General features: G+C 38.1%; 1 protein-coding gene across 1 annotated transcript; it reads left to right on the top strand.

The window, feature by feature from the left end:
* The first annotated feature begins 19,855 nt into the window (after positions 1-19,855).
* LOC125360581 (coiled-coil-helix-coiled-coil-helix domain-containing protein 7-like) lies at positions 19,856-20,023 on the top strand. Its single transcript, XM_048358639.1, has one exon. It carries the CDS (start codon positions 19,892-19,894, stop codon positions 20,021-20,023), a length of 132 nt encoding a protein of 43 aa, XP_048214596.1. The 5' UTR covers positions 19,856-19,891.
* Positions 20,024-72,089: the final 52,066 nt, after the last annotated feature.

The raw sequence follows: 72,089 nt of genomic DNA, 5'->3' as shown, positions 1-72,089 counted from the left end.
AATAGAGAAACCAATCCATAAGTTCATATGGAACAGCAAAAAACCTAGAATAGCCAAAGCAATTCTAGGCAAAAAACATAGTGCAGGAGGTATCACCATACCAGACTTCAAGCTCTACTACAAGGCCATCATAACAAAAACAGCATGGTATTGGTATAAAAACAGATCGGAAGACCAGTGGATTAGAATTGAAGACCCAGAAATAAAACCGCACTCTTACAGCCAACTGATATTCGACAAAGGAGCTAAAGACATACAATGGAATAAACATAGCCTCTTCAACTACTGGTGCTGGGAGAACTGGGCAGCCATATGCAGAAAACTCAAAGTAGACCCAAGCCTATCACCATGCACCAAGATCAACTCAAAATGGATCAAGGACCTCAACATCAGACCTGAATCCTTGAAACTACTGAAGGACAGAGTAGGAAAGACACTAGAACTTATAGGCACAGGAAGGAACTTCCTGAATAGAGTCCCAGGCGCACAACAAATAGGGGAAAGACTCAACAAATGGGACTACTACAAATTAAAAAGTTTCTGCACAGCTAAGGTCATAGCCACCAAAATAGAAAGACAGCCAACGATATGGGAAAGGATATTTACCAGCACAACAACAGACAAAGGCCTGATATCTGTCATCTACAGAGAACTCAAAAAACTAAGCCCCTCCAAGCCCAATAAACCTATTAGGAAATGGGCAAAAGAGCTAAAGAGAGACTTCACAAGAGAAGATATAAAAATGGCAAAGAAACACATGAGGAAATGCTCAACATCCCTGCTAGTAAAGGAAATGCAAATAAAAACAACCCTGAGATACCACCTCACCCCAGTTAGAATGGCCTATACTCTGAACTCAGGAAACAACAAATGCTGGAGGGGCTGTGGGGAAAGAGGAACCCTTCTCCATTGTTGGTGGGAGTGCAAATTAGTACAGCCACTTTGGAGAACAGTATGGAGGTTTCTCAAAAAGCTCAATATAGACCTACCCTATGACCCAGCCATACCACTCCTAGGCATCTATCCTAAACAGCAAAACCCAAGATATCAAAAGGACATTTGTACTTCCATGTTTATCGCAGCACAATTCACAATAGCCAAAATTTGGAAACAACCCAGATGCCCCTCCACAGATGAATGGATCCAAAAAATATGGTACTTATACACAATGGAATACTACATAGCGATTAGGAATGGTGAAATATTGTTATTTGCAGGGAAATGGTCAGAACTCGAACAAATAATGTTGAGTGAGACAAGCCTAGAACACAGAAAACAAAGGGGCATGATCTCCCTGATATATGACTGTTAACAAAGGGAGATGGAGAGACAGTAGAGACCAAGTCTGTGAACACTGTATATGTGCTTGATACATTGTATACTGCATATGGGTCTACCTGACCTAGACAAGGGATGGGAAAACAGGTTGTAAGATATCACAAGAAATGTACACAATGCCCTACTATGTAACTGCACCCTCTTTGCACAGCACCTTGTAAAAAAAAAAAAAATTTATGTTCAATTGATAATAAAAAAAAAAAAAAAAAAAAAAAAAAAGAGTGGAACAGTGGAACAGGATCTCAGAATTATCATGGATTTTAAGCTGAGATGTGAAATCTGAAGGCTGAGCATAAATGTGGAAAGAGAATGTTGAAGACTGTTCATTGTCAAGAAAATATCCTGTGAAAGTCAGGCTGAAGACAATCCACAAACAAGAAAGACTGATAGATGCTCACTGCAGCTGGGATGGAACGAGGAAGAGACTGTCTTCAGAAAGCTAAGAAGGCAGAGAGGTAAAGTGAACCTAGACCACTTTTGAAAACAACTCAAGATTTTATCAGGGTTATTTTAACAATAAATATTTTCTCACTTGTAACACTAAAATTTTAGTAGCAGAGTTGTACTCTATTCTTCAGTATTTGACTTCTTTCTTTATTCATGATAAATTGTTTTAAATAATTAGTGACATTCAAGTGAGAAACTCACTTCATAGAAATATAGAATTCACTAGATTCTGCAGGTGATATATAAATTACTAATACTGGAGAAAAATGAAAATGTGACTTACCTGTCAGACTTGTTGAGTCTAGCAAGATTCTGCTATAGGATCTTCTAAACAATGTTATCTTCCCTTTGGCAAAGTGAATGCATACATTAAACTCTTGTGTTCCAAGTTCAATGGTCTATCTTATTTTGTTTCAGACAGGCTGGACAAGATTCACTATGGGTGGTCTTCATTATCTTGGCTGTTCCACAAGTATGGACTTTGTTCTTGGTTATACATGGAGCAAGAAACACAATTAGGGACCAGAACTATGTTGGCGATATCGTGACATTGATAACAATCATGTCTCGTATTAAGAAATTCTGATGTTTACATTGGCAGCCCCCAAAACTTCCCCTAGAGACAGGGCTGTGCCCTGAGAAATACTGTATGTAAACTTTTGCTTGTTAGTACATGGAACAGATAGAATTCGAGATGATCCAATTTGAGATTTACCTAATTTCAAAGAATACAACTTACAAAATGAAACATTTGAAATCCAGTTTGCCCCAAATCACATTGATAGCTCATATATGAAATCAACCTCTTATTTCACACCTTGCCAGACAAGAAGAAAGCTAAAGGAATCTAGGAAAGGCAAGTTCAAAATGCACATTATGGTTAGAACAAAATCGTATTTACCAGCCTTTTCCAATTCACTAGAGTTTGTTTTCCAGAATATTCCATCATTGTATTCGGTCCATCCTTGATATTGTTACAGAGCGGGGACACATTTCCATCTCCAAATGGAGTGAATGAAAACAAGCAAACCGAAGTTAATAGTTTACTTCTTTTCTGATCTTGTAGGTGTGCATGTCTGGACATTTTCACCACCACTGAAGATGCCACTGAAGTCAGTGTCGCCTTGGAAAGAATAACCTGTAGAAGAACTATGTGGGTGTAGTTACTAAATATGGAGAATTCCTGCTGTGTGATGAAATTTTATTTTCTTCTCAAGATGCGAATGTTAGAGTTACTTATGCCAAAAAGCAAAATTCATTTCCTGTCTAAAATGTGGAACAAAAAAAATGAAGGTCTTTTAAGATACTCTCCTCTATAAAGAATTTAGATCACTTATCTCTTGAATTATGATGCAGACATACCAGATGCTTGTGGTAGGAAAGGATTAGGAAATGGTTTTCCCCAAGATTTCTCCCAAAGCTGACTTTTGTATAGGGATAGAGACAGAAGAAACTTTATTACAGTGTCAATTATTTAATTCTACTTTGGGCTCCTTTCCTCAGACAGGAAATGCAAGATGCATAGTGGTACTCTGTTATAGCATGTACCCAGAAACGACAGCAGAAATATGTGATAAAAGAAACATTTCTTTGGAACAACTCGGAGTTAGATTAATGAAACAGTTGATTAAACAGTTGATTAGAAAAGAATCCATTGTCTAACTAAGGAAATAACTTCCTTCTCTTATTTTTTAAGATTTCCTACTGCATTAAAAAGAGGCTCTAATAGGTATATTTTCTGTATTTAGCCAGCTCTTCATCCAATAAGACTGAAGAGTAGTGCTGTTTCTATATTCCACTTTGGCTGTATTATGGCAGCTCTCAAAAGTAGAAGGCACTGAGAGTAGGTGGTCAGCTGTTATTTTTGGAAGATTTGGGAATCTTGCCTATGTTAGTGGCATTATTTCAAGGGTTGCACTGGTAAACATGATTGTTGGCATGGGTCATATGTAGATCCACATCCTGAGTGTCCCACTTACGTAACTGTGTGAGCCTCGGTGATACCTCAGAACCCTCTGGTGATTTTCATTGATAAAATTAGAAATAATGACTCTCTGTAGTATTCTCTTCACACACGCAAATAGAAGAGGCTCTGGAGTGTAATAGGTATATTACAATTGGGAGCTACTATTTCCGTTCACAACTGTTTCCCAAATTCTAAGTTTTTAAAGTCCTGCTAATAATTGGTATGTATTCTTAAGAGCACCTCCCTGATAATGTGCTCTTAGAAAACCTGACAACTCTGTAGACATTTTTGTTGCACTCACTTCAACTCCTGAGCCTGAATGGGCAATAAAACTGACGGGTGCTGTGTCTGCCAGGAAGTGCGCCGGGAAGGCTCAGATTGTTCACATGTGTTGTGGTCACACATGTTGGGAAGGGCCTAGGAGGAGTGAGAAGCCAGGCCTTTAAAACAGCACTTTGGAAGCTCTCCAGCGCTCAGCTTCACTTATCTCACAGGAAAGCCTAGAGCAGGCGTTTTCTGGCTTGGGGCTGTGCAGTAGCCTTCATTAAAACCAACATCCAAAGAGGCTGGTGGAGAGTCTGTCCTGTAGTGTGCTGGCTCTGGTGATCCTATGGTAGAGTGAGTGAAGAAAGGAGCCCTCTGTTAATGAGCTAATAATCACTAAAAAGAGTTAAGATAAGCAAATGCAAATAGAGATGCTTATTATTTAAGCAAGAACAACCAATAAGAAACAAATAAGACCCTTGGTGTGAGTTACTTGGAAGGGGTTGAAAAGGTTATTGGGAAACCACGAGTTGACAACTATTCTTGGGAAAATAGCATCAAAGTTCAGTTATGACCAAAAGCCCGCAGGAATAACATCCAGTGTGAGTCTTGTAGAGAGAACAGCCTTGATCCATGCTGGACCTTGTAGCTGAGGAACATAGGTCACTCCTCATCAATGGTGGCAGTGTCAGAGGGGGCTATGCAGTGACCTCACTTCCCCTCCTTCAGCCTCCTGCCAGTGTTTCTATCTGGAGACAAATGACAAGGGTAGCCATTCACGCAATCAGTTCATGGGCTCTGAGTGAGGAGGAGAAATGGGGTCTAGGTTGGAAGGGGCAAGTGAATTGAGTCAACTTTCAGAGTGGCCTAGTTCAACTTAACATGGTGTGTCTCAGGAATTAGCAGCTCTCATATAAAGTAACAATGCACCTAGTAGTATTCTTGGTTTCTAGAATTTTCCTTGCCTCCAAGACAGATATTTTTACACACACACACACACACACACACACACACACACACACACACACACGGAGTTCAGAGATGTAAACCAATGACACTTGCTTTTCCTCCTACTTCATTATCCCCTTTCCTTCCACTCCATGTCCAACTCCTGTAATGCCATGCATTAATTTCCAAAAACCATTACCTAATATGTGCTTGGTGGAGATGTAAGCCTTCTGTTGCAGTCAGTTGTGCACCATTGTAACAAACCCAGAGAATTTTAACAATTTTCCAGGTTTTTATCTATGGTGGGTTGCTTTGCCTGTCATTATGTGTCTCTGGTGGTGAAGAATGGCATGGCAAGAAGCAGGTGGAGGGCAGAGCTGCTCACCTCAGGTGGCCAAGAAGCAAAGCGAGACACAGAAGAGGAGTGGTGATTCCAATATCCTTTTCAGTCATGACCCCAATGATATCACCTCCTGCTCTTAGAACCCATCTTCTCAGGTTTCTGCCACCTCCCAATACTGCCTTTAACACGTGAGACTTTGGAGGACATAGTGACTCAAATGTTAACACGCCTAAGTGACATCATTTTCATGTTATAGCAGATGCTACTGGCCCATCTTTCCATTTTACACTTGTATATGAGTTGCGGCAGGGGAAATATCCCAGAATGTAAACCTTACAGTAATAAATAGATAGAATGTGACTCAGTTGTGTGGTCCATCTTTACTACTTCTGTATGTAACAGTAATAATACTATTTTAGTCTTTTAGAGGCTTCTTTTTATGTTTGTTTTTCTGTGTTTTGAAAGCATGAGGACTCAAACCCCAAAAGATTAAATGGCTACCTGAAGAAATCACAGCACTACTATATTAAGAGTGAAGACTTGGAACTAGATCTAATGTATGCAAATATTTTCACTGTACCACATTTCGATTGGCAGTATGGACAAAGCATCACTTGCTGTCTCCTCATAGCCTTCAAATTTCTCACTTCTGTGTTACAACTTGCATATTACTTTTGGATAGTGCCTTGAAGGTTTCTTTTCATCTAACCTACTATCAAGAAGAAGAGACCTTAAGTAAACCTTTATTAGTTTATCAACTTTGTCTCCCTATGATCTCTTACAGAAAGAAATGAAACATAGTAATGTAAGGATTCATGGGAGAAATGACAAAAAGGATTAGGAAGTGGTCCGGAGAAGCCGTGGCCTAGCATTCCACACAGGTATTCTAGGAAGTGTCCATCATTAATCAAGGGGAATCAATTCTTGGTTTCCCTGGGGCTTCCTGTGGTCTTGCATTAAAAATCCTATTGGATGGCTCAGCCCCTGGTGAAGCCTTGCAGTATTCACTATTTACTGAGCATTATTACCCCTATGAAGGAATAAGCTACTTTTGCCTGTATTTCCAAACTAATTTACATGAATACTCCTAGGTTGAGATAATCCTACTGCACCCAGGAAATGATGCCATTTGGCTGAAAGGAACACAATCTGCCATGACCAGAAATGAGTCCATAGAGGGAACTTAGAGAAAGTGTGAGCAAGCGTTTAAGAATCTGGTTTCCACTTGTCATGAACATGTCACCTGTGTTCTGTAACTCTTAGCCAGAATTTAGATGTAGATTTTATATTTATTTCTATTAACATATATTCATCATTCATTATGACATTTTCATATGTGGAAATATTATGCTTTGGTTCTATTTGCTCTTCCTCATACTTTCCTCTTCATCCTCATCTTTGTTGAACCTAAAAGGACTTCAGCAAACACTTGATTCAGTCCTTAGCTTTGGGTTGGGTTAGCATCACTGTCTTTGTTACAAAGTTTAAGTATCCGATGTCCAAGGTCATGTGTCCCTGTGTTATTCCAGATAGGAAACAGTGGAGGAAAAGTTATGACCCAATCATTCTATCTTACAATCCTTCATTCTTGCCTCTCTACTGCCCTGTGGATTGGAATTTCACTCCATATCCTCTTGTTATGTCTCCAATTGACATTTAATATTCTCTACTTTTAAAGTAGGGCCAGTAACACCAAACTGCATAAAAACAAATATTTCAAATCATATTATTTCAAGCAAAGTTTTATTTTCCTAGCTTAACTTTTCTTAATTACTGTGGCAGTTTGACACATAAAAGCATGATTATGTCAGAATTCAACTCTAAGTTGGGGCAGAAAAAAAAGTTTCTCATAAGGAAATATCAATTGTGGCCCAGGAACCACAATATTTCTTGAGAATAAAATTGACTATTGGGCATTACATAAAGTTTTTCATTAGAGATATGTATTTACCCGACAAAACCCTCCAAATTATAGTGTATTGAACTATGTCTAGTGATATAATGGGAAACCTAGAGAAAATCAGAATGTTGTTATAGAAAACTTTTAAGAAACTGTTCCTTTGAGAAATAAAGGCCAGATGAAAAAGGCCTTTCCTGTATTCTCTTGGCTGGATCTTCAAGCAAAATGACATGGCTATATACTTGGCCTTCTGTATTGTCTACACATAATGAAAGATATTTTCAAAGAGAATAACTTGAAGTCCTATCATTCTTTCTTTTCAATTTACTTACTGTCAATGTGATGTACAGAGGGGTTACAGTTTTATATGCAAGGCAGTGAGTTACCTCCTCCCTCATTTTTCTCCCTCTTTTCCCTCTCCCCATTTCCCTCCCCTAGTCCTGTCATTCTGAAACTGAATTATTTCTTTTCTTCTCAATTGAACACTAGGGAAAGTCACCAAAGGTGATACACCAAGTACTAATCGCACAAGTCCTTCCTCATACTTCCTCATTCTCCAGTTCCAATCCAGTCTCCATTCAGCATGTCACTCCTCCATGTTCTCTTGTCTTTTGGGATTGATAAAAATAAATCTCAAAACCCCCATTAAAACCATATATTAGTCTTCAGTGTGGTTGTCTATTTAGTCCTGTTGAACGAATTTGTACTATCATACAATTTAAAATTTTTGTTGTTGCTAAAGCAGCTAGCTTTAGTAATACTGATTCTGTGGTTGTAATTTGTATAAATAATCAAATACGTGTGGCGTGGTTTAATAGTAAGACTGAAAACAACTGAAACAAAGGGAACATATGTTAGAAAATAAAAGATGAAGACCTATTTTACGTGGAGTATATCAGTTAGCTATTGCTTCCTATCAAGTCACTCCCTACTTCAGTGGTTTCATGACAATTGCTGAAGTGATTTCACTCCCTCATACATCTGTGGATCAGCTGAAAGACAGCTGTTTAAGACTGGGCTTGGTTTGGCTGCCCTATTACCATCTGAAATGCCTGGCTGGCATTGGCTCCCAGCTATGAGCTATACATGGGTGAATTTCATGCATATTTACTCTGAAGCCTAAGTTAAAAATACAGCAGCTCCTCAGAGGAAGCTGTTTACATGGTGATGTCAGTGGAGTGGGATGCAAACTTAACAGCAAAATACATTTACAGTACTGCTAATATCACATCTGTGGGCATCCTACTGATTAAAACAAATCATAGGCCTTTGCTCAGTATCAAATGGGCTAGAAAAGTACTTGGCTCCACTGTGTTGGAATAATAATAAAATCTGTCACACTTGGGAAAGTATCTGGTAAATGACATCATGTCGGAAATCTCTCTGAGAGAATGATAGAAGGGGTGACATTGGTCAAAATTCATTACACTCACAGATTTACATGTTGGATCAAAACTGTACATCTACTTACCGGTAATAAAAATAAAGGAAAAAAGACAAATTTATTGGTGCACAGACAATTGTACTTACTGATCTTTTTAAGGGAAATTATTGAAATAAATAAAATTTTCATATTTATAGTTTTTTTCTATATAACTATATAGGACTATGAGAGTTGAGCTCAGGATTCTCAAGTTTATATGCAGAAATGAAAGGGAGTGATAGAATTCAGAAATGTGGTTTCTGAGAAAGTTGGAAAATCTGACTATTAAGTAAGCCAAGTAGTGAATAAAGTAAGATTAAACTAGTCTTTGGGCACCAGTAGCCCAATAAAACAGCTCAGTTAGACAAAGAGTCTCAGTCCTGCAGCAAAGTTCTTGACTGATTGAGTTCTCGTTCTCTAAACCTACTGCTTCACGGGCTTCAACAAAAACACCATTAATTTGAGGGATGTAACATGCAAGTGAAGGAATAAAGAGAAAAGTCCTGGGGAATACTTAGGAAGAAACCTTGGGTTTAGTTATTGGCATTTGGAACTTACTTGGTTTCAAATCACTTCTGATGATCTGACATTAACCCGCAAAGCCAGCAGGAGCAGGAAGCATCCTCCAAATGCTGAGCAATCCTCCAGGCTTCCTTACATGCAACTTCCCCTTCAGACTTGGCCTTGGCTAACCTCCTAGTATGTGGAGAGAAAAGTCATACAGTTTCACAGTTTTAGTTGCCCTTCACAAATAGAAGAATCGGAGTCTATATCAAGAAGTTTCCTTCTGTTGCAGGATGCTTTGTAATGTCTTCCCCAGTGATTGTATCGCTAACATGTACAAACGACATCGGGATATCTCCCATATGTCTATTTTTTTAAAAGAGTTTTATTATATCCTGTCTTTATTGCACCTTTCTTCCCATAGGATGTGTGTGTGTGTGTGTGTGTGTGTGTTTATAAATGAAGCCTTTTTAATTTTCAGTTTAATGGATCAAGATGAATGGAGACCTCATTCTTTAAGTGTAAGGAAGGCAATGAGGATTGAGTCCCAGAGGAGGGCAAGTAAGTGAGACAGATGATGCTCATGGATAGACGATGGCTGGAGGTGCACACTGGAGATGACCTCAAGCTTCCTGCAGAATTTCCTGTTTTCTTCTTTGTCCTGGGCATACAACAAGCTTGTGTTTCACAGTTTTCCATTGTTGGGCATAGCCTTGTGGCTGAGTTCTAGCCCACAATATCTGAACAGAAATGAAAAGTTTCTTCTGGACTTTAGATGTGTCTCTGTTCTGCTATCCTTCGGTCTGGTCAGAATGTGTAAAATGTTAATCAAGGAGACTTTGGAATCCTTTTGTTAAAGATGGTAGTCTTGTCTGTCTGTGTGCCTGGATCTCTGTGTAATTCATACTCTTCTGTAAAGATTCTGTGCGAATCTTCTCTGATTTTTCTGCCTTCTTGTATTTTTGAGTCTATTTTGTTAGACTAATCTTAACAAATTCCCTTGAGGCTACTGGATGGCTGAGTCAATGCTTTTAGTCTTCAGACTGGGAACCCATTGGCCCTGGGATTTGTAAAAAAAAAAAAAAAACAAACAAACAAACAAAAACAACCAATGCCAAACCACAGCATCTTGTTAATGCTGGCAAAAATAATGATTAAAGCTATGCTAGGGGCACATGGAAGGTGGAGTTTTATTTTATATTGCACACAAATCTATGAAACAATACAAGGCTCTCCATCATGGCTGGACTATACTTCTCTTGTGCATTGCTTCCCTTGATATTTGTTTGAATCATATATGTAATATATCATAGCAATGAGTCAGAAGTGTGTTCTTTTTAAAAATCTTATAACTTTAAATAGGATAGATCTTCCTTGAGTAGATAATTGGAAATTACCTTTTCTTTTCCAAAAGAAAATATATATTCATATCTATTGTTCCTGTATCACACATCCCAAATTTAAGGAAAAATCTCCTCCAACTAGACAGCCCCTACCATTTGTGACTACTCAAACACATCATTTCCCTAAAGCTATGGGATATATTTTATGGATTTTATTTTACTTTTTCACATCAGAAGGTTGAATCTGTAGTTTGGCTGAAATCTGAAATCACACATGTAGATATAAATATTTTACAAGTAGAATTATGCACTTTAGTATGTGTTGTTGGTGATGAGTTATATGTGGTTCTCAGTTTTATTCTGCCAATGACAGCAGATGTCTATAAATATCTCACCAGTTTTGTAAGACCCCTGTAAATTTCAACAGTGTTTATTCTGTCTGTACAGTTCTTCATATGGAGGATTTATTTCTACTATCCTCACATTTTCTTGGCTGTTTAGCTTCTCAGAGCTTTAGTTTCACTGCCTGAATGAAGACACTAAGATACTAAGGCCCGTGTCCTAGTTTTAGATTTAATATCTGCAACATTCCCAACCCATTTCCTGAGATGATCATACAAGCACAGTAATTTTTTTTTTGCCAGTCCTGGGGCTTGAACTCAGGGCCTGAGCAATGTCCTTGGCTTCTTTTTGCTCAAGGCTAGCACTCAACCACTTGAGCCACAGAGCCACTTCCGGCTTTTCCTATATATGTTGTGCTGAGGAATTGAACCTAGGGCTTCATGTATACAAAGTGAGCACTTTACCACTAGGCCATATTCCCAGCCCCCAACCACAGTAATTGGTAGCTCTCACTTTCTAATTCAGTTAGTGCATGACATGTAGGTACATTTAAGAACAGAAACAATGGAGGCTGAAAGACTTCTTATAAATTTTAGTTCAGCCATTTATCAAGTTCAAGTTTTATGCAAATTACTTATTCTCTTATGATTTAGTTGTGTGTGTGTGTGAAGGCACAAATTGGACCAATATAATGGGTTATATAAATGCTAAATCATATATACCTATATATGACTTATATGTAATGTATGTATATATTTATTATAAGCATTTGATGAGATTAAAAATTGCCAAAGGTCAATAGCTTAATAGTGTTGTTCTTGCTTTGCTCCGTAGCAGAGGGCAGGTCTGCATAAAATTATCCATAATAAAAGAAATATATGGGAAAATCTGCTGATTGAACTGAGAGTGACATTCATTATTAAATGAGTAGAATGGAGATGAAAAGGAATCCCACATCCTAGCCAACTGTAGAAACAGCATGTGCAGAAACTAAGATAGTGTGTGTGTGTGTGAGAGAGAGAGAGAGAGACAGACAGACAGAGACAGACAGAGACAGAGACAGAGACAGAGAGAGACAGAAAGAGACACAGAGAGAAATTATATTCTTGGGAACTCCTGGCAAATTTTGAATTGCTGGAGTTTCACTGGATATTAGGGTTGAGCAAAAGGTTATTTTAATGGGTTCAAGGTAGGAAAATGAGATTGTAGTGCATATATATATATATATATATATATATATTCATTATCTGGTATTTATTATCTGATATTTATACTTAATAAGTAATGACCTTTAGAAGGTTAATAATTTTTATAACTATCTAAGCCTTCTCCGTGTAGAAACAGCAAGCTAGAGGCCCAAATGCATTATTTGCAGATAGGAAAATTTGATGCAAACAACATACAGATGATTTAGAAAACTATCACTGATTCCTAGATCCAATTTTATCTTTCTATAAAATTGATGGTGCAAGCCAGTTGCTCTCCAAGGAGAAGACTTGTTTAGTTCAGGAGGAGAACCTTGTCTTTTACAAGAAAATCTTGACTAGGCAGGCCCTTAACATATACTTTTCTGAAGTCATATTCATCCTACCTTTCGAAACCATGGAAACTGAGAATGAGTTCCCTTGAGAGTGGCAGATCTTGTACTTGAATACCCAAGTGTGAAATTTCCTCTCTTAAGTTTCTTCCATGCTAGTGGGCAGACCTCAGGTAAGTTGCACTAGCTTTAGTAACAGGTAGGCTGAGGTGTTATATATGCTCTTTCCTATTCAGAATAATGGCACTGACAAAATGTTGCCTACATTACTCATTTCAGTACTCCTTACTATATCTGCATTGGTTTAGTAAACATCTACCAAGGACTTCAAATATAGTAAGTTTTCATGCTGTCTAGTTAGTGGTAATATGTTCCATGTCCACTAACTGTATACTTAACTATTTCATAACCCTTTGTCATTAGATAAAATGATTTAGAAAGTGTGAGTAAATACTTGAATAATTCCTTTTTGTTATTGAGATAAGATCACTCAGTTTTGTAGCTTACTAAACAGGCTAGAGACTTTTACCACCAGGTTGACTTTTCTCACTTAAATGATATGTTTGCAAAACATATTTTACTGAATTATTTCCATTTTAGATTGAATAAAAGATACAGATAAACAAAACCATCCTTTAAATCCACTGTCTTATGACAGCTCTATGATTAGAATCCAGCCTCTGGTTTTAAGTTAGAACTATCTTCATATAGCATCTTTTAAAAATACAAAGTAACCATAAAGTATCATTGCAAGAGAATTAAAATTGTTTAATAAAGAGAATAGTTGTAGGTTGGGAGGTAAAACCTTATACATGAGAAAAGCCACTTAACTGCTTTAATATAATGTATACTAATGATATTCCTTTCACTAGACTTTGGGTTGAACACTTATATAACTGTTTCATCTAATCTTCAAGGATCCTGGAGATAATGACTCATTTTCCCTCTTATTTTACTACTGATGAAAATGAGGCTTACTGAGGATAGGTGGCTCTCTCTAGCTGACTAGACAAGAGATTGGGCTAAAACTCGTGATCCATCTTTGTCCATTTTTCTACTCCTGGAATTTGAAGGATGAAACTTCTGAGAATTCATTTTAGAAATTCAATGATGAACTTTGTCCTTGTCTGTGGATGTTAGGAAGCAAAGGGACAGTGCTTCCAACCTCAAAATGTAGTCTTTTAATTTAATTGAAGAATTTCTTATAACCCAAATCGAGGGTACATTATTGTAGAACTCTAGAAAATAGAGTGATCGATCAGTCAACATGTAAAAACATTCTAAAGAAAACCTGTGAGTGATGTATTTCCTGACAACTGAATTAGTGCCTACTTTTAATTCTTTGAAAGCATTGTCCTAACGCATACTCTATAATTTTTTAAGGTGGTAAAAATTTTATTGTATTTTTCTACATAAATTTAATTTATTTATTTAGGACTTTAAATTTTTTTTATTAATTAAAAATTGTTTTGACATGGTGTTGTGCAAAAGGGGTACAGTTACCTAATAGGGCCACACTCTATATTTACTTGAAAAAAAACACAAAACAGTGGTTAATGGCATGTTCAGTTTGCTCAAGGCATGGGAAAGACGTAATGCTCTACTGTGTGTGTTTCCGTTGATAAGACATTGCCATTTCAAATGATTTAGATTCAAACTGCACAAAAGTGGCTCTGATGTAATACCTGGCTCTAAGTGCATTTCCTTTAGGAGATAATTCTGTTATGATAATGAATCTTCTCTGTGTACCAAGAATACTCTATGGAGAGCAATTCCATCTTGGCCAAATACAAGGTAACCTAATAAAACTTGTATGTTTCTTATTTCTTTTCATTTAGTAATAACTTTGAGACATGTTAAATGAAATAAGATCACAATAACTTCTATGATACCAAGATGAATATTTATTAACACTCTTGTTATTGTGACATTTATTACTGTTTGCACAAATATGAATCTTGCATTTGGTTTGGGGTATGTTACTTTCTTTCAAGGAGTATAAGATTGGCTGGGGACTAGTCCAAAATCAAACTCTTAGGTGAACTTCAGCAATTAATCTTTTTTAGCTTCTCTTTTTCTTCTTAAAATGGCCTTTTGAAAAAGATGATACAAATTTTCCAAAGCAGGGAATTCTCATTTTCATGGAATAGTTTACATTCCTTTAAAAATGTATCATAACAAAAATTACTACATAGTAAAACACAGTGATATGTGTTCTTTTCTCTTCTCTCTAATTTTCTTGAAAATGATAGACAATCTATCCTACTTGGTTAAGCAGCTCTTTGAGAGACAGAATGCCAAGTCTAAATTTTGGTCCCACCACTAATAAGTTCTATGAATTAGGCCCATGATACAGCCTTCTAGACAATAATGCTCTTCTGTAAATAAGCAGTCATATTACCCTATGTCTAAGAATTGCTTTGTAGATCAAATGAGTTGATAAAAATAAAAATCTTAACAAGAGAATTTCTTGATAGATGTCACTCATTATTGCTATTTGAAATAAAAGCTCAGGGACTTGGACACATTTCTTGACAGTGGACTTAGATATATCTGAAAGGATGTTTTGCATTTGGCTGAATAGGTTTGTTCAGCAGTTATTTATTCACTTACAAAAATGAGGACAAGTTGGCCATGTGTCTACTTTTCGTTTCTTCTGTTTTTACCATGTTCTCAGTGTCTCTCCTGTGGGACATTGAAGCCTAAGTTTAATCTGATTAGTTAACAGTTCTTCTAGGAATCATAATATATGAGTTGGAGAGAAAGGAAGGTAAGATCAGTCTGTTTCTTGGATAAAGAACTTCCTCATGAGCTGTGGATCCAGAAAGTAGCCAACTATGTTCTTCGAATGAGTTTAATAGTATAAATGAGAGTTTCATTAAAGAGCTATATCTCATCAATAGGTGGCTAATCATGCTTGACATAATTTGTCAATGATTTATCTTGTATAAGACCTGAATAATAGGATTATTTTATACAATTTGCTTAATGTCACTCTTCTAGTAGATTCATGATGATGGAGTTATTATCTTGATATTACAGATTATAGAAACAGAGTATCAGACAAGGGCAGAAAATTAATGAGGCTTACATATCAAGTTAATAGAAAAGCTTAAGTCAGAACACAGACCCACTCCTGTACCTTCTTGCCTGCTTGCCCGCCTGTCCTCCCTCCCTCCCTCCCTCTCTCCTTCTCTCTCTCCCTCCTCATATTATATTATATATGTCATATTATATATGGAATAAGTCACTAAGGCATGAGTTCCTGTATTCTGATTGGATTAGAAAGTACTTTCAGTTTGGTGCCCTGGTTCTTCAGGGGACCCCTGAATCTCTAAATTTTGTCAGCTTTCCAGAGGGAGATGGAATGTACAGGACCTAGCAGTAGGAACTTTCTTCAAACGGCAAGCATTAGGAAATAAATTTAAAGTGACTCTCAACTACCTACGTTCTCAGGCTAACTGAAGTCATTTGAAGGTACAATTTGCTTGTGGACCAAATTAGATTGCAGGAATGGTCTGAAAGAAGGGATGAAAATTGCCATTGCAAAAATTGGCTCAAAAAACTAGCTATTAAACTCCCACTTGTAGTTAATGCTTCAAGCATGTGTAATATGAGCCATTATAACTCTGGCTTTTTTATTTTTTAGTAAGAAGAAGTATTAGTTTAAAGGGTAATGCCACACATTGGCTATATAGAAGGAGTGTGTTGTTGTAGTTTTAATTCTGTCTGAGTTTTTCACTTTTTTTGGTGACCTTTTCCATTGAAGGCTTAAAAACTCAAGGTAAGAAAGAAAAGTACTGCTCATAGATTATTATATGCTAGACAATCACGAGCCTTGATTTGTTCAAATTAAACTTTGCATGGAGGGAAGTGGGCAGGTTGTGCAACCAATAGGCCTGCAATTTTTTTTTTAAATCTTAAGTCTTGGACTTTATAGCTGTATGAACACTTAACCTTTCTGATAGTTTCTTTTCCAACCTTATGTAAAAATAAGAGACACTTGAGGAAATTCTCTTACACTTAGCTTTCTTGGAAATCTGCCTGCAGGATTTCTTTGAATTGTCCTTTTTGTTCAGCATAGTAGAATATTCTACATCCCCCGGCAATGCATCTAAGAAAGATTTCAGGTGGACGAGCGATGTGCATTGACTTTGAAAGTGAGGCAGAGGCCAGTTATCAAGGAGAGGTGGGAAAGCCTGGGACTCTAGGTGGGCAAAGCAGGGTGAAATTGAGGAAAGATTCCAGGGTGACAAACCACGTGGGATGTGATTGCATTGCACCTAGCCTCATTGCAGTGCTTCTTGGGAAGTCATTAGGAATCCTGAGTGAGACCTAGAAGGTGTATAGCAGGTTTGGTATGATTTGTTCAGAGGAAGAGACTTGAAGATAAAGCACGGGCTAAGCCACCGCAGAACCCATTCTTTCTAAGCAACTAAACCTTGATGTCTGTTGCAGACATGGATTAAGTGAGTAAGGTGAAATACCAGATACTGTATTGTCATTAACTATTTTCAGTTTTGCAAATGTGCGTCAGCCACTTTCTCAGCAAAGCCCAGAAGAAAATGCTGACATCTAAAAATGTCTGGTGTGACTAGAGAAGCAAAGCAGTCATTTCATTGCTGTTTCTTGGAGATCAGGGAATGTCAGTTCCCTTTGTGGTTTGTAAAACTCAAACTTATCACGGAATGTTTACAGCTGTTTGAAGAGATTCAGGGTCCTGTGGTTTAGTCAACTTCAAATGAAGAAGACTTACCTTTTCTTTGGCTGTTTTTTTTTCTCTGTCTCCAATGTAAGAAAAGCTGTAACTGTTCAGGATATAAATACTTGGGTACTAGAGTGTCGATGGTTAAAATGTATATTTCCATAAGCTCAATGTCATAATAATGACTATATTCTCTTTTATAGATATGTATTTATGCACGTTTGGAATTGATAAACTTTTATCATTGGTCCTTCCAGATACCTTGAAGCAAAAGCTCAATATTGTGATTTTATTTCTAGAATTCAGTTTTCTCAACAGGAAATAGGGATCATAAAAGCAGCACAAGTATTATGTAACTTGTAGATACTAAAATATATAAATTTAACACTGATGATAAAAGAGAAAAATCTTACTTGATCTCTCTGAGTTTCAGTGGAGACCTAGAAGACCATTTTGTAAATCAGTTGTAATTTTCTGCCCTATACTCCACTACCCCTTTCTTCCCAAGTTTACTGTTAATTGGCAGCACCAATCTGATAATAAAATACAGGTGGAAGTCTCAACTAATAGGGATGCTGGGCCCATTAGACATATACTAAATGTGCCAGGCCTGCCATAACATTATTTTCTTTTGAGAGTGAGTTCAGTGTGGCAATGAAAGAATGCTAATCACTTCTGGGTCATCTTATAAAGATGATCAAATAAGAACTAATAGCATGTGTAAACACCTGGACACTGGTGACTTGCCTTCAATTCTAGCTTTACAGGAATCTGAGGTACAGAGGGCTATATCTAAAGCTCTGTCTCCAAAATAGCCAGCAAGACTCTGGGTGGGAAACATCACTTAAAGGGTAGAGTGTTAGCCGAGCAGGCTGAGTGATTGCCAGGCCTTGAGTTCAAATCCCCCCCCAAATGACAAAAAGGCAAAAAGGTTATATAAACATGTTTTCTGTTTGTGGCTTACAGTGAAATTAACTATCAGCTGCATTGTTTCTAGCTTCAGTAATTTAAAAATACACACAATATTAAAAGCACTTGTTGAAAATATTGGTGGAATAGAAGTCCTCTTCTCTGTGTGGTTATCCTTCACACCGTCTGGGTATTGTAAACCGAGTTGGTGAGTCTGCTTCTGGATGGAGCCTGTCATGAGACTGTCAAAAGACTTGCTCCATTTCACCATAAGTATCCATTACCAAATATAAATAACTGCAAATAAATAAGAGCATACATGCAATAACATAATCACAAATCTAATAAAAGTAGCAGATACTGTCTTTCTGTATGTCTCTGTGATTCTGTCGCAAAGGGGCGCTTTAAGTAGGATGCTAAATAAACTATATATTAGAAAATGCATCAGAACTTAAAAACTTTCACAATCGAATCCAATCGTTTCCTTGGAACGTGTGAAGTGTTACAAATGCTGCCTAATTCTTTTTGAAGCTCAAGGCAAAGGCAAAAAAAAAAATCTTGTAACATACTGGAATGATTTGAATGATTGTACCATAAAATGGCTTGGATTTGCTCCTCTGGCTTCAAGTTCAGAGGAATGACCAGCAAACTGACTTATGTTCTCAGCAGTGTAGACTCTGAAGGGCCCAAACAGATGTTGAAGGCTTACTCCAGGCCAATGCACGAGGGGTTTTTTTTGTGGTTTCTCTTAAGTGTTTGTTAATATCTACCACATTGCATACTCAATGTCCCTTTTCAACTGGCCTGCCTGCTCATAATATAATACAGATGATTTCATCTTTCTCAAAGCCTTTGTGCTACAGTGAACTGCAGTCTGCTGGGCTCAGACTTCTCTAATAACATCCATGTTTCTTTAAGAACAGGAAAATCCTGCCCTTTAAAAGTTTGCTCTTTAGTCTTGAGTTCTACAATACAACATCAAGTGGAGTTCCTATTTTGAGTAACATCTTAACTTTCCTCAAGCTATTCATTTAGACTTCTGTTACATTATCCTTTGTAGATATGCTGCACCTTTGGTAAGCACAAAATACCTTTCCAGTGAGAAGACCATAGCATCCCTCATGTGTGGTCAGAGGTGATTCTTCTTCACATGAGCCTAGGCTCTCCTTATTTAGTGTTATATACAAAGTAAACACTCTGTTACTATCAGCACTGAAAGACCTGGATGATTTTAAACATTGAAGGAGAGAAAGAGAAAAGCAATGGACAAGATCTGCCTTGGTTCCAGAATTTGACCTGATTTCCATTGTCTTTTACTTTTCTTTCCATCAGCAAAGTCACTTCATGAATTTGCATGTTCCTGCCTCTTCTAAGCTTAAAGGCTTAGTTAAAGGAGCTACTGTCTTCAGTTTGAGAGTCTGAAACAGCTTGGATCCTAGTGTAGTTTTGAAATGAATTCTGCTGATCCATGAGCATGAGCAGTCAATCCATTTTCTGCCTTCTTCATTTTTTTTTTTTCATCAGTGTTTTACGGTTTTTGTTGCAGAGGTCTTTCAATTTTTGGTTAATTTAATTCACAACTTTTTTGAAGGGACTGTTAATTGAATTGATTTCTTGATCTATTTTTCAGGCTATTCATTATTGGTATAGTATAGTTTTTCTAACTACTGATTTTTGTATGTTTATTTTATATCCTGTTGCAGTGACAATGTATTGGAACTAGAATGGTTTTTTTTGTGAGATATTTAGAGTTTAAAATATAGAATCATATCATCTGCAAAGAAGTATATTTGATTTTTTCCTGAAAAAGAGTGGGAAAGGCACCACTTAAGGTCCTGCTGCGTGAGCCATTGACATACGTGTTTGGGGCTGGAGACCACCTGGGTTCTTGGGAGGCAGTGGCCCGAGTAAGAAAACGTAGAATGCCTCTGGTGACAAGGCGACTGAGAGATCCCGACATAAATCCTTGCTTGCTGGAATCTGATGCTTCTACAAGATGTATGGATGAAAATAACTATGACAAGGAGAGGTGTTCCACTTACTTCTTTTTTTAAATTTAATTTATTTATTCATTGAACACAAATTTTTTTGACAAGGTGTTGTGCAAAAAGGGTACATATTAGGGAGTGTGTACATTTCTTGTGATATCTTACGCCCTGTTTTTCTTTCCCTTCTCTAGGTCAGGTAGACATATATACAATACACAATGTATCAAGAACATATACAGTAGCCACGTGGCCAAGCCCAAGAAAATTCGCCTAGGGCTTTAAATGTAATGTCCATATTAGACAATATGTCGACAGTAGTCTTATATGAACGTACATACATAGCTTTTGAGCTATTGTATTCCACTGAGAGGTCAATTTTTGACCTTTATATATTGAGTAGTTGTTTGGTTTTAGTTACATACTGTTGGGTCGCTGCCCCAATCCTGTGGGAAATACCATTTGACAAGCAGTTTTTGGTTTCACAGACCTGGTCTCTACTGTCTCTCTGTCACCCTTTCTTAACAGTCATATATCAGGGAGATCATGCCCCTTTGTTTTTGGTGTTCTAGGCTTGTCTCGCTCAACATTATTTGTTCAAGTTCTGACCATTTCCCTACGAATAACAATATTTCACCATTCCTAATCGCTATGTAGTATTCCATTGTGTATAGGTACCATATTTTTTGGATCCATTCATCTGTGGAGGGGCATCTGGGTTGTTTCCATATTTTGGCTATTGTGAATTGTGCAGCGATAAACATGGAAGTGCAAATGTCTTTTTGATATCTTGGGACCTGTTGTTCAGGATAGATGCCTAGGAGTGGTATGGCTGGGTCATAGGTTAGGTCTATGTTGAGCTTTTTGAGGAACCTCCATACTGTTCTCCAAAGTGGTTGTACTAATTTGCACTCCCACCAACAATGGAGAAGGGTTCCTCTTTCCCCACACCCCCTCCAGCATCTGTTGTTGTCTGAGTTCAGAGTACAGGCCATTCTAACTGGGGTGAGGTGGTATCTCAGGGTTGTTTTTATTTGCATTTCCTTTACTACCAGGGATGTTGAACATTTCCTCATATGTTTCTTTGCCATTTTTATGTCTTCTCTTGTGAAGTCTCTCTTTAGCTCCTTTGCCCATTTCCTAATTGGTTTATTGGGCTTGGAGGGGCTTAGTTTTTTGAGTTCTCTGTAGATGACAGATATTAGGCCTTTGTCTGTTGCTGTGCTGGTAAAGATCCTTTCCCATATGGTTGGCTGTCTTTCTGTTTTGGTGGCTATGTCCTTAGCTGTGCAGAAACTTTTTAATTTGTAGTAGTCCCATTTGTCGAGTCTCTCCCCTATTTGTTGTGTCCCTGGGACTATATTCAGGAAGTTCCTTTCTGTGCCTATAAGTTCTAGCGTCTTTCCTACTCTGTCCTTCAGTAGTTTCAAGGATTCAGGTCTGATATTGAGGTCCTTGATCCATTTTGAGTTGATCTTGGTGCATGGTGATAGGCTTGGGTCTACTTTGAGTTTTCTACATATGGCTGCCCAGTTCTCCCAGAACCAGTAGTTGAAGAGGCTATGTTTATTCCATTGTATGTCTTTAGCTCCTTTGTCGAATATCAGCTGACTGTAAGAGTGCGGTTTTATTTCTGGATCTTCAATTCTAATCCATTGGTCTTCAGGTCTGTTTTTATGCCAATACCAGGCTGTTTTTGTTATGATGGCCCTGTAGTAGAGCTTGAAGTCTGGTATTGTGATACCTCCTACACTGCTTTTTTTGCCTAGAATTGCTTTGGCTATTCTAGGTCTTTTGCTGTTCCATATGAATTTATGGATTGCTTTCTCTATTTCAGTGAAGAATGTGACTGGGATTTTGATAGGGATTGCATTGAATTTGTATAACAATTTGGGCAATATGGCCATTTTCACTATATTGATTCTGCCTACCCATGAGCATGGGAGGTCTTTCCATCTCCTTGTGTCTTCTCTGATTTCCCTTATTAGATTTTTATAGTTCTCATTAAATAGGTCCGTCACGTCCTTGGTTAAGTTGATCCCTAGGTACTTTATTCTTTTTTTGGCTACTGTAAATGGAATTGTTTCCATAATTTCCTTTTCTGTTTGTACATTGCTGATATACAGAAAAGTTGCTGACTTTCGTGGATTGGTTTTGTATCCTGCTACTTTGTCAAAATGGTTTGTTAGGTGTAGGAGTTTGGGGACTGAGTTTTTTGGGTCCTTCAGATATAAGATCATGTCGTCTGCGAATAGGGATAACTTGATTTCTCCCTTGCCGATGTGGATCCCTTTGATGTCCTCCTCTTGCCTTATTGCTATGGCTAGGGATTCCAGCACTATGTTGAAAAGAAGTGGGGAGAGTGGGCATCCTTGTCTTGTTCCTGAGTTTAGGGGGAATGATTTAAGTTTCTCTCCATTTAATATGATGTTAGCCGTTGGTCTGTTGTATATGGCTTTTATTGTTTTGAGGAATGTTCCATCTATTCCTGTTCTCTCCAGAGCTTTTAATAAGTATGGATGTTGTATTTAGTCAAAGGGTTTTTGGGCATCGACTGAGATAACAATGTGATTCCTGATTTTAGTTTTGCCCCTTACTTCTTGAGATTCAAAAACTGCCAGAAATTCTGGAATTCTGTCATGATCCACAGAAGACAGAATGGAGTGATGCCACCCATGCCTACAGCTGCAGAAAGAGATGAAATTTTGGGAGCAATGGGAAAGATGCCTTACTGACTGTTTACATTAAAAGTGTTTATTTAACTAGAACTGATGGCTGTTGTTCACATACTCTTGTTAAGAGTTGGCTCACCTCAAACAGAGAGGAATCTTAAGTTCTTTGAGGGGAGCACTCCTATTGGCCCAGAGACCTTATTTGTTGTCTGTGCTACAGCAATGATAGGTGCTCCCAGGGTCTACTTCCTAGAGGTAAGTGGGGTGGGGGTGGGGGGTGGGGTTTTAGGAGTTGAGCTTCTCTGCTGGGTCTTGAAAAAAAATTGAGATCTGGACAAAGATACTTCATGAGACTGAGAGAAAGGCAGTTGTTCCAAGAAAATAAAATAATTCAAGTGTCTATTGCTTAAAAGTGTGTGCAAGTATCGTGGGAAGAAGACTGGGAAGGTGAGTTGCAGATAGATGTGTGTGTGAGCTTTAAACCCTACAATTTCTTTACTCATTTATAGAAGTAAGGTTAGTACTTTCTCTGGGGAAAAATGGGTAAAGAGAAGTTATCTTCAGATATATGAAAAAGAATTAGTGTTCTGTCTTTAAGGAGAGACTTAGGTACAGATTCTGTGACTAAAATCATCTGGAGTGTTAGTATCAGTTCTCAAATCTCCATAACAGAATGGGGGGAAAATGCATACTCTTAAAAATAGGATTTCTACTGCAGGATGAGATGGGCAAGGAAGGAAGCAGGGTTCATTGATGTAAACAACGAGAATACTCTGTGGGGGCTGGTAGAGTGTATGTTTGCCTATACCCACTGCCTTTTCAAATTGAATTTGTTCATTTACAGAATGTAAAGATACAGTATTTAATAAAATCTACTGAGTTCTCGAAGGCTAGTGAAAACAAGTTACTACATCCTTTTTTATCACCTGGATCAAGGGTATAGTTTCAATGGCTATAGCCAGTGAACAATCAGAGTCAAAGTCCAGCTCAGAGGTTTTAAACCATATGACCGTCCTTGCTAAATGTAATTACATTTGAATAGAAAATGGATTATTTTCAAAATGCTTGTGATTACAGAAAAAATGATGGATTAAAATTGAACCCTGAGGGGCTGAGGATATGGCCTAGTGGCAAGAGCGCTTGCCTCGTATACATGAAGCCCTGGGTTCGATTCCCCAGCACCACATATACAGAAAATGGCCAGAAGTGGCGCTGCGGCTCAAGTGGCAGAGTGCTAGCCTTGAGCAAAAAGAAGCCAGGGACAGTGCTCAGGCCCTGAGTCCAAGGCCCAGGACTGGCAAAAAAAAAAAAAAATGAACCCTGAAAAGATTTAAAAAAAGAAGAAAGAAAAGAAAAAGAGTGGGAAAAGTGGACAACCTGCTTTCATAACAGAATTTAGGGAAATTCATTTAACTTTTCCCCATTTACTAGGATGTTAGCTATATTATTGTTAAATATAGCCTTTGTTATGATGAAGTACATTCATTATATTCCAAATTTCATCAGAAGTTTTATTAAAAAAGAATGTTGAGATTTTTTTTTAAGGCTTTGTGTCAATTAAGATGATTGTGTGATTTTTGTCCTTGATTCTATGTGCTGTATTACATTGATTGATTTGTGTATGTTGAACAATCCTTGCATCTCTGGACTGAAGCCAACTTGATCAAGCTGTATGGTCTTTTGAATGTATTCTTTAATTTTGTTTGATAATATTTTATTGAGGATTTCTGAGTCTATTTTCATTAAAGAAACTGGTTTATAAGTCTCTTTTAGTTATGTCCTTTTCTGGTTTTCAAATGTATGTAACAATGGCTTCATAGAAAGAGTTCATCAGTGTTCCTTTCCTGATTATTACAAAGGAAAGGTTGAGGACTATTGGTTTTATTTCTTATTTAAATATCTGATATAACTCAGCATTGAACCCATCAGGTTCTGGGCTTTGTTTTTGTTGTTGTTGTTGTTCTGAGAAGGTATTCATTGCAGCTCCAATCTTGTTGCATTTTACAGATCTGTTTATGTAGTTTATAAACTCTTGGTTTAAAATTGGTAGGTTAACTACGTCTATGTATCCATTTCTTCTGGACAGTCCTGTTTATTTGAATATAAAATTTCAAAATATTCCATCATGGTACTCTGAATTTCATTGGTATTTATTATTTTGTTAACTTAGTTATTTTAATCAGGTTGAATTCTGGTTTATCAGTCATATTTATTTTGTCAAAATAACTCACTTCTGACTTCATTAATATTTTAATTGATTTTTTCCTGTCAATTTCATTCATTTCTGCCCTAATCTTTATTTCTATCATTTAATTCTGGTTTAGGTTTGTTTTGGTTTTTCTAGAAGATTGAGATGCATCGTTGCACTATTAATGTGAGACCTCTCTTCCTTCATAAAGTCCAGGAGACTATCTTCAATTTGCTAGCAAAAAACAGGATGTGAAGCTGTGGCTCAAGTGGTAGAGCACCAACCTTGAATGAAAAAGCTAAGAGACAGGACTCAGGGCCCGAGTTCAAGTACTGGCACCAAAAGAGAAGAAAACAAAAAGACTGTTACTGCCTTTCTACATTTTTGTTTCCAATAACTACAAATTGTTTGATATGTCATCATGTTCGATTCTTTTCCATACAAGAATGATTTTCTATATTTTTCATGACAATATGAAAAGACATGGGAATAAGTCTAATTATTTCATAAGTGCAAAGTTTGAAAAGTTACATTAAAAAGTCTGGAATACAAAAAAATAAAGTTCTTGATGAAGGCACTCATAGGTATAAATTTTCCTTTTAGCACTACCTTTATTGTATCCTAAAAGTTTCTTAGATGCTATGTCATCATTTTCATTATGATTCTAGGGATTTTTGGATATCCTATTTAATTTCTTCAGTGACACATTGGTTATTCAACAATGTGATTCTGTTACCATATATTTGAATGCTCTCCATAGTTCCTTTGACATTATCCTTTAATTCCATTATGTTCTGACAGAATTAAGGATATAGATTTATTCTCTTATATTTGTTAAGATTTGTTCTATTTTGGAGCAAGTTCTAGGGACTGCTACGAAGAATGTGTATTTTGCAGCTTCCGAATGAAATAGTCTGACCACCTACTTATTTGGAAAGATAAAATTTATAATGTCAACACATGGGCAATTAAAAAATGCCTTAGAAGGGTAACTGGGTGAATATGGGAAGCAAGAAGAATGAAAAGAAAGAGTCCTAGAGATAAGATGTTTGGATAACTCTTTGGTAATAGTTATGAGGTATGATTTTTGTTGCTTATTAATATCAATGAAAGAAGATCCCCCATGGAAAAGATATTAAAGGATCAAGGAGACTGAGGAACACAGTGAGCTGATTTCAAGCACCTTAATCCTGACACACTGGACATGTGAACAACCCAGTAGCCTTGACCATAGAGGTGGAGACTGTGCCATAAACAAACCTCTGGGATTTTAAATTCATGACATCAGTTTTTACTACCATTAGAGTAACAATTTCTAGTCTGCTAGTAAGAGAGACTAGTTCTAGCCTCCAAATGAAGCAACATCCCTGTAAGAAAACCGCTAGTTCTTTGGTGGCAAACTAATGACACTTAAGACAATGTACATTGTGCAAATCCACATATTTCTGGAGTGTGGCTTGGCCCTTCCTACCAAGAGAATCCAAAAACTACTGCAACTGAGCATTCTCAAATTATTTGGATTGTAAACCTGTAATTCCACTTATGAACATTAAACTAACCTATGGATAGCCAATTGCGATTTGCATCCATTTATCCCAGTAGCTGTCACTCCTTTTCATCCAATACTTTGGATCCAATAATTTGGAGAAGATACTTTGCAAATGTTCTTTATGCTTGAAATAAATATTCATTTGTAATACTATATCTCCAAATGACAGAATACAGAGGGTAGGCAGTGGACACAGTAGCTTGTTTGATCAACATTCCCAGGGACCTACTTAAACACAAATGTGATTCTCACGCTGATACTCCAAGCTGGATGATTTCAGAGGCCTTGGTTGTGGAGAGAGAAGGCCCTATCTGGGATCAAAATAAGAATCACACGAAAGCCCAGTCTTTAATAACTAACTGTTCAATTACTAAGTGTCTTGTTCCATGAGACTGTAATGTAAGGAATGCATCCACTAGCCTAGTAGGTGGTCTAGATTATCAAGAGAGGGAAAGGCTTCTTGTAGATGGACAACAAATGATGTTTACCAATCCTGTGATCCATGTCTTGATATTCCTATTCAATTTTGTTAGCGAAATGGACAAAGTTTAGCAGCTAATGCTTGAGTGCAGCTCCAGGTTCCTCTACCATTAAAGGCACTGAGGCTAACAGAGGTGTCAGCTGACTGTGAGGATATCTCGATATGGTGATAAAGGACTGTTCTGATGAATATTTCATATGTGTTGTCTGTGTCAGATTCATATTTATCCCATTAACTATCTTCTTGCAGACTTGCTGACTCCATGAACAACAGAGCCATAACAGAACAGAACAGAACATTCCTAGAACTGGTAACATGACATTGTAGACCTGAATGGCCTATGAATAGGCTGTAGTGGATCCAGCATTGTTTATCTACAGCACATTCCACAACCAAGGAGCTAAATTTCTCATTATCTGACGCACTAGTGACTGACAAGCCTAATCAAAGTCCTTCTCTGTCACTGTTCTCAGCTCAAGGGCATACAAAACTTTTCTGGGGTGTCCTAAAATAAGGTGCTATGAGGACAGAAAAGCTGTCATCTCACTTCAGCTGGGCTGCAACCCAGTGGCCATGCTGGGAATTCTATGGCCATGCCAGGTGGAGTTACCTCCGTGCAATCTGCTCTGGCTTTTGTCTGACAAGTAAGTAAACTATGTGTTAAATATAAACATCTACAGCATAGTCTATCTGCAGCACTGTCACAGTCCAGCTCTGGTGCTGGGTCAGATTCCTCCAAATCACCACAAGTGTTCATAAGGAGACCACTTCAGAGTATTTCTCCAAGCCAAACTCCCCAGCAGAGTCCGGGTCCTAGCAAACTCAAACTTGCAGTATACTTCTAAAAAACTAGGACTGTTCTACCCATTCATAAACCTCGTTATGTCTGCTAATGTTTTATTACTATGTGTTGCAAGGATGCAAGCATGTAGAATTATGTGGTCATTATTTCAACGTTACATCAAAACAAATTAGTTTGAAAGTGGATGGACCAGGGAAACATGATGGTACTTTGAGATTTGTGATCAGCAATTGATCTGCTGATGCCCTTGACACCAAGGAACTTAATTGAATCTCTTTGATATGATTTTTTTTGGGGGGGGGAAATCCTAGAGTCTGGACTCAGGGCCTGAGCACTGTCCCTGGCATCTTTTTGCTCAAGGCTGGCTAGCTAGCACTCTGCCACTTGAGCCATAGCTACACTTCTGGCTGTTTTCTATATATGTGGTGCTGGGGAGTCAAACCCAGGGCTTCATGTATACGAGGCAAGCACTCTTGCCACTAGGCCATATTCCCAGCCCCTGATATAATTTTTAAAAGAAACACCTCAATTCTACCTTCTGGCTTTATAATGCCCTTTCCAAGCAACTTGAATGTCTGCAAAAATTACTCTTAACAGTTTACACTATCTCTCTTTAACAGTCACTGTAGGCTCTCTTATATTTCTGTGTGCTTTGTGATGTATATATAAGAGTTATACTAGAACTTGAGAAAACACACACACTTATTCTTCTTCCAAATGATAAAACTGGACTGAAAAAAAGCCCTCTAAATTTACCAAGTTTTCACATTGTATATGTAGCAACACGATGTCTCAGAAGTCTTGAATGATCAGACCTTTGCAAAAAATGTTGATATATTTACTATTTTCCTTACTCAAAAGATTTCTTCTTTCTGGTGAAATTACATAACATATAGTGTATTATATCCTAAATAATGATTAAAATGTAGAGTCAAGTCAGCATGATAAAATTGTGCTACATGGATATTTATATTAAGCCATTAATGAATTTCTCCATCTCAAAAAGAAAAGAAAAAAATTCTGTCTAAAATAATATAAATGAACCTGAAAGTAGTTGTCATATGTGTATTGTTTATAAAGTGATTCCAATCGAATAACTGTTATAGGCATTATCCCATTAAACTCCAAGCCCTGATCCAAACTCAGTGCTCTTTTGAAAAGATTATTTTCTGAATCAAACTTAGGTTTTCATTTTTGACCTCTAGTTTCCTTTTTCACTTCGGCTTATTTTCTTAAAAGAGGATTATTCACTATTATGGTTGTGTTTCCTTTCTTTCCCTACTGTGTAAGAAAGTCCTTTACCTTTTCCTTTCCTTCACCTTCCCCACTATTTTCTGCACAAGCATGAGTACACACGCACTCACGCGCGCACACACACACGCACACACACTTCTCTCTTTTGAGTGGTTTATTTTTTAGAATGGCTTTAGGTATGATGAACTTACTTAGGACATTAATAATTCTTGACAAAGGCTTCTTTTGTGTTTCAGCTTTGAAAGGCAACGTACCAAGCATAATTGCTCCATTCTTAACTTTGCTGTAGATTGAAAGCAGCAGAAGCTGATACAAACAGCTTTGTACCAAGTAAAGAAGCCTCAGGTCTGCCCGCTCTCTCTGCACCTATATATGAAACAATTTTATTTATTTTTTATATATATTATTATCAAACTGAATTACAGAGAGGTTACAATTTCATACATTAGGCATTGGATACATTTCTTGTACTGTTTGTTACCTCGTCCCTCATTTCCCCTCCCTTCCCTTCCCCCCCCATGAGTTGTTCCATTCATTTACACCAAACAGTTTTGCAAGTATTGCTTTTGTAGTTGTTTGTCTTTTTTTTACCCTGTGTCTCTTGATTTTGGTATTTGCTTCCAATTTCCTAGTTCTAATACCATTATACCTGGTTTCCAATATACTCAGATAAGATACAGAGATAGTGCAGGTACAACCACAGGAAGGTGACAAAAAGATCATCAATAATAGAGGCTACAGTTACATATGGCACGTTGAAAGTAGTTACAACTGTGACATAACAATCGGGAAACAATTTTAAATAACGTTAAGCTTGTGGATGGCCGAGGGAAGAGAATTGAAATAATTGAGAGTAAGATTTGAAGTCTTGGGAATCAAATTTATTTCTTTGTATTTAAAAATGAAGTAACTGCTACTAAGTAAACACCCTATAAATGAAAGGCAAATTACAAAAAAAGATTCTTATGAATCAAATTTGGGAATTTTATATTTGTGCTTATCCGAGAGGACTTAAATGTTCTAAGGGCAGATAAGTATTTTGGCATGGAATTTCTTTCAAAACACATTAAACAGATATGTCTATGAAAAATGAGACCTAGGAATGTCAGAGATGAGTCAATGAAAGGAATAAAACAATCATTAATGAACCAATGACACAAATCAGACTAAAAATATTGTAACAATTTTTGTATAGGAGGAAATAGAATATGGAAGGGAAGGGCAAATAGGAAGGAGAAAAGAAGGAGAAACAATGATATGAAGAACTTGAGCAGAAGTATCCATGAGTGCACAATTTCTGAGGCAAGAAAGACTGGCGTGTTTCAAGGAATGGTGCTTTCGTGGAAGATTAAGTTATTTATAATATGATCTGCTTTCTAGCAAAGTGAGCCTGTCAATCCTGAAATGACACTGAGCTACTTCTAGCATGTCCCAGTGGTTCAGCTGTGCCTTGGATAAGGAGATGGGATAGAGAAAGAAAGACTGAAAATAAGATGGAAATCTTCTGTATGTAATTAGCTGATTCATTACTGAGAGAAAATAGTAAACGAATATGTGTAAATAACCAGCAAGTGTCTCCAAAGCTATAGTGTATTTTCAACTCTGTATAGAGAATGAAAGCCACAATTGCTATCCATTATCTTTATTTTTTAAATATTAAATAGTGAATTGACATTCAACTTGTTTCATTAGTTATATTTTATTGCTTACATTTAGCTTAGTTTGATGCCCTATATTTCCTTCTTTCCCTTCCTTCCCCCTTCCTCGCTTCTTTCCTCCCTTCCTCCTTTCCTCCTTTATCCCTCTCTCCCTCTCTCCCTCCCTTCCTCCTTTCTTTTCTCCCTCCCTCCCTCCCTCCTTCCCTTTCTCTCTTTCTTTCTCTCTGTCTTTCTTCCTTCCCTCTTTTCTTTCTTTTTCTTTCACTGGAACTGGGGTTTGAATCACTTAAGCCACACCTCCAGTCCAACTTTTTAACTGGTTGTTTTGGAGACCAAGTTTCACCGGCATTTTCTGCTGGGGCTGGACTATAATTTTGATCTACTAAATCTGAACATATTGAGTAGTAAGCATTTTAGGCATGATCCACCAGTGGGTGCTTGATTCCCCAATTTTCATAATTCATTATTAGCTTATCTTAATATTGTGCTCTACATGATACTCTATCCATTTTGGGTATGGTTTCCCTCAATAGTGTAAAATCCCTAAATAGGTGTTTCCTTCAACATTCTATCCTGTGTGGTCTTTAGTCTGATCGATGTTTTCTTTGCTGTAAATATGCTTTTAGCTTCTTTTTAGCTTTTGATGCAATCCTATTTGTCAGTCCTTACTCTTACCTGCTAAGCAATAGGAGTTCTATTCAGGAAGTTATTGCCTATGCTTATATTTGCCTGTGTCTTCTTTATTCTTTCCTATAGCAATTTCAGAGTTTTGTGTCTGATATTTAAATCTTTGAACCACTTTGCTAGTATAAGGTATGGGGCAGAGATCCAGTCTCAGTCTTTACATGGATATGTGGTGTCTAGTTTTTGCACCATTTGTTGAAGATGGTGTCTTTTCTCTTGAAAAGAAAAGAAATGTGTCTTTTCAATATATGATTTGGAATGCTTTATCAAGTATCCAATGACTGTAGCTGTGTGGGTTTATTTCTTGTCCTTCTATTCTTTTCAATTAGTCTGTTTTTGTGCCAGTACTCTGTGTGTGTGTGTGTGTGTGTGTGTGTGTGTGTGTGTGTGTGTGTGTCTTTTACTATTAGGCCTCTGTAGTATACTTTAAACTTGGGTAATATTTCCTTTGCTAAGGATTGCTTTTGGTATTCTAGGTATTATTTGCTTCCCAATGAATTTTAGGATTGCTTTTTCTATCTCTATAAGTAAGGTCACTGGAAATTTGATGGGAAATGCATTGAACATATGCATTGCTCTTAGTAGTATAGCCAGTTTCAAACATTAATTCTACCAACCCATGAACATGGGAGTGAACATCACTTCTCATATACTATTTGCAGTGATTCATTAGGGGTGGGAATTAAAGGACATTAACTTGGGAGATCAATTGAATCTTATCTCTTGGTGTACTGAAATTGGCATCTCACTCAGCTGACTGCTTTAAAGAACTGTAAATTAGAATGAAGCTTGAGAAAATAATCACTCTTAGTTTTCTCATGTCCACAATGTTATTCAATCCAGCCCCCAGCTTTTATTTGCTCTAAGTCCAGAATTAAAATTAAGTCACTTGGAGAGTTGTTTTAATAGGGCCTCAAGCAATCACCTAGTGGTGAATAGAAACCTACCCTTGCTATTGTTGATTTTAGGGAAGATTATGCATAGAATTTGGTGTATGATTTCTTGGTCCATGTAGATGGTATCTGGTTTCCACTCCTTTGATTAAAAATCATGGCTTTCATTGTGTGTGTGTGTGTGTGTGTGTGTGTGTGTGTGTGTGTGTGTGTAGAAACAGTGTTATCCATGAATATAAACTTTGCAACCTGTACTCTACAGAAATTTCCAGAAGTTTTATTTCGAAACACCACAGAATGCATGAAAAGACTAAGATCTAGAGACAGACTAAAACTGCTAAATGAAATGTGCTAGTAATTTTTAGGTACACAGGACTGTAGATATTTTTCTGATGATAGGTGATGACATAAATTATGAGTATCAGGCATTTCTCTGATCAGAGATTTTTTTTCTAATGTAGACAGATGGGTATATCTTTATTTTCTCTAAAAGATTTTTCAAATTGCTTCTCTACTTTACTTTTATGGATATACTTCCCTAATGATTGACACATTTCACACACACACACACGCACCCCATGTCAAGTTTTACCTGATCTTAAAGTTGACTAACACATTCCAAGCAACTGAGCAGCAAAATTTCCAGGGAGACTCTTTGCTCAACCACATGGGTAAGGAAACATAAACATGAAATAAATTGTTGCACACAGAATGTTCTCAGCCTCCTATCACAACGTGCAGAGGCACTTCTCCCTTCAAAAAATAAATCTAAATCCCAGCAGAAAGGCCCGCTATTCTGTTGAGGAGCATGTAATTTTTGTTGGAATGCATTTTCCATGTAACAGACAGTCTCTCAGGTGGGTCTGATGGGTTTTAAGAACACAAAGTTGCGCGCACTTCCTGAGGAGGGAATACCTGCTGCCGGTTCCCACCCTTATCTCCTGGAGAGTCCACATCCCTCCTCTGGAGGCGCATGTGCACATGCGCAGCTGTGGAGATCTTCCCCAGCTGGCATTTCCTGTTGTAACTGTCTGGTTCTTTTCCTTTACTAGCCTAGGAAAGTTTTATAAGCCTCTCCCAGGGTGGTCACACATAATTGTTTTTCGTAGGGAAACATAAAGCCCCTACTGAATGAAGCCCCTCCTTGGCCAGTTGAGGAGAAAATTCTCGACTCTGCTGGGTATTCCACATCTTCTTACTCCACACTCCTTGGCTAGAAGCACGGCTCTCATTTCCGTGCCTTACTCATCCCATCTTCCTTCTTCTTTTTGTAAGTGATTTTTTTTTCCATTTTACTGACTTAAGAGTTCCCTTTGGTCCATGGTCAATGGCTAATTGTAACCATTGCACAGTTTCCTTCAAGGCTCAGCTTCAAGCTCTGAAAAGTACATGTGAACCTTAAAGGATTGACCGAGCAGAGAACAATCACTAAGATAAAGACCGGCATGTTCTCTCTTGCCCAGAGAAAATGTTAAAATAATGTTGCCATGGAGTTTTGTAGTAATTCCTAGGAAGTGTATGGCTTCTTTTTTCAATTCCTCATTCCAGAATTCTAACAGAATTAATAGTCTATTTGTTCTTTAGTCATGATTCTCTTTTTCATTTTTATTACTATATATTAACTGTACAAGATGAGAGGTTTAGTTATCAAATTTCTGTACATATATTTCAATCATATTAATCTCCCGTTAGCACTCTTTCTTATTTTCCTCCCTTAGTAAGTTTCATTATGTCCTTTTCATACATTTTTTTTTTCTGAGACATGGAAGTCTTTGGGAATTTTAAAGAAAACTGTGTATTCCCAGAACCATGTACCTGTGTGAATAAATTTTTAATATGATTCAAAAATTTCTAATTCTTCCATAGAAACTGGAGTCCTATATGTTCTCTGATGTTTTTCTCTAAGTATACTTATAATTTTTCCTATTACATAGAAAAAGTGTTATTAATATTATGAACTCGCTGAAGGCAATGTTATAAATTATTGTACATTTGTAATGTAGCCATAAATTTTGAATAAGTTAGATAGGTTTTAGAAGGTAAAATAAGTCAACATTGAGAAAAATGCACTTTAAAATAAAACTAGCGTGCTGGAAATATAACCACTTTGAAAAGTGTAGCAATATTTTACAAAGAAAAAGTTCTACATGTTAAGCCACATGATCCAATTCTGTTAGGTTACACTTTAAGACATAAATCCAAGAGAAATAAACTTGATAAATTTTTAAAATGTGTATAAACAGACATACAAATACATACATACTTACAGTATATAATCTATCTATCTCTATCTACCTACCCACCTAACCACCTGTCTATCGGAGAGAGAGGACTAATTTTCATTATCCCCTGCATGCTCATATAATGGTAGACGTCCTCAAAACAAAACACAGTTCCCCAAAGAAAAGCTAACGAACCATGGGCTGAAACCTCCGAAACTTTGACCCAAAGTAAACTTTTCTCTTTGTGTTGTTGTTATGGTAAAAAAAAACAAACCAAAAACCTAACACAATAACCTTATTTTATGTGTGTTTCTGTTTAAAGGCAGCTGATTTTGATACACATTGTTGATTCATTAGCATTGAAATCGTGGCCAGCGGTGCTGTAATTCATGCCCCAATGAAGCTTATCTAACACACATGTTTTCTCGGTAAGACACATTACAAACTTCTGGTGATTAGGAAGGCTGCACAGAATTTTTGCACTGCACTTAAAAGAGCAAAATCATAAAAAAAAAAGAAAAATAGGGGGAAAAAAAACCCCCACTATAGTAAGTAGTCTGAACAAAGGGTGTTTATTTATGGCGTGGGAAGTAAAGCAAGAAGGCAGAATGTCTCCTTGGTCATCTCAGCTGAGAATGTGTCTGTGGGGTGGCACATTTTTTTCTGCTCAGCACATGTCTACGAGTGATAGTGACAGCGGAGTGAATAGTAATAGCTTTCAAACAACTTTCAAGCTGCGTGCGAATTTACAGATATTGAATCTGATTAATGAAGGTGGACCGTGTGTGTACACACACATGCAGGTACTCAATCCTGGAGAAATAAGCAAAGAGATTATATATACAAGAGTTGTTCATGTATCACACCAGACTTGCCAAACAAAAAGACTTACTGTTCCAATTTCCACTAGCAATTCAGAGATTTTACAGTGTGTTGAGAACTATCCAGAAGGTCATATAGGTAGACCACATCTACCAGACTCGGTGTTCGTCACCTTCACAGTTCCCTTGCTTCCTCTACAGCTATTTCAGCCTCTCGTGTTTCAAAGAAGTTAGATAATGCCTAATGTCCTCTGTGTCATGTGTTTTGTTTTGTGTTTTTTTTTTGTCATTTTTAGTTCTGCTCTGAAACTCAGAATTTCTGACTGCTGAAGTCTATGTGAACAAATTCTCTAAAAATATGCCATTTTCACGAGATAAGTTTCTATATGACCAAATCTGTAGCATTTTTAAAACTAATGCAAATCTTAGAACTGGTTATCTTTTGGGGTCTGGAAGTTTGAATTCATGGCCGATGACTGAGCAAGTGTTTTAACCCTTGAACCATGCCAGTACTCCTGTAGCTTTTGTATGTCTTTTTGGATAGAGTCATACACTAACTTTGCCCATGCTTTCCTCTGATGCCAGTCTTCCTATCTTTGAAACCATGTAACTGGGATTACAGGCTTGTGGCATCATGCTCAGCTGAAAATTTGGTATTTGAGTCTACCATCCTCTGTTTCTTACACCTGCCCATCTCGGGATATGTGTATTAGTGTTGTGAAGGGACATGTTTACAAATAACTCTGGCAGTGATTGAGCATCTGGTGCTGGTTGCTGACGAGGGAGTGCATGTGAGTGTGGCAGTCTTTGTCTTTGAACTTGACATCTAAGGTACATTTGTAAGAAGTAGCACAGAGACAAGTTCACTGAAAAGCAATCTCACTGTAAAGATGACCAATGTGTGGGGGTGGGAGTCTGGAGGAACAGTGGTAGTGCTGAACTCTTAAGTTTCAAACACTGCAGATTACAAAAACTTAATGGGGCGAATAATATTTCAGCTGGAATTATTCATATCATCTTTTTGCCAGTTCTGGGGCTTGAACTCAGGGCCTGAGCACTGTCCATAGCTTCTTTTTGCTCAAGGCTAGCAATTGAGCCACAGTGCTGCTTCTGGCTTTTTCTGCTTATGTGGTACTGAGGAATACAACCAGGGGCTTCATGCAGTCTAGGCAAGCACTCCACCACTAAGCTACATTCCCAGCCCCTCGTATCATCTTAATACTACAGTCTTGGTAGTATTCTCTTAGGGTTCTGAAGCAATGACTGAGACATGGCCTTGGGTGCAAATTAGTTCCTAGGAGCCTGATCTCAGGAAGCAGAAATATAGAAGCAGGAGGGGCAGCAGAGAGAGGGAGAGAGAGTGAATGGAAAGTGAACTGTTGAAGTTTTTATCACAGGTGACAAGGGTTCAATTCTATCTGCTCAAATCTCTGAGAAGTGTACAGAATTAATGTCAGGTTTTCCAAACTGGCATTTGGTGAACTTGTGTCCTCTGGTCCCCATTAGTTAAGGGATTTTCCTGGTGTTGTTACCTCTCTTGTATTTGTGGATGCACTTGAGGAAGGGCCAAGGCTTTAGTAGACTTACTTTGGTTTATCAGCAATGGACACAGCAGGAAGTAAGACAATGAATGATAATGGTGTCACCGGGAAGTAATGTAGGCTGTCATAAAGATGCCCACCAGAGCCTGGGACCTGACCTTCCTGAGGCTGGAGCAGGAGGGTCATCATTTAAGGCCAGTTAAGGCTACACAAACTCTCAAACAACACCAACAATAGCAACAAATGTCCACCAATGGTGCAACTGAAATCAAGGGCGACTAAAAAGTGGTGACATGAGACTCTGTAGATACTTGATCAAATTATGAAAGATATTCCAAGGTGTTTGGGATTTGAAGCAAATATTGAATAAAAGGAAAATTGTGTCTGCATTGTCCAACCTTTTATCTCCACTTGGCTTACGTTCCTCTTTCCTTCTCACTGGTCAGCTAAGTGCCAGCCTTCCTTCAAAACGTGAGTAATAGGCTTAAATAGAATTTGCCTGGCGTACTATTTTCTGAAAAATTCCCTAGAATCTTTATGTGGTCTCAGTGTACAGAATTTGATATGTATGCCTTAGTATCACTATTTTCTAACCATATTGATGTGTAAGTTCAACATGCTGGGTTGTAAAAGCTGGCAAGGAAATGGGTTCCCAAGAAGGTTTAATCTTTTGCCATCACACTTTCGATGGAAAGAAAGTGAACTCAAGGGTGGACCTTCTATTCCATAATTCTAAGTAAGCCATATTACCCTCAGACATTTACCAATCTTTCATTCCTACACTACACTGAATTTCTAATTTGTCAGAGTGTATGATATTGGGCACTTTCATCTTTTATATTTGTCTTTTTATTTTTTCATCAGCCTAGTCCCTTGGAGGCAAGAAGTACGAGCAAATGCTTTTCTACGTTCTTAGATCAAGGAAAATACTGCTCTTTACTAATATCTATCGGCAACCACCTTTGTTTGTACCATAAAAATAATTATATGTCATCTAATTTTATAGTTAGTATCTGAATCATAATCTCTTAAGATAGTATGAGGTCCTTTCTGAAAGCAAATAAACAAAGAATTATAAAGGTACAGCTGTGTGAAAAGTAATCCACACAAATTTTTCAAGGGAGTGTCATTTGAATTTAGAAATTGGACAGTGGCTGAAAGGGATTACCTTTAGGGAAAATAATGCAAAGAACGTAGTCACATGTAGACATAGGTTATCCACCTGTTTATTATCCGTGCCAACAAAGCAGTTATTAAATCAGCTCTGGTACAATTGTCTAGAACAGCACTGTCCAATTGAAATAGGATATGATCATACAATGTGCTTCCCATAAGAAGTTTAGTTTTTTTTCTCCTTGTCCCATTCAAAAAGACATAGATCATGTTATTAGAAATTAAAGTAATAAAATGAATAGAAACAGTAAAAAATAATTTTAATAGTGTATTTTATTTAGTTGAATATTTTAAAACTGCATTCCAGATTTTGATCAATGTAAGTAATTCAGGAGACATTTTACAGAGTTGTTTCCCTTTTTAATGTCCACAGAGAACCTGGGATGTATTGTGAGCTTTTCTGTTTCCCACCTACCCCCACCTCCCCCGCCATTGTTTAGTTGATCACTTACTGTCTAAGACCCGCTCTTGGACCCTGATGGGCTAGAGACTGAATTCTGAATCATCAACATATTAGCTGTGTGTCTCTGAGAAATGTCTATATAAACAACGCATCACTTTGTGTTTTCCCATTTCCCTATTGGTGAGGCTGATATCTTCCTATTGGGTTTTGCTCTTAAAGGTGTCCTTCCTTTTACTTTTCATTGTGCATGGGTGTGTGGCTCTGAGGGCTCCACCCAGGACGTTCTGCACACTCGGCATGTGTTCTAAACACTGAACTATATGAGCTGTCAGTCCTCTTAAAGCTATCTTGACTCCAATTATTTTTCTCAGAATTTAACATATTAGGTAAGTAAATTTCTAATTTGACTAACATATTTGTTGAGTAACTTTCAAAGAATTGCATGAAGTTTCTTTCCTATTTCTTTCTCATCTATGACTCCATGGAGACTAGAATTTACTCTTAATTTTCTAAATTATATTTTATTATCTTTAAGTAATTGTACAAAGAAGTTACCATTAGACAGAAATATTTCATAAAGACAATGCCTCTTGACTGAATGTCATTCTGTCATAGGATATTCAGTATTAGAAATTTAATCAAATATTAGAAGATACAGAAGATACAGACCAGTAGTACTATCTCACTGATTTGCTGTGAATACACAAAGGATTTAAATACACAGCATGTTTACATTCTTGCTCTCATTATTGATGCCCGTTGGATACATGTAATATGTTGCTCTCAGCTCTGGTCTTCTAGCCTCCAATCAAATTGCAGTATTTACTGAAGTTTTCCCTGACTTGCTAAAAGTACGTACATTCTCTCTGGTTTCTTTTTGTTCAAATAATTCATCATTTTGTCCATTTAACTCTTATAAACCTCAGCTCTAATTGCCCACACATGAGACTCTGCCAGCACCAAGCTCTATGGTTCTTGCTCTGCTACAGAGCTCTTATCGCTCATCTCCACACATGCAAGCTAAACAACTTTAATACACAGTTAGGGATGTTACATCATACCATTCTTGAGTATTTTCATGTGATAAATCTGTCTTTACAGATGAATAATTTTTTTAAGAAATGGAGATTATCTTTGAACATTTTATCTTTCTTTTTTTGTGATAAGAGCAATGCCTTGGAGACTAGAGTCCTGGGAAGAAAAAGGTATTATTTAGGGAATGGTTAATGCATCTTAGCTGATATTATTGATCACCCAGTATTTGAGTAACAGAACTACAAAGTCTTGCCTCACTCCTCTCTCTCTTCTTCCTTCTTTCTTTTCCTTCCTTCCTTCCTTCCTTCCTTCCTTCCTTCCTTCCTTCCTTCCTTCCTTTCTCTCTCTCTCTTTCTTTCTTTCTCTCTTTCTTTCTTTCTTTCTTTCTTTCTCTCTCCTTCCTTTCTCTTTCTTTCTTTCTCCTTCCTTCCTTTTTCCCTTTTTTCTACATCCTCCTCTTCTCTACCCTTCCTCCCTCTCTTCTTTCTTCCTCCCCCCTTCCCTCCCCTCTGTTGCTTTCCCCTCCCCCCTTGCTCTCCTCTCCCTTCTCTTCCCCTCTTCTTCCTTCTGTTCCCTTCCCATTCTTTTCCCTTCCTCCTCCCTTCCCTCCTTCTCCCCCTTCCTTCCCTCTTTCTTTGTGTTTAATATCTTATTTAATGGAATAACATGTTTGTTTCTGTGTAGACTCAAGAAGAGAACAACACACAAATGATATTACAATCATCAAAATTGAACATGTATGATGGGTAGAGAGTCCACCAGAGATACTTAGATTTAGACTATGAATATTTTCTTACATGGTAGAAGAGACTTTCAAATATGAGTAAACTAAATACTTTTGAGACAGATTATAGTAGATTATCTGAGGAGGGGGCAGTGTAATCACAAGGGCCTTTATAAGAGAGAAGCTGTGAGAGGTCATAGAGTGACAGAGGCCTAGAAAGGACTGGTGTGGTCCATGAGCCAAGGAAGGCTTGGGGACATGGGCAAAGGCCAGGAAAAACATTCTTCCAAGAAACTCTGTTGGAGCTCAGCTCAACCAATTCTGTGACTTAGCTTAAGGAATCATCTTTTCATTTTTTATCCTTAAGAACTACAAGATAGTAAGTTTGTTTTGTTCACAAGTCACTGAATTTGTGATGTTTTGTTATAGGCACAATAATGAACTAGTGAAACCTATAATGTTTGCGAGTAGACTTTTGATTTAAGAAAAAACAAGGGTTTAGTTGGGCACCAGTGGCTTGTAATCCTAGCCATTTAGGAAGCTGAGATCTGAGAATCACAGTTCAAAGCCAGCCTAGGTGGGAAATTTCATGGGACTCATTTCCAACTAACCCCCCCCCCCAAAAAAAAAAAGCTGGATGTGGAGCTGTGGCCCAAGTGGTAGAGCACTAGCCTTGAGCATGAAAGTTCAGGGACAGACCCAGGCCTTGAAGTGAAGCCCTGGAATTGATACTGAAAGAAAAGAAGGAAGAAAGGAAGGGAGGGAGGGAGGGAGGGAAGGAGGAAGGGAGGAAGGAAGGAAGGAGAGAAGGAGGAGGGAAGAAGGGAGGGAAGGAAGGAAATAAAGAAAGATAATTTATTGTGTTATTTCCCTCATTTTGTCCCTTTCTGAGGTCCAAAGAGGTAATGAAAATATAACTTACCCACATGTACATATTTAATAAAGTGCATATGGATTCATTTACATAAATGATATCAAATTGTTTAATATGTTTCATATTTTCTCTTTATCATTAGATTTTGTAGACATGTTTTCCATGAGGATAACACATCAAACTTTCTTGTTCTTTTTTTAAAAGGCACATCTTATTCTGTTATATGTATATACCATAATTTTTACAGTTTTATTATGTATCATGCTTTAAAATTTTCCACTAATTAATACAATCCTTCCCCCAGTTTTCTATACTCCACATTTTTAACTTGCAATGAGGAAAAATGGTATATGTGAGATGTATGTTTGAAACTATAAGCAACATTGATCACATTTCAGTAATTTTGAAATATGTATGCCTTATTATTAAAAATTTGAACAAGACATTTTTATGCCTTTTTATTTTTTTCTGTTTTAGTATATAGATGACACCTTGTCAGCATCTGTAAAACCACAATATCTACAGAGCATAGGCTCCATAAAATAGAATGTATATCAAAGCCAATGTATATGGGGAGAAATAAGTGTACTTATTCTGAGCAGAGTCCCTTTCTTCACTCAGAGAATAGAATTTTCTTTTTTACAAGGGAGTTGTCATTTCAGAAAGCATTTACAAATCCAATGTATCTTGATCAATATGTGATGCAATGATTTATCTCAAGTATCTCTTCCTGTGTAATCTTGTTTGCTACGACCTTATAATTAGCCCAGAAATAAGTTGTGAGGTGACATAGAGGCCTTAGGCCATCCCAGATACTATTTGCCTCTCTACTGGACTATTCTCTCAATTCTCCTCGTCCTCATGCCAGATAAGCTTCATTCTACTACTTGTACTTTGTGTTATAATTTTAAAGGAATGAACTCTGGTTTCACATTTACCTGGACCCAAGCTTTCTTCTGATCCACTGAGTGATCTTCATTCAACCTCACAAACCCCCAGTTTCTACTCAAATAACATAAAGCCTTCATCTTTATCTTTACTGGGCATCCAGCACTCCTAGTAACTATGAAGAAGTTGGAGGAAATGTCTTAAAATTGGTAACATTCGATCTTAAGACATCTCCTATGCAAAATAATTCACTGAGTCGCATCTGGAGATTGTGTTATTGCTTTGCTGAATTCATCCAACTATAGTCATGGTAGGCTACATATTCCTGCTTTCATTTTGCTCTTCCTGCAAAAGGATGTATCAAGATTTAACATGGAGAACTAGCCCTTAATCTGCTCATCATCTGTAAAGCCCGTGTTTTTCATAGTGAACTGCTATGACATTTGCCTCATCTGTATGCCTGGTCTTCTACTGAAAGACAGCCTGGATATATTTAGGGACCATCATTTCAAACAAACAATGTCGTAACTGTATTTGGCCTGTCACACACATTTTTTCACATCCCAGAGCTTATATTTTCTCCCCCTCTTGGAAAATAGCATCTTCCTTTTTGTATGCAATTGCTTGAAAGAAAATTTGAAATTACAATGCATGAACAAAACCAGAAAAGTACAATATTTAAGTTGCAGACATCTCTATGAATATGTCAATAATTACAGGCCTCAGTTATTATGAATCATGTCATAGATGTGGGCAGGAGGAAATTTTGAAGGTATTACAGGAGCATACGGAAAACAGATGCTGAGCAGTCAAGATTTCTGGGTCTAAATAAAAGACTGTAAATTATTAGCTACAGTGGCCTGTCCATGAACCTAGATGAAGTTAATGAGAGTAACAATCAATATTTATTGTGTGTTTAGTATGTGATAGATACTGGCTCACACTATTTAAATGTACTTGATTTCCATTCTCCTCTTGGTGCATGGATAAGTTGAGACTCAGATTATATTTTTATTAGAGTCACCAGGGTGAGGCTCAAATGCAAAATCACAGAGCTGACTTAATGTGGAATTCAAGAGCAAAAACAAAGCAATATGAAAAGTAGGAAATTGTTGAAGTAAAGGAAGATTCCTATCACAACATTTCAACTTTTCTTTAAAATTAGGACTCAGTTTCAGACGAGATGTTTATACCGTAAATAGGGTATGCAGCTGTCAGAACACTAACACTGCACTATTAAGAGGAATGATTTGATAGAGGCACTTAGATTTAACAACTTCAAGAAACTGGCCACATTTTATTAATAACAGGACAGAGCATATAACAATTATAACAAACTATAAACAAGAGACAGGATGTTAAAGAACTCTGAGCTATGATGTCAATGAGTGGGGGAGAGGGAACAAGTTCACGGGAGGCCCACAGATGGAGCCAGTGGAATGTTGGTGATAGAAGCTGATTCTCCACTGTACTAGGGAATAGTCCTTGCTCTCTGGAGCAGAAGGAAGACAGCAGAGTCAGTTCTTGATCTGGCAGAGAGCAGTGATGTCATCAATGGCTCATCACGTTCTTTGATGTGACTCATCCTTTTTTGTTACTTATTTTCTATGCCCTTCTTCTGTTGCTTTTATTTATTTATTTTCAAGTCTTTGCTTTAAAAAAAAAAACCAAAGGATCTGGGAAAAAAGCAACATAAAAGATATAAAATATTCGCTGTCTAGAAAGTGCATGTAATTGCTAAATGAACCCAGAACAACCCAGAACATGGGGACCTAAGCCACAATGTTTAAATGTGCACTTCTTAATGCAATTCAGAGCTCCAAAAACAACAAGGACAAGGAAGTGAGTTGGGAAGGGTAACTTGAAGATGGAATCCCTCAAGTTGGAGGCTTTACTAAGGACTAAAATGTCTGTTCTGTATCTATAAAGTTATACATTTGCTTATGTATTATTTCATTGCTCACACATAAGCCAGCTGGCAGTGACAGGGTTAAGGGGCATTCACATGATGTGGTTTTCAAGGAAATGCATTGCATAAGGTGACAGAAAACAGGTATATAGTCAAAGAAAAGAAATCTCTGTCTACAATAATAGCTCAGATTTGACAATCACTGAGTTTCTAGGTTTCAGAATTTACAATCTTACAAAATTGAGTAACGGAGGTCTTTGATTCTGTTTCTATTGTGAAGATTAACTGTGCTGGATTCAGTGTTCTAGGCTGGCATTTATTTTTATTCAGTGAATATTTTATTCAATGTCCTCTTGCCACTTAGATTTTCTAATGAGAAATCTGTTACTCTCATAGGTTTGCCTTTACATGTGCTTTGGTGCTTTCTCTTTAAGCTTTTTAAAAAAAATTGTCAAAGTGATGTACAGAGGGGTTACAGTTTCATACGTAAGGCAGTGGGTACATTTCTTTTAATATTGTTTTTTCTTACGCTTGATGTTTTAAGTATAATGTGATAGGGTAAACCTTATGCTTTTATTTCTTTCACACTCTTAAACTCATTTACAAGAATGTTCATTTCATTCCCAAGATCTGGAGAAATGTCTGTTATTATTTTATTGAATATGCTTTCCATGCTTTTAGCTTGTACCTATTCTTCTATGCCTATGACTTGTGTGTTTGGTCTTTTAACCACATCTCAGGTCTTGCATTTTCTTATGTTTTTTCTTTATTATTCTCTGATTGTCTCCAAACCCTGATATTCTGAATAGATAAAGAAAAGATGGTACTTTTACGATGTTGGGATCTTTAGCCTTTAGCCTTGGCGGGGGGGGGGGGGGGGGGGGGGGAAGAGGGCTTGACGCCCCTCCCCCAGCCCTGGGGAATGCGGAAGCAGGCTACTCTGTCTGGGTCCGAAACCAGATAAACCGGCTTTGCTCCCAGCCCTCAACTCTCCAGCCAGCCCAGGTGTCTCCCAGCCCCGGCCTGGCTGGGCGCTCTCCAGTGACATTAGCTCAAGGGGAGATCATGTGACAGCTTTCAGCCTATCGGCATCCTGGCCAATCCCCTTCTTTCGGAATCATCCCCCGGTATCTTTGTCCTAATAAAGTTAGTTGGCTCTTGAAGCTGCTCCGAGACTTGAGTATGCCTTACTTTGTTCATTGGTAAAGGGGACGGACACGCTTTCTCATATCGGCCACGCACGCGGCAGGACGGTGCTGGCTCCCCCACCCCACCCTAGCTTCATCTGTGGGCCGGGTGACTAGGGGAGAGGGCGTGAAAGGGCGTGTGAAAAGGAATAGCTGAGTCTCGATCCCCACGTCGGGAGAGGCGACCGAGCCCAACATTACACAATGGAGTTTCACTCAGCTACAAAGAAGAATGAAGTTATATTATTTTCAGGGAAAAAAACCCATCATGAACAGTGAAAGCTCGTCCCACAAAAACGGGTATGGTGAATTTGGAAAAGGGGGTGGAAGACATGAAATTAAAAGCATGCCTATTAGTAATAAGGAAGGGGAAGGAGAAGCAGACAGAGGAAGGGGATAAGATGCAGTAACAGATGGGATGAATATGACTCCAGGATATTATACACATGTATAGAAACATAATAAAACCTTGTACTCTACATAAATAATATGTGCCAGTAAAATGAACAAAGTAGGCAAATGATGCAGCAGACACTGAGCATGTACACTAAGCGACACACAAATATTGCTATGCTCAACAGTGTCAGAGAACAGTCTGGATGCTTTCAGAGCATACTTCAGGAAATATGACATAGACAGGCAAATTCACAAAGAATTTTTGCCAATAGAACTCACAGGCAGGTACCATTTTTCTATGATACAAGTTGAAATGTAGTTATTGAAAGTCAAGTTCACGTTTGCCAAATACATTCCTAGCCTTCCAAGAATAAAGGATAATAGAAGGAGACAAAACTACCCTTGAGCCCTCATTCTAACTCTTATTAATGTTATAGGCTAGTTTCTCAACAATTAAGACTGCTTAATTTTTCTAAGATTCCATGGCATTTCCACGGCTAATTTTGAACAATAGATGAAGTGCACATCTTGTATAGTCTAATTAAAAACATTCAATAAATGCTTTCTGGTATCTACATTGTAGTAGGTCAATGAACTATCATAATTGAACAAAACACCATTCTAACCCCCACAGAACCGATACTCCAACAGAGACCTTGGTATTATTGTCATAACTGAGTTAGCAAATATAAAGTTTCTTTGAGAGCTTATCCCACCATTTAACCTATTCACAAAGACTATGGGGAATTTAAGCCAATCCCCTCAATCTTACAGATGTCCCAAATTCCTCACCATAACCCCATTTTGTGAAAACACTGTGCATGGTGACGGATCACAGAGTAAAGTACCTTGAGCACAATATGGGAGCTCAGGCAGTTTAGTTTACAGAAGCTCGCCTCCTTTGTGAGCTAGTCAGTGGAGATATTATCAGATCATAAGGGAAGCAAATTTTTTTTTGCCAAAACATTTGTGCAATTTGAAGATAGTGTGTGACCTCTCGTGACTGTGCAGATGTGTGGGAAGAGGGAAATGACTGATCTCAAACATTTTCCTGCCTTAATCAAAGGAAATAACTTGAAAAAAAAATCATGTCTATTTTTTTCAGAGGATATAATCTGGTGGCTTCTCTCCTTTTCTCTTCTTTTAATTTATACTGTTTTTTTTTTAAGAGAGAAATGAGGACAGGAAGACTGCCCTTCTGAACCTCCTCCCTGTCAAAGGACTTCTAGGGTTTTTTTTAGGATGTGGAGGAAGATCAGAAAGACTCCATAGAACTTCTGCCAAACTGCCGAAGCCAGAGACTCTTCCCTCATTCTCCTGGGTCTCATCAATTCTTATCGAAGATGCTGGGGTGGCAGCAGCAAGCCATTTAACATCAGCGTAAAAAGAAAATAGGGTGCAGGAAAAGAGGAGTAATATCGGGAAGGGCAAGGGTCCTATCGAGCTTCAGTTATTCTATTTGGGCCATCACAGGCATGGTAGGTCTGTGTGCAAGCAGGTGTTGAAGCTAAAAAGCTCTTAACTCGATGGGTGCCATAAACTTATGCCTTTGTTCACCCAAGTTGGATGGCTGATACTCAGAAATTAAGACAATGCTGGATCAAACATTCAAAGCGCTTGAACTTCCTTAGCTCTATCTTTAAAACCTCGTCTGTTCATGCCATTTATGAGACACTCCCAAAGCCCAACTCCCCCATCCCACCCGGGGCCCCACCATTGAAGGCTTCTTGGAGGACTTACAAAGCATTTTGAAGAGTTAAATGTAAATGAATCAGGAACACATGGATTCAATTTTCCCTGGAAGTTCACATGTGCTTGGAAATGGGGGGGGGGGGGCAGTGTCTGGCCAAATGTGCTTTGATTTATCTGACCCCCCCCCCAAATATACCCCTCCCTTCTCTTCTTTCCTCTATTCAAAATTATTTGAAACGTTCGCTGATATTAAGCCATGGCTGGGTTCTGGAGACCCTTGAAACCTGGAGCTGTTTGTGTTCCCGGAATGCTCCATTCAGTAAGAAAGGGCATTTGGGGAAACATCCTGCCCCTCACCAACTCAAGGCTCACACATGGCTTTCTTCTACTTAATGGGGTTAAATTAAGGCAAGGATGTGATGATGGTAGTTCAATCACAAAGCTAACCACCCTACTGCAAACCCTGCAAACCTACACTTCCTGCAGTGAGCCTTTCCATTTACAGGATGTTCCCTTACACGATCTTCAGCCAATAAAAATCACGTGTTTTGTTTTTGTAGAAACCACTACCTGCATATAGAAGTAAAATCATACATCATCATCCTCGTGTTTCTACTCCTCTTCCTCATCCTCCTCCTCTTCTTCTTCACATTTATTCAGCAATTGTGATACCATACAGAAAAAAATATTGCTACTTTTAGTTTTCAAGTCTCACCATAGACAATCATCAGGCCGTTAGCAGCAGTATTTATTTAGGTAGTGAAGTGAAAGGTGAGTAAGCATCGATGCGTCTGGTTCCATGTCAGCATTAATTGGTTTTGCCTTTCTTTACCTTTCTTTTCTTCTTCAGGCTAGACGTCCATGGACCACACCTGTGGAGTAGCCCCCACCCCCCTTTTCTGGCATGCTTTGTTCTGTCTACATGGCCAATGTTTGTTTTCCTTTCTCCTAGGTTGTGATTTTGTTCTTTCCACACAGTGGCCACCAGAGGGCGAGCTTTGACTGAGGGTGGGAGCAAGTAGAGGCACGTGATTCTTGGCCTTTGGTGCCTTTTTCTTTTTTTTCCCTTCTTGTTTTCCCCCAACAAATACACAGATTCTATCCTCAGCATATGGAATAACTGATTGTAGAATCTCAAGTTTCTGCCTTAAATGCCAGCTTTTCAGAGAGGGTTATTTATGATCTATACATCGTTCTGTGAAGGCCTCACTCCTCAGACGTTTGCCTGTAATGTTCAAACTTATTTCCTTTATAACATACCGAGACCTTCAGGGTTATTATGTTTACTTATTGATCATTTTTTCAGCTAGTATTAAAGTCTTGTGGCTAGAGATAACTACTGACTTGTGTATTGGAGAAAAAAACACCTGACGTGTATTAGAGGCCAATAAAAATAACTTTTTTTGATTACTTGAGTTACAAGCTCAGATATTAAAGTTAGTGTCCTTTCTTAGTACTTTGGGTCTAGAAATGAATTGCCACAGTGATTCATGAACGTTCTCATGCAGATTACTTTAGAAATAGACTACTTGGACCATGAGATAGAGTATCATGTTTTCCCTCATAGAAAGCAGATAGCCCCCAAATTCCGAGAAGGTGCTCTTCATAAGATTTTGTCTATTAATCACGATGCTGGGAGAAAGCATAAACAATGTCACAGTTCCCATTTGTGAAGTTGCCACTAAGCATGCCACCAAGGTATGAAGACCTTAGACACCAGAAGAGATGAGTTTGAATGCCACCATTTGCGGTGGGGTAAAGTCCTTCCTGATCGCAGTCCTTTCACACGGCTCTGATTACTTCACTGAGGGTCCAAGTACATAATCTTTGTACTATGTGTTGCTCAATACCAAGTTATAATGGAGATCACTCTATAAAAGGCTTCACCAAGATGCAAAATAAGATAAAAAGAGACCAAGAGAAATTAGGTCAAAAGAAAGAAGTAAAAAAGAACAGGTGAAAGGCTCTGTCAGTACTCAAAAGATAGATGTCTCAAGAGTTCTTTTGACACTGTATGCAAGCTTGCTTGGGAGTTTTGCTCTGTCTTTAAGCAGCCAACGTATCGCGTACAGTATGATTTAGTACGTGATTTATAGGCTGCGCCAGCCACCTAATCTGCTGGTCACAATGCAAAATGAAAATGTGGGGTCCTTATTTTAAGAAGCTGGAGGAGTGCCACTAAGTGTAATAAGACATCAAACTTTCCCTTTCCTTCTGTGCTCTTACTCTCAGCCCGTCATGGTGCTTATTGTTTGTTATTTCATGTGCACTCCCTGGACCTGGAGGGTATGGGTTGGTGAATTCAGAGTCTTGTTGGCCTGGGGAGCCTTGTTTCTGCTCGACTCACTCTTCTTGTGCAGCTGGGTTTTCCTCGCCTGCGTCTTGTGCTCCCTTCAGGCACAGGAAGTGTTCCTTCTACCCTTCCCATGGCCACTCCTGTAACCCACAGGGACTAAGCAATTGCCAAGGATTGAAAACCCTGGGCTGGGGAAGTGTGGATGGATTGCATCACAGAACTCATGCCTGCTCTCCCCCCCCACCCCCCAGGGATGGAGACATTCACTGACAGATGGTCCCTACCCTGAGTTGCTACTCTGTCTACACCTGACCCATTGCCTTCCCATGGCTTCTCTGGTGAAGAGCAGGAGATGGGTCAGGTACTGGCAGAATTACACAGTGCATGACAACAGGAAGACAAGAATTCCTCCCAGGACCAGGAATCATGACTCATTTCTGTAATCTTACCTTCGTGGTTGGCAGAGATAGAAAACCAACTGTGAGAGAAAAGAACGTGTGAAACCCTGTATTGAAACAAATGGACATACGGAGGGCTGTGGATTTTCCTCAAGTGGTAGTGCAGTTGCCTGGTGCTAAGTGTGAGGGCCAGAGTTCTAACCCCAGTACTGCCAACCAACCAACCAGCCAACCAATCTATTCCAGGGAAGCAAGAATGTAGGAAGCGGAGCTGTGAGCTGCAGGTGCAAGGCCATAGCATTTCATTCACAAAATACAAATGTAACGTATAACATTATTAATACTTTCAAGGCAATGATCCTATAACTTAAAAAAAAGCAAAAACAAACACCTCACTTGCTAAGGAGACATATATTTGACCTTGATTCTGAAAACAAAATCAGAGAAATTTCTTCTATACGTCTACATAAAGAAGACACGGTGGTCTATGTTCTGAATACTTGTGACCCTGAATTCACACATTGAAACCGAATCTGTGTGATGGTGCGAAGAAAAGGAGTCTTGGGGACAATAATAGGTTCTGATGGGGGAGTGCTCATAAATAGGATCAGTGCCTTTCTAAAAGAGACTTCAGAGAGCTACTTTTCCCCCTCCCATCATGGGATATCACAGTGAGACAGATCTACGAATAAATAACCAGGCCCTCAAATGACAGAATCAGCTTGATGACTTGACCTGGGAATCCCGAGTCTCCCGAACTGTTAGAAATAACTTTGTGTTATTTGTCATATTTTGTTATAACACTTTATGATATTGCATTATCGGCATAGACAGAGACATCTAATGGATAATTCTCTCACTGTGATAAAATTATCCACTACGAGAGCAGAAATTAAACCAAGACCCTAAAAGTAGATGAATTAAAAAATCATGAAGCAGTGATTCTACAAAGCGTGCAGGCAGGCTAGACCACTTTCTCAGACTGTGGTTGCCCCTTTTCTTATGTTGTACATACCCCAGACATCATCCACTCAGCGTCTTCAGGTCTTATGTAGGTGTGTCTTCTCTTAAGGCACCAATCCGTATTCTCCAAAGGAAATTAATGATCTCTACTTTCTCCATCCTATTCTCTTCATAGAGTTGGTAGCTGTGATTTTTTTTATATTGTCCTTGAATTATTGTCTGCTTGCCTTCGCAAGACACGAGCTCCAAAGAGCAGAGCATTCTTTTGTACCTCTCCCAGGAAACACTCCTAATGGCCAGCACTGTGATCCTCCTATTTGTAGAAGCCCTATCTCCTTTAATAAGAACAAATTTAAGTTTAAGGTGTATTGATAACACCATGATTATATACCATACATTTCTGAATGTATTTTTGTATTATTTTTAGTTGTACAAAGGAGTTGCCATTCAAGGAAGCAGTTTATGAATACTATTCATCTTCATCAATGTCACCCCTTACATCAACACTTGTAATTCTTTTGAAATAGTCAGATGTACAAGGCTCAGAGTATATCATCTCCAAAAGGAATTGGTTCATTTTTCCTTTCCTGCCATTGATTTTTTTTTTTGCCCATATTCTTTCTGTTCCAACCACATATTATACTTGCTTTCTTTAAACATACACCATGAAACTCTACTTAAATATTTGGATGAAAATGTGTCATCTTTCAAATAGTTCCTTTTGTGCTGCCTGTTTTCTTGAAGCTTTGTTTGAATTCCATATTGTGGTAGAAGTGTAGTAGTCCTAAAACAAATTATATTCTTCTATTGTTGTAAGTTTTAACAGAGTACTTCTGAAGACTACATTTCCCAACCTCTTCAGTGGAACTGTGAACACTATTTCTTTGGTCTGTCTCAAAATCCTAGAAGGCATAGGAAATATGACAGACCCACCAGTACTACTCTACATAAATTCACTTCCTTATTTTTTTTAAAAGGTAGTATGTATTCACTCACACAGTTAAAATAATTACTCTTTCTGGCAACTGTAGAAAATGATTTTTTTCTTTATGATCCGAAGAATAAATGAGGACTTAATAAATAGAATAATTGTGCTTTCCCAAGACGTCTATGTCTGAATATTGAGAAGCCTTGAATAGGATGCAATGGAGAATGAAGATGGCAGATGGAACTTGAGTTGCTGATCAATACAATGAGACCACACCTTGCTTAATCAGGTGGTCCCAATGCAACGAGAGGAAGGTCTTTACAGGTGACAAGAGTAAAAAATGAATACTGAGGAATGAGGAGGAGGATGCAGTGTTTCTGGCTTTGGGGAACTGAGGAACGGGTCATGAGCCCTCCTCCCCCATCTAAAGGCTGGAAAAATTGGGGGGATGGGGGGTGATTTACTCTTACAACGTGCAGAAAGACATACAGCCTCACTTTCCTCTTGACATCAGCCTAATGAGCCATGTCTAGTTTACAACCTGCAGGACTGTAACACAACAAATGTGTGTTGTTTTAATTCACATGCATGTGAGAAATTTTATTCCAGTCATAAAAAAATAATACAGGGGTATACTATAAATTGTATCATTCAATATAGAAAAATGGTATTAAATAATATTACATAAATAATATAAATTATATTATTTAACATGAAATCCTACTATGCGGCTCTGTTAATGGATACCCTGTTTTTATATAACATGATACATCTTTATCATTCTACTCTGTGTCTAATTATCCATTTCTTTATGATAGGAATATTAAAGCATCTTTTGAAGTGAAAGGATAATGATAATTATAGTTGAAATTTAATTTAAAATGGAATCACCTGAAGTTATCTTGGAGCTGTAGTCTTTCTCTTCCATAACCTAAGATGTAGGGGTAAAGAATCTGACCAGTACCTGATATATTTCTACAGGAAAAGAATTTGACCCACGTTGGCACCCTGGGACACCATCTTTTATCAGGATTACACCACTGAGACAGAAGTCTTCATTGACAAACTAGTGAAGTCTTAAGCTAGGGATGTTGCTCAAAGACAGTGTTTTCCTAGCATATATAAAGCTCAGGATTCGATTCCTAACACTGCAAAAGAAACAGACCAAAAATTAATGAAGACTTTTGGAAACTTTTTTTTCTCCTTCCAGTCTCCAAAGAAAAATGTGACTTAGTCATAATAGCATATGCTTTTCTTTCTGCATTGCCTCCCATGAATACTGTATGGTCATTAGGTGTGAATCTAAAGTTCTTTACTTTTAGGTTTAAATTTTACTCTCAAAGTAGGAAGATGCAGGGAAGATAAAAAGAAGCATCTCTAGTGATTTCTTATTGCTTTAAAAAAAAACATTTAGCAAATGTTATTTAGAAATGTCCTGCACAATTCCAGAACCTTAGAAGCAAACTGTACCCATAATTGTTTCAGTAAATGGGATAGAATGCACAGACAGTGGGCTGAGGCATCATTGATCCATGTGACATAAAATAAAGAAAAATAAAACAAACAAACCCACACTATTACTTGAAAGATATAAATGTATAGAGATACTTTCAATTGAGAATGATTTCCAGCAAAGAGCTCTTCATGGATCTACCACAGGTTCTTACTTACAAACTTGTTCTTGAAATGTCTTTGAATCTTAAAAAAAAAAAAAAAGTGAATACTCATGCTTCTTTCTTCTTTACATTTGGGGAAACATTGGGGTTCCCTTCTACAGGCTCTTCCTCTCCACTGGCCACTGATCTCAGTCCATTCTCCAAAGCGTGACTTGTAAAGAGCTTTGTGATCTAGCTTCTGCTTGTTCTCAGAAACATTCACAATCTGTCACTGTCCCCAATCCATCCAGAGTTCCTGTCACCTGGGTGTTCCACAACAGTTCCTTCCTATGTGCTCTTTGCTCCTTGGGAGAGCACAAAGGCAAGCCTTCTCTTGATTGCCCCAGGATGGCCTCCACTTGTTAGGTGGGTGGCCCTAACACCCCTCCCCATTTCACCTTCCAATACTTAAAATAGGGCCTTCACCTATGTGAGATGTTCAGCAACTGGTGAATTAAGTCACCAGCTAGATCAAAACTTGGCATAATATGTTTATTATCCTCAAATTATAGATCAAATCCAGGTTTTAGGCAAGTGACATTCTTTCTTCTATGGAAGAAGAAAAAAAAATAGGATCAACCCTATTGTTGTCAAGCACCTATATTCTCTATAGTTTCAAAGTGCTTTTAAACGACTAATTAGCCGTTTCTTAATACATCAACACAATAATCCCCTTTCAAGGAGTAAAATGAAAAAGCCAGGGGTCACTGCAAGAATGAATGGCTGAGCAGGGATTAAAATGAAAGAATGAGGGGCTTTCGTTGCTTGAACTGCATCTTGGATTCCATGTCCTTGTTAAATATGCTTTCTGGACCGGAACAAGGAAGTCTGAGGGTGGGCATCAGCTGAAGAGGCTGCAGGGAAAAGAGGAGTTGTTGATGAAGAGTCATCAATTCATCTTATAAATACATCTTACTTTCACTACCATGGATGCTTTTACTGGTGATAAATTGGCATCACCTGTATCCAGATGTTATATTTACTTCTGGTACAGAGATGCTTATTTAAATGCCTTAAAGACTGGCAATCTCCTCTCAGTTTTTAGAACAAGAAAGGAGAGGAGAGAACTTTCAAATTTTCTGGATGACTAAATGATGACACGAAATGTTTGAATCTTCATTGGAAGTAGACATTTGCCTCTGCCTAAAAGAACTTCCACCTACATTTCACAAATCTCATGTATAAAGTGCAATCTCCCATAAAAGCCACTAACATTGTTTCTCTAGTATATATGTTGATCTTGGTGAAATGGATAGGGAAGGGGATATGATGGGATTTTTGTGCACATAATAAATGTTTACATGTGAATATCAACTGATTTGACAGAAAAAATGAATTATAGGCACCAATGTTTATATAATAAAATATAATGCTGTTTTGCACCTTACTCTTCCCTTGGACCTGGAAAACCTAGCTATTTTCTTTCCCAGGAGCTGAAATTTTAATGACTTCCATTTACATTTCCAATGGGCTAGTCTACTTGCTAGAAAATATTATTTCCCCTGCACTGTTAAATCAATCTCTCAAATCCTCCCTCCCCCTCCCCCAGTACTGGAGATTGAAAAGAAGACTAGAGTTTGATAGGCAATGATATATCACTTTGAGCTACCCTCCTTGCTTGGGCCCTTTTTGTAAATTATTATTTTGCTTTTGAGGTAGCTTTCACTAGTTTTTCCAGGTTGGCCTCAAACTTATGATCATTTATTCTCCACCTCCAGTATAGCTGCGATTACAGGTGATTACAACAGTTACCTAGATTTTTCATGTACTAAGAAACCTTTTGAGTAGTCATATACAAATAGCAAAATAATTTCATATGCTGAATAATCTTATATACATTTCCTATGTGCTTTTACTACATGCCACACATGGTGTCAGAATATTGTATTTTATGTACACATGAAATGCACATCATTGTATATATGATATACTTAAAAATCTTTCACTTTGTGAGATGGAAATTATTTGTTTGTTTTGTTTTGTTTTTTTGCCAGTCATGGGCCTTGGACTCGGGGCCTGAGCACTGTCCCTGACTTCTTTTTGCTCAAGGCTAGCACTCTGCCACTTGGGCCACAGCACTACTTCTGTCCATTTTCTATATATGTGGTGCTGGGGAATCGAACCCAGGGCTTCATGTATACGAGGTGAGTGCTCTTGCCACTAGGCCATATTCCCAGCCCATGAGATGGAAATTATTAAGCCTACATAACAGATAAAAGAACTGAAAACTAAAACATCGAGTCACTTGCTCAAATTCTTAGTAATTATTAAGTTTAACTCAAGTTATTTCTGATATCACAAACCCTTTGTGAACATCACCAAAGTGGAAAATATTTTTCAGAAAGTCAGATATTTTTTTAAAAAATTACAGAACATGGAAATGAGAAGAGGAATGGGGAAAAAAAGAGCACTGAGAAAAATCCAGCCCATTGTTTTTGACATAAACGCACTATGACTATCAATGAGATTTAGCACCGAAGGAAGGTGGAAAAGAAGAAGAGAAAGAAGAAAGGGGAAATAAGAATGGTTACAGCATGGAAACTTCTGTGCTGCAGGGGATTACCAAGGCTGAATTTTTTGGAAAGAAATTCTTTGTCTTTGAAGACAACACATACAACAACTCATTTCCTATTTGTAATGAAGTAATAAAGAGTTGTTATGAGCAATTAACACTTGGTGTGTAGCTTTTCTTCACTCAGCTCTATAAAACAAAACTGTGCTCTCAGCATTGTGAATCCATTCAGGGATGGATTAAATGTTTCTTGTTTGTAAACTGGAGGTGTGGCCTAAGTGGTAGATGCCTACCTTTAGCAAGAAAGCTGATCTGAGCAAGTGTACAAGGCTCTGGGTTCAAGCGCCATTTCCAGCACTAAAAAGAAAATCCAGTTTGTGGTGATTATCATACTTATTTTCATTCGTGTTATTTTAGGATCCTAAACTTCTAAATCCAAGGTTTAAATGGTGTCATGTCTCCATGACCTTCCAACGCTAGGACATTTATTTTCACAAAATGGCTGCTGTGTTTGGCTCGTAAATGTCCACTTAAGTCTCACTTGTGAAAATCCAGATGATGTTAATTTAATTCAATAATCTTATACTTTTAGAATTCAGTGGCATAATCTACGGTGGTGGAGTTTAATAAACTGGGAAAAGAGCTGCCATTCACCAAGTCATCACTAGAGGGGGTCATTGCACACAGAGAAGCTGCAGTTCCTGGGGCCTTGAGCTGGCCCTTGTACACTTCCCACCTCCACAAGGGTAACAGCTTTCTGTCGCCATGGAAACCCCTAAACAAGGGGTAAATATGTCGACAATAGCCATAGACAATTTTATTTTTCATCTGTTTTTAATGCATGGCAGTCTCAGAGCACTCCGTCTGCAGCCTGATGTTGCTCACTGGTCTGTTAAGTCTGGGCAACACAAGTCATCCTTTATGGCTAAATGGTATCACAGCACGCAGCACTGTGCACACACTGTGGTGTATTGTGAAGGCCCCTGCTCCACGGAGAGGAGGGGGAAAAATTCCCTCTTTGTGCCCTCCCTCTTTCCACTAGCTTGCTCCTCCTCCCAGCAGCAGCTGGATCTTTGAATGTTGATGCTTTGTGAATCTATCTGTCAGCCTAGCAGACACTCAAGATGCTTGAGTATGGAGACCAGTTTAATCTGGGGCTAATAAAAGCAGAGAGGGGGGAGGGAGGGAGGGAGAGAGAGAGAGAATACACACTCGTATGTATGTATGTATCTATGTATGTATGAATTTTTCTTTGGAGCTCCAAAGTAAATCTTTGAGGTTGCTGCAATATGATTAAAATAATTAAACTTAAAAAACACGCACATTTTAATGAAATATGTGATTGAACGAAGGCGTATGCCCTAACTTATGGCATACTAGACAGTTCTATTGATAGGAGATAGAGCTCTAAGTTATGGTACAAGGTCAGACCATGGGTGGTCATTAAGCAGAGAATGGTGCTATTATTAGTAGCTGTATTTAGTTATGCACATCTGTTACAATGTAGCTCTGAATATTAAGCACTCTGCAATATAAGTATTAAGTAGGGACAGCTTCTCTACTTGAGGTGGTTCCATTCAAGGGAATTTTTTACCCCTTGAGAGCTGGATCTGATCCAATGGGAAAATAGAAATGAAGGTTGCTATGGCAATAACACAGATGCCTAACTCACAATGACATGCTGCCTCTCCACCACACCCCCTTCTCATGTGAAGTGAAGGCAATGTTCTCTCAGAGTGAGAGAAAAGAGGACCAGGGCTTTCGACATAGGTCTGTGAGGTCAGAAACCAAGCTAGTTGGTTCATGCAAGTATCTTTTGGGTAATGTAAGGTGTAGTAGACCTTTGAACAAATACGTACTCACTAAATGAAACCATAAGTAATGTTCACTACCCTAGAATGGCAAATTTGTCAGGAGTTGGCCTTTAATTTTAACATCATCTCCCCCATTTTTTTCTCCCATTAAGCTAAAATTTCTTCTATTATTATCAACATCCGAACATTTAAACAAAGTACAAATACATATCCATCTGGAGGCTGGTTGAAAAGAAAAAAGATCACTTGTAAATTACTATTAGGAATGAGGAGGGAAATGAAATAATGGGCTGTCAAATCCCTAGGAAGGGTGTTGCAAATACCTTTTCTTATGCAGAATTGCTGGCTTTTCCTGGAAACTTCCACTGACAAATGAAGTTCCTAGCATGGAGGAAATTCCCTGGACTCTCTCTTGGGATGTCCCAGAAGGTCTCAGGAGGGGATCTTCTTTAAGAAGACAAAACTTGGGAGGGTGGGCAGATGTTGGGGTTATGAGACGTTATCAGCCAGCCCCCAGTGATGCTCTTAGGAAAATGTCAGCCAGCCTGGCTTCTCACAGGAGCCTCAGGGTGTCTCCTTAACTGGAAATACACTCTGCAGTTGTAGCCAAGAGGGGCGACCTTTCCCTAAATAATTCTTGCATTGTGATTCAGCATGTGAGTCATTTGGTTAATAACGATTTCCTGTCTGTCCCAGACACCCCTTGGGAAATTTGGATCTTTTCTGATTTGGGGTGAAATCCTTGGGTCCGTTGCTCGGACTGCTGGTGGGAGATGACTCGTCTGGAGGCTTGCTGCAGCTTACTGAGCTGCAGGGGAACTGGACTTGTTACAGGAAACTTGTCCGTGATCACTGTCTGGCAGGCAACTTGGAAATGCGTGCAGAAGGATCTCCTTGATTGTATACCACTGTAATAGCTTGCACATTCTCCCTCAAACTCATGGAATTTGAATTACCATTGTAACAGTATTAGCAAGCAGTGATTGGGCCACAGGGCCCTGCCCATGTGTTAAGATTAATGTCATTGTCCTGGGGGAAGGCCAGGGAACTTCCTTCTGAAAGGTTGAGTTTGGCCTTCATTTTGTCTGTCTTTCCTCACCCATCCTCTTCCTGATACAAGATAATGCAGCAAGAAGATGACTGGTGGTGAAATACTGGTATCTTGATCTTGAACTTCCAACCTCTGGGACGTAAGAAACAAACTTCTGCTCATTTTCAGTTACTCAGTCTCAGGCATTCAGTTCTAACAGCACACATAGACAAAAGTGACTACTAAGATGAGCAGATGTGTTCCTTCCTTCCTTCATTCTTACATGCCAAGCACTTGATAGCCTCTGAATATCCATTCCACCCTCCTCCTCGTTGAATGGTAAACACTGGTTGAGGTAGATGGGATAAAGAATTTTCTGCTCTTGCTCTAGGTAGCAGGAAACGACAGAGCCCTTCTGGGTCAATGGTCAGCAGAAACCACCAGGGTTGCAGGCCGGTAGCAGGCGATGCCTGCTTAGGGTTGCAACTCAGCATCGAACACACCTGCCAAGGTTGCGGCCTCACTGCCAGGTCTCCCCGCAGTCGGCTTGGGCTCTTGTATCAGGAGTTGGGGGAATGAAGTCCTGAACAATGGAGGATGAAGAAATTGATTCCAAAGAGCCTTATTTATCTTGGTCCTCATCCATTCTCTCATCTTCCCTGAATGGCTCTCCCTGTGTCTGTCTCTGTCTCCATCTCTTTCTCTGACATACAAAAATGAACAATTAGCATTTAAACAACCATTTCACCTTTGAGACTATATGCATTGTGGTAGCTGGGTGACTTCTTTATCCCATTATGCCAAAGGTAACTTATTCTTCTCAAGAAATTTGCATATAACATTATAACATATATGAGTGAGGTCTTGGTTTAAGTTGTTTAGTGTAGTTTAGCCATTTTAGGTTTCTGAATCAATGTGTGCATGCCAACAAGTAGGGCAATTCATTTAGAGATAAATGTTTTGGTCCCCAAGTAAAGCATCTCCAGTTAGGACAAAAGAGAAAATCATGCCACGAGGTATGTATTTGAAGGTCTATATAGCAAAGGAGGGTTCTGGAAAGTAGGCAAAGTAGGTTGTCTCTGTAAGGTTTTTATGATTGAGAAAGTAGCCTTAATACAAACAGGTATCAGAAGTGATTGATAAGAAACTGCTAGTTAGATCAATCTGATTCCATTGATAGGTTGCATTTTCCTCTTCCTATGGATCATGTTTTTTCTGAGTAACAAAGTTTGAGCCACAGTACATAGTTTTGAATATCATCTTTATAATTAAGGCTTCCTCTTTATACATGCAACTAGGTAAGAGAAGTTATTGGGTTAAGTCACTACTCGTTATATGGGAAATGAATTCAGAAGGAGAAAAATTGCTGCATCTCAGATGGGGGTGATGGGAAATGCAAAGAGAGACAACAGTAGTTCAGCCTTCCGGAGAGCGGCTTGGTCATCACTTTGCCCAAAAAGCCACATACAGACCTAGGTTTGTTTCACCTTCTCTCTTCATAGTGATTTTTTTTTCAGCTATGTAACTTCTAAGTCTCAGCTTAGATTAAACAGGTGGTTATTATCACTGTAAATAATTGTGGGTGAAATGAAATGAAATGATTATCATGGAATCTGGCACAAAGAGTGAATGAATGCAAATAGGGTCCAGCCTTGTTATGGAATTCGGGGACAAATATTTGGTCATGCTATGTATTATGATCTTCAAGGTGTACAGATAATGTACAACTCCTACCTGCTACCCAGCAACTACAAGTTTTAAGAATTTCTAAGAAGTATTTCAAGTCAGCTCACTGTACCACACATGCCTTATATTAACAGTGATAGTATATAAAAAATTTGTAGTACACTTAATTATTCCACCATTACATCCTTAAACCTGGTGATCTCAGGTCAACAGATCCTCAGTTAATGATCAGTTAACACACATTTCATGTTCCACATATGGATACATGAGTAACCTATAACTAATGTTTAGTATCAGATAGCAAGCATTACCTATAAGATGTAACTGATATATTCTTTCTATCCGCAGTGCTAGGGTTTAAACTCGGGGCCATAAATGTGCTAGGAAAGTGCTCTACCATGATGCCTTGTCTCTAGCCTTTTTTGCACTGGATATTTTTGAGAGAAGGGCTCACTTTCAGCTTGGGCATGTGACTGGCTCATAGCATATTATTTTAGGCTTATTTTCAAAGTTGAGATGACAGGCATGCACTACCAGGCCCAGATTCTACCAGTGAGACAGTCTTATGGACTTTTCTGCATGAGCTGCCTTGACCCTTTGATCCTCCTGACATCAAGTTTCTACTTATCTGGGAATACAGGTGCATTCCACTGTGTTCAGCCATTGCTTGAGAAGGGGTCTTGTATGAATTTGGATTTGACCAACAATCTTTCTGGTCAGCTTTTGAAGCAGCTAGAATTACAGTCATGGGTCACAAGTGCTTGCCATCAGCTTTTCGTGAAATGGTGCCTCTCTCATTTGAATTTCACTCTTGTCATGTTCACATCCAGTTATTATTTTAGTAATTATTTTGTTTCCCTTCCATTTCTCTCGATATCAGGCAGGGCACCTTAAATTCTGTTTTCTAAACATCTTAATAGACAATTGACTGTAAGCCATTATCTGCCAGATGTTGTAATCCATGAAACATTTTACTCAGCTTTAAGATGATGTGTGCTTTAATGAGGGTATATTCAAAGCACGGGCCATCTTCTTGGAAACACTCCCCTGCTCTCAGTTTCATTGATTCTCAAGTGGGTCACAAATGCTTCACCTCCTGGACTGGCACTGCGAAATTCCAGAGATGTAAGAATGATAATCATCCACCTCACATTTCTCATCATGGTAGCCACTTGTTCTCAATCCATCTTGGCTTGGCTGTTTTCTCATTGTCAGCCCATACTAGCCGTGTGTCCGTCCTGTGCTTATTAGGCAGAACTTGGCCTATTGTTTCACAATAGAGTCTAGCTAGACTATAGTTATTGAATGTAAGATCCCACAAACACAGGTGATAAGCCAAAGAAACCAACTAACTTGCTGGATAGTTTGTTTGTTGACTCTTCTGCACTTCTGTTGTGTGGGGGTTTTCTCCTTTGTGGTCAATTCTATCATTTCTTTTTCTTTTTCTCAGACTATACTCTGTTTCTTGCTGTCTTTGGCTTAAGAAAGTGTGTCCTGAGGAAGATAGACAACATATGAAGATAACTTCTTTGTTTTATGCATTATTTTGGCAAACCAGGGTGCTTCCCCTATGAAGTTAATTCAGAACAGGTCTTGGATCCTCATTTTGAACAAGTTGTAGAGAAAGGGAGTTCACACTGTACTTCCTCATTCAGAGACTCAGGGGGCAAATTGCTGCCCATTCTAACCAGATTCAAACACTTGAGTGCTTTTCTCTTACTCTCCACTTTGTTTAGGAGCTCATATTTCCAGTTAAACTGTTCATATTGAACAACAAATGAATTTAGTTTGTTGAAAAACATTGATTGGCACTGTCATCTAATTGATTTCTAGACAGACTTTGAGACAGGGGTTTTGTGGAAGCATTTGCTGGGAAGTGGGCTGGCTTGGAATACATACCCATAGGGAAATAAGGATAAAGTCTGGTTTACCATTTAAGCAAAAGCAAATCTTAGTGGGTCCTGTGGTAAGCACTGTCACTGACAAGATCCTTTAGATGATCTTGAATCAAAAAAAAAAAAAAAAAGGGGGCTGGGGATATAGCCTAGTGGCAAGAGTGCCTGCCTCGGATACAAGAGGCCCTAGGTTCGATTCCCCAGCACCACATATACAGAAAACGGCCAGAAGCGGCGCTGTGGCTCAAGTGGCAGAGTGCTAGCCTTGAGCGGGAAGAAGCCAGGGACAGTGCTCAGGCCCTGAGTCCAAGGCCCAGGACTGGCCAAAAAAAAAAAAAAAAAACAAAAAACAAAACCTTATCAACTACAGCTAGTCATTTTCTTCATGCAGTCTTCAAAGGGTCATAACCTCAGGAAAGGGAGTTCATGGAGGCTGTTATTAATTCCCAACATGCATTGCAGCATGTGGTCAGTAGCCAATGTCATGAGCACCTGTGAAATGCATTCTGGGTACACTGGTTTTGAAGAAAGGGTTTGCCATTTTTTTTTTAACCAGTTCAATGATTTTAAGTTAGGTAACTAAGAAAGCAGCATGAACACCACTGGAGCAGTAGTTCTACATGCAAATTCTCAAAATCAACCGTAGTGCAAATGGCACAGAGCAATCTACATAAAATAGCCTGTCAGATAATTCTGTGACACAGTAAAGTTTGAGGGCCTCCGCACTGGAGTATTCATTACAAGCACCCAATAAGACGATGCCAAAGAAAATATTTTGTCAAAATATTTTTGTGTGTGTTTAGAGCTTTGTTTCTGATCATCCTGCACTAATTTCTGCATCTGATTACTAGTGTTATTTCACAGTCTGGAAAATCAGACATGATTTAAAGCTTCAGTCAGTTTGGCTTACAATGGTCAATTGTCAAACTCCTCACTGCAAGCAAAATATGGAAAGCTAGTCTCTCCCATGCTATGGGAGCCAAATATAAGGGAGGAAACGGAGATGGGGACATCATTGCTGTCCTTTCTCACACTAGGCCTTCAAAGCTTACCATTGTGCAAATCTCTGACTTGTGTCAGGATGAATTTACAGGGGTACTAAACATCCTCTATTTTGCTTTTGAGGGAAAAAATAGTCCTCCTGTTCTTATAGCAAATTCATACAAACATTGACCGTGAAGATAACACAGTCAAGGAAAAAATATTACAATATGACAAACGATATGGTATTTACAAATGGTGAGTTTTTCATGAATCATGGATAAAGCAGGACATAGTTGTAAGGTGAAGAAAACAGAAAACCCACGATGAAAGTACTTGTTCATTAAATCCTGGGTTCTGAGTCCACTTACAGAGTTTATTGCAAAGCTGGTATCTTTGCCTCTAAGTAGGAATCAGAGTACTCACAGGTTGTAGAAAACTCTTGACACTGTGATATTTCAACGCCACTGCATTTTATACAGTCTGTGGTCCCATTGTCTGCCTATAACATCTATAAGGGGAAAAAAGCTATCACAATGAGAAGGCTCTGTGTAGCCTGTCTATCCCATCTCGATCACAAATTTGCTATTCATGTTGATGCTCCCCTCTACTGCTTGTCATACTCAGCTCTTGACAAGTGTTTCAGCCACCTTAGTAACCAAGGATTCATTCCCCTCTTCTTTCTAAATACATTTAGACTCCATTTACTATTCCAACTATAATCCAATTATTGGCTGGGCCGTTCCAGCTTCCAAAATCTACTTTTACTGTGGGAGTGGGAGGCTTAGATAACCAGGAATTCTTAATTAAATGCAATATTATTTTCCCAATGAATCCCCCATGGTGTACTCATTTTTTTAATAGTGTCTTAAGCTTTATACCTCCAGGATGACTGGTGGTGAATTCACTAATAGGCAGGTTTGTCAAGGGGACACGTTAATTCTGTAAGTCCAGAGATAACTCTCCAGTGGCTCTTCACATCTGTTATTGTGTTTTTGCAGCTTGGGTTTCCCATGCGTTTGGAGAGATGAAAACATCTTCTCTGAACGAAAGCTGTGTTATGAACTTTAATCTCAAGAGCCACACAGTCCACTTCACAGGAGTTTGCTTGAAATATTAAATTCTGAAATCATCTAGTAGAGAAAAATCCAGCACGCCCACTGTTGTTTCCCTTACTAAGACTTTTAAGTATAAAAGTACTTTTCAATACATTTGAATAAAGAATTCTTAAAAAGGCAAGAAATTCCCACTTATCTTGAGGAGATGAGATGTGATCATCTGCTCCTATTTCTGTGGTTGAAAGGAAACTATACTCCAATTATGGTACACAGAAACCAAAAAACTCCAGTAAGTTATTTTGGAGTTTTACTTGGCTCTCATCTAATGCTAACAATGAGCTGGATATTCCAAAAGAAAAGGTTATGATAGTCTTTTAGTGTTTTATTAAGCAAAACTGATCTAAGTTAAATAGTAAAGAAATGAATGTCAAAATAACTCTCAAATATTTCACTATGGAAATGACAAGAAAGTTAAGTGATGAGACATATCATTTTGATCTAATCCTTCCACTTTGTATTCGTATGTCAAAACATTAACTTTCACCCCATAAACATATATAATTTAATTTTCAGTTAAAATCTAATTAATACAAATGTTAGATGCACGTTAAAGACAATGTAGACATTTTAAAGCCAGGTGCCAGTGGCTCACACCTGTAATCAGGAGGCCGAGATCTGAGGATTTTCAGTTTGAAACTATTCCAAGGCAGGAAAGTCCATGAGACTTCTATCTCTAATTAACTACCAGAAAAACAGAAGTGGGGCTATGGCTTACAGTGGTAAAGTGCTAGCCTTGACTAAAACTGCTCAGGGACAGTGCCCAGGCCCTGGGTACAAGCCCTACAATTCACAATAACAACAACAACAATAACAAAACAACAACAACAGATGCATTATGAACATTGATCAATATAATTTATGAACAGTATTTTATTTGCTGTGCACCTTATAAATTAACAGACTATACCACCCTAGACAGATGACACCATTTGCTGGGTTGTGTGACGTTGGTAAAGCCACAACCTAATCTTTGCATAACCATTTAGTCTTCTGAAAAACCAGGGGTAATAAAATGCCTCACTCATGGGATGTCATGAGAATTAAATGAATCAGAAAACAGCAGTTAGGCAGTTTTAAAGTTTCCCATCTTCTTCACATGTGTTTCCAAGTTGGAAAACTACTGCTCAAGGAAACCTTGTGTTTTTCTCAAACTTTATTGCCTTCTCCAAGCTCCTACCTCCTAATGCTTGAAAGAAAACTGCATGATATGTTGCTTGCTAAGCAATCCCATGATCCTCTTCCAACTAGGTAGTTTCTAAAGCAGAAACATAACAACATTCCAGCAGTCAGGAGTTAACCTAGTGTTCTTTCACTCTCACCAATTTAAGTGGTTAAGAAAGGCCACGCCTCCCTATTCCCTACTTGGCATCATAGAAGCAATGGGGACCTGCTGGAAGAGGCAAGTTCTATCTCCTTGATGAACAATGCACTGTTCTCTTCTACATCAGAGGGCAATGGAAGAAGTATGGCCCATGTAGAATGCACGCATGGCATTCCTGAAAATAATTTTCTCCGAATCTAGTCGATTCATCCTTCAGAGTTGTTGCTTGGTTGTTTTTTTCTCTCTGCATGATGGCTGCAAGGGAAAGAGACATAAATGTAGTGAGTTGGGACCAAAAATCCCTTTTTTGAGAGACCACCCCCATCACCTAAAATTGCCTCTCCTAGGCCTTACCTCAGGAGGGTTGTTATCACCTCCCTACAGTGCCACTGGCTGAAGAGTGAGTCTTTCACACATGGATATTTGAACGTGAGTAATCCAAACTAGAGCAACAGTTATGAATGACACACAACATCTACTCACTTTTGTGTGAAAACATACTTTCTATTATCTTGATTATAGACCTAGGACTAGAACGTTATTTTCCCCCACAAAGTAACTATGTTTCATAGTATTGTTAGTTCCAGTAAAATGAGCATCCTAAATATTACGTTAATTGTGGCAGCATAGAGTTAGGCGTCCTGGAGTTGGTTTATAGGTGTTGTCCAATTTAGTGTCCACAGTTGCTGTGGGACAGCACTCTTATTTCCATCTTAAATATGAAGAAACTTGATCTTAGAGAGACAAGTGAATTTTCCATGATCACAGGGCTATAAACAGGAGAACTGCAATTTAATCTGGATCTGAGGAACCCCAAATATTTCCATGAACAGGTTTCTTATTATAACACAGTATATAACTGTTTCATTCTTGTCTGTGGCTGTAGTCTTGTTTTGGTTGGAAAAAAATTGGAGTTTTCAATGTTTTGAAACATTAGGGACTATGTCCTTTTACTGAAAATAAATATGGAGTTGTAATCTAGGTTACACATCAGTTTCATGGTTTATAAATTTGGAAATCCATACCAGATAGGCAACAAATATTTTTAAGATCAAATAGAAGCTTATACAAATAATTTATAACAATCGCTAATAATAGATGTCATGCAGTAAATATGCTCTATCATTATATGACAATACATAACAAATAATACATACCAGCTGAGTTTTTAAGCCCAGAAACCTTGTTTCCAAACATAGCAGAACATAATTTGTATTTTTAGAGCACTCTTTTCTCTCTGAGAGGGCTTTATTTTAATAGTTGTCTGAATTCTCCAATATAAATGCTGACATTTATAAGGGTTTCTTTTTCCCACAATTGGAAATAGATGCTACATGATCACAATAAAAGCCATTTTTAATGGTTTAGGGTATGGCCTTAAAAATCTGTTTATATTAATAGAGATCACCAATTTCCATACAGCATGAAAATAATTTTTGTCTTATACTAACCTCAACATTGGAGCACACATATGTAGAGGAGTTCCTCAAATAAGGTAATATTTTATTTTATTTGTAAGTGATCATGCTGCAACTGAGATGTAGTAATTGTAGAGTATTAGACTTGGGTGACTGAAATAATAACTAATTAATGTACACTAATTTCATTATTCAATAAGAAACATTTGAATATTTCTAAAAATAAAAATGCTCATTGGTAAGAATGTTAGCAAGACCTTTGTCAACATTATAAAAGAATAAAGATACTAGTTATGGGAACCTATGAATTTATATTTGAAAATCAATTAAAAAACTCTTAGTGCCTGTTTGCTTTAACTATTTCAGAAAGAAAGATTACAAGTTAGTATACTTGATAGAAGAGTGTGTTGTAAAGAAAATTTATGCCTTTGAATTTTCTTTCAGAAATGCCATTTAGATCATATTAAGTGAACTGAGTCAGACCCAAAGAAACACAGATTCTATGGTTTCTCTCATTGGTAATAATTAATATACATGTCTAGGATAGGCCTAAGGGAGGATCACAGTAGCTCAATAGCTATATACATATGGCCATATAATATAATACTGAATGAAATGAAATGCCATTTAGAACTGGGCACCAGTAGCTCAAGTCTATAATTCTAGTTACTCAGGAGGCTAAGATCTGAGGTTCAAAGCCAGCCAGGGCAGGAATGTTCGACTCTTATCTCCAATTAAACACACACACACACACACAGACGAAGTGGAGTTGTAGCTTAATTGGTAGAATACTAACCTTGGGACAAAAAAACTCAGAATACCTAATACCCAATCCCGGAGTTCAAGCCCCAGGATCTGCATGGAAAAAAGGAAAAAGAAATAAGTAAGAAATGCCATTTAGAAGTGAAAATCTGAGAGAATAATAGAAGAGATGAAGTAAAATGCAAATTGTAGCTGACTCATAATCTAGTTCATGCTATCTAACAATAAATAAGTTAAATCTATTTTTTAGAGAATAGATTTCTTGAAGTGTACTTTAAAAAGCGACTCCAAGTTCCATATTGTTCATTCATTTATGTGCTCATTCCCTTGTGTCACTTGAAACCCTATGTGAAACCAGGATGTTGGTAATGGTGATATGTGCAAATATAATCCTTGCCCTTTTGGATATGTTTGTCTCATAGTGCATTTTAAAAGTAGATATAAAGTGCATAATTAATGGAGGGCAGGAGAGTCCCTCCTGCTCTTTCCAAAAGGAAAAATCAAGACCTTCATGGAAGCTTTGCTTGTTAGCTCTTTTCCACAGAAATAACAATCATGTCAGGAGGCACCAAAACAGCAGATTAAGACTCCTTCAGGAAGAGGTGAAGAGGAGAGTGCTAATCCTAGTGAACAGAGTTGTTGCACAACAGCACATTCTAGAACTCATTGCTCTTATTGCAGGCACATGAACCCTTCACCTCATGGCTGTATTCAAACATCCAACCACATGGTGCTTTTCGTAGAATTAAAGGGCTTTAAGAACATGTGAGGGGGGCTGGGGATATAGCCTAGTGGCAAGAGTGCCTGCCTCGGATACACGAGGCCCTAGGTTCGATTCCCCAGCACCACATATACAGAAAATGGCCAGAAGCGGCGCTGTGGCTCAAGTGGCAGAGTGCTAGCCTTGAGCGGGAAGAAGCCAGGGACAGTGCTCAGGCCCTGAGTCCAAGGCCCAGGACTGGCAAAAAAAAAAAAAAAAGAACATGTGAGGGCCACAGAGCTGACCTCAAGCCTGTCTAGCCAGGAGCATTTACCAAACAGAATACAGTATCAAGACAGTCAAGAAGGTGTTTTTCCTATCATTTACTTATTCCATACTCTTTCTTTTAGAGTTAAATTCTATCCACATGACTGGATTAAAGGTCTATTTCACTATTTACTGGATGATAAATTTGGTATCTATCTTTGGTAGTTATTATCTGAGAGATCACCAGGGGATTTCTGGTTTCTTTCCTTTGGTAATTTCCCCTGCTTCTGTTTGACAGAGGGATATTTACGTCAGGTGTCTGCGTCTTGCCCTCTATAATGAATAACAAATCTTTCCGGTATTCCCATTTCCAGATGTGATGCTAGATAGCTTCGGTGACATGGAGAAAAATATCAAAGAAAGGAAATCCTCACATAAAAGCATCATTTTAATATATTTCTTGGTGGCAACTTTCAAAAGACAACTTATATAGTCCTCATATGAACACACACACACACATACACACATTTTCAATATATGGGATGGCTGAAATGACAGGTGTGTATATCCTGTGTGAATGTTATTGGCATGATAGATCATGGGTTGAAAGCTGGCTGTATGCCTTTATTTTCACTGTGACAAAAAATATAGGGGTTATGAACACTTGTTCACTCACTAGGTCTCAGTCTTAGGGATATAATTCTTCCTTGGTTTTGGAACTACTTTTTTATCCATCTTAGATATTCTCCCTTAGATGTACTCACCAATTCAAAGAGATTATGTGAAATAACCCTTAATTTTTGTTATGATTCATTATTTATAATTCATCAAACATGTATTTATGTAAATATTATAGATATTATATATCAATATGTTTTATATAGTAATATTTTGCATGATAAAGGTCTCTGACTTCCTTTTTCCAGGACTTTTCTTCAGTAGAAATAGTTTCATACTATAATGCACTGAAATATGAAATAACATGGAAAGAAGAGACAGGACATGAAATGTAGTGTGATTTATAATAAAAAATATTGGAGTGCGGTGCTGAGTTTTTATCAAATTTTTGAAAAATAAGTTACTGTAGATTCTCTTTAAGCAGATATTTTATGTTCAGTCTGCTTTCTGGGAAGGAGAGGAATCAAAGCAAAATAAGCCTGTTTCAAAACTCCCACAGTCTAAGAATTTTAGGAAAACAGAAGTACTTTCTTTAAAAGTAAGGTACTAGGATTTGACAAGTAATGATACAAGATAGCTGGTTAAATTTGAATCACAGAAAAAAAATTGTAGTGTAATTAGACTCTATGCAGTATCTGGGATGTGCTTATTCTAAAAAGTTAGTCATTATTATCCTTCAATTTAAATTTAACTGGGCTTCCTATAATTGGACAACTGTATCAAAAAGCCTTGTGTTAAAATTTTAATTGCTTCCTTTAGTTTTGAACCCAGCTAGCTATATACTTGAAGTGACAAGATTTGAGGAAGCAGGATAAATAAAACAGACTCTAATAGGAAACAATGGAGCACCAAGAATACTTTGGCCTGAAATTACAATTGAGTGTGGTATAAAGCTAGAAGAATGGACAGGAAAACACATTGAAGATCTTTCTGATTCTTATTTGGCCAGGGCCTGATCAAATCACAATCTCTACAGATCCAGAGGTGATTCAGCCTGGATCACCCGGGGCTGGTAACATGGACTGATTCTAGAAATACTACCAACCTTGGACTTCAGTTGTTAGGATCTTTTAGAGTCACTGCTTCCCCTAGAGTTGCTATATGGACAGAACCTATAGCTGGAGGTACAGATATTCAGTTTTTCCAGCAGGTGGAAATGAAAAATAGTCAGAGAGCATTATAATAACATTCAATGACTCGTTTGAATCTAGTATCCAGGATTACACTAAAGTCAGTAAAGACTAACTTTCCTCTTTTTCCTTCTTTTCATTCCTTGTTTTCTCTCCTTCCTTCTCTCCTCCTTTCCTGCTTTTTGTCTTTCCTTCTTCCTCCTTATTTCTTCCTTCCTTCCCTCTCTGCCTTCATCCACTTTGAATTAGGTATCTTCCTTACAAATTTCCACATAAAAATAGTTTAGAGCTGGGTTGCTGTAGGCATGTAAGGATTTCAGGCTAAGGATTTCGAGTTTATTCTGTCCCTAGCCTTTGAAGATGTCTGTGGTGGGAAGAAATGGGATTAGAGGTTGAGTTAGGAAGGTTCCCTTGGAGTTGAGTCAATGAGAAGAAGGGAGCATCCAGCAGGAGACAAGCAAAAACTGGTGAACAGAGGTGAGGTACTAGGCGAGAACCCAACACCTTCACAATGAGAATTAAGATGTGAGAGCTGCTGAATTATATATGAGAGAGCTGAATTATAGAGAGATTGTTTTATTCAATAGATAATGTTTATTAGACTTCTAGGTCAGTGTAAGTTATTATCACATGGAAACATCCAGTAGAGACACAGAAAACCTTCGATTAATAAAAGAGCCTGGAGGAATTAAAGGAACAGAATAGAGCAGTTGTTGAAATTCACTGGAGCTCTGTGGTTTCATTCTGTGATTATTATAAGGTTATTATAGCTATTGCCAGGAGCTGAGAGACTTCCTTTTTGACTTGGGTTCTATTTATGTTGCTGAGTAAACATTCATTTTTAAAAGCATAGCCATTAATAAACTGTCCATTTGTGCATTTTACCAAACTGCCACATTTCCGTAGACTATGGGTTAACATGTATGGCCGTCACTGTTAAGCTTTTAATGGCTATGTATTTATTTCTGCAATATGTTCATTTGAATGTTTTCATTGAACCTTCAGACATTTATTAGTCATTTGTTTACCATTACACAAATTTATGGAACTGTTAAATGCACCATGTTGGTGAGCTGTCAGAGAAGAGTTATGGAGCAGAGGAACTTATTGTTTGGAATTTGTTAGAAGCTCATCCCAAAACTATTAATTCTGTTTATTGGAGAGCAGAGATGAATCAAGTAATCTCACACAGACATAAAAAGTAGACTTGAAAAAAAAATCCTCTTCTTCAAACTGAAAGTCTAACCCTGAGAGATTACAGGGCCAGCAGGAAGACCATTGATGACTTCTGAGAACTCACTTATAGAACAAATACTAGCTTAAGAGCTAAGTGTAACAGCCTGCAAGACTGTAGGGATGATCTATAACCTCTATTTTTCAGAATGGTTAGTGGCAGATCTTTCTGATAATTTGGTAACAGCTCATTACTGGATGGGATCCAAGAGTGGTTTTATGCTAGAAATTACCTCTGAGCATTGGAGTTAGGTTTGTAGTATTCCTCTGGTGCCAGTAATTGACAAAACATCGCGATTTGGAA

Source organism: Perognathus longimembris, chromosome 12 (assembly GCF_023159225.1).
Source record: "Perognathus longimembris pacificus isolate PPM17 chromosome 12, ASM2315922v1, whole genome shotgun sequence".
Classification (NCBI taxonomy): domain Eukaryota; kingdom Metazoa; phylum Chordata; class Mammalia; order Rodentia; family Heteromyidae; genus Perognathus; species Perognathus longimembris.
The sequence above is the reverse complement of the archived record's forward strand: the minus strand, read 5'-3'. Positions and strand labels throughout refer to the sequence as shown.

What these genes read in the sequence shown, in the direction of transcription:
- LOC125360581 (XM_048358639.1), top strand. Translation starts at nt 19,892, where the DNA reads ATGCCTCTGGTGACAAGGCGACTGAGAGATCCCGACATAAATCCTTGC.